Source organism: Lissotriton vulgaris, chromosome 9 (genome assembly GCF_964263255.1).
Source record: "Lissotriton vulgaris chromosome 9, aLisVul1.2, whole genome shotgun sequence".
Lineage (NCBI taxonomy): Eukaryota > Metazoa > Chordata > Amphibia > Caudata > Salamandridae > Lissotriton > Lissotriton vulgaris.
In genome coordinates, this window is record NC_141697.1 from 652,132,111 (window position 1) to 652,204,199 (window position 72,089).

General features: G+C 44.5%; 1 protein-coding gene across 3 annotated transcripts; it reads left to right on the forward strand.

Annotated features, from left to right (window-relative positions):
- Nucleotides 1–13,383: 13,383 nt before the first annotated feature.
- On the forward strand, nt 13,384–50,229 carry FKBP2 (FKBP prolyl isomerase 2). Of its 3 annotated transcripts, none has more exons than XM_086938351.1 (6): nt 13,384–13,502; nt 18,404–18,581; nt 19,213–19,325; nt 43,622–43,668; nt 44,643–44,678; nt 50,042–50,229. In XM_086938351.1, exons 2-6 carry the CDS (start codon nt 18,414–18,416, stop codon nt 50,101–50,103), a joined length of 426 nt encoding a protein of 141 aa, XP_086794477.1. In that variant the 5' UTR covers nt 13,384–13,502; nt 18,404–18,413; the 3' UTR covers nt 50,104–50,229. The 3 variants fall into 3 exon arrangements, with proteins under 3 accessions (XP_086794477.1, XP_086794478.1, XP_086794479.1); XM_086938352.1 differs by having other exon boundaries at nt 13,494–13,613; XM_086938353.1 differs by lacking the exon at nt 13,384–13,502 and adding an exon at nt 17,500–18,115.
- The last annotated feature ends 21,860 nt before the right edge of the window (nt 50,230–72,089 follow it).

Below are 72,089 nucleotides of genomic sequence, written 5' to 3' on the forward strand. Positions count from 1 at the left end.
GTCTCGGACTCTTTTTCTGCTTCTTTTTCCAGCAGATCTTCATCATTTTCTGAATCTAGAATCACAATCTCTAGATCTTTTTCATTCAATCTTTCATTCACATTGACATCATCATCCAGATGTCGACCACCTTGTCGTTCTTCAAGATCTGGATTTTCACGTTCTTCTTCTGAGTTTGAATCAGTTGTAGTGTCGTCACTATCTTCATCAGCGTTATCAGGTGCAGGTACACAAAGGATATGACTTGCATGCACCCACCTTTTCAGAACCCTGCACTTTACAGCATTTGTTGTGACTGAAATCACTTGCCTTGCCTTCTGCCACCTGGGTACCAAACAGTTCTTCCTCCGATGAACCTTTGTCCTGACCCAGTCTCCTGGCAATAGATCATGAGCCTGCTCCTTTTCTTTTGAAATCACAACTGTTCCCACAGTAATTGTGTCATTTTTTCTTGTTGGAAAAGCTTCTACCCATTTTGAAAATAAACAAATTATGACTAGGACATATCTCAGTTTGTTATGTTGGGGCATTTCAAAGAAATCTATTTGAATACTTCTAAATGAACCACCCTCCCGGCCTATGGTTCCCAAACTCTCAATTGTCTTTCGACTTTGATTATACCATGTTTCTCTAAACAGTTGAATCATTGTGTCTCTTTCTAAATGACCTGAATCATGGTACATCCGTGCCATATCAGCAATCATGCAATCAGGCATAACAGGTCTGCCATCTTTGTAAACCCAAATTTCATTTTCTTCTCGCTGTCTGCAACCTTCTTTGAGCCATGTGTTTTTTTCCTCATCATTTGCCTCATCTTGTAATTGTTTTAATTTTTGCCATGTCTGAATTACAAAGATTAGTATGAGAAAACTTGAAACATGTTCATCAAATGTTTCCAGATTGAATGCAACCCTCTCCTGAGCACAGAACTTAGCAATGGCACCTGCGTACTCATTGCCTTTTGAAACATGATCATTTTTCTCTCCATTTGCAGCATATTTTATCACTGCTATTTGGTCAAGAAGCTTAATTTCTTTGTTAAAGTACAGCATGCCCAAAACAGGAGCTTCACACAAACTCTTTTTAAATTGCTCAAAGGCTTCAAGTTTAATTTCTGTCAGGACAATTGGGTCTTTTCCATCTGCTTTTGTCAGTCTCTGCAATGGTTTTGCAATTACTGAGAAAGCACTAATCCATTGACGGCAGGATCCAACCATGCCTAGGAGCATTCTTACCTGTTTTTGTGTCTTTGGGTGTTCCATTGCCTGAATCATTTTTATTCTCACAATAGTTACCTGTCTGTTTCCTTTACAAAGATTATTCTCAATCTCTTTTAGGACACCCTGCTTAACAAATTTTTCAATAACTGGAATGACTCCTTCAATTGTTTCTGGCTTCACCTTGTACTGTGGAACATTAGGAAATGAGTTTCCCTGCTTGTTTGTAATTTTAACTGGATCTGGTCTGTTTTCCTGGTCTCCACTGAATCCTGTATCTGTATTATATTTCTGCTCATTAACATAATTTGGAAATGGCGGCGGAGGTATCTCATTCTGCTGAATCACCACCTGTCGCTGTATTTGTAGCTGTTCATTCAGTAGCGGTTGCTGCTGATTTATCTCATTCTGCATCTGTGGATTTTTACACTCTCTTATAAAAACTAAATATGCTTTTTTCTTCTCCTTTTTCTTCGTCCATTTTTTTCCATTTATTCTGATTACCCCATTTTCTCAAAGTCCAAATTAAATCTTTTATATGGGCAATGTTACCTGCATTGTTCAAGCTTTCAATGTTCTCATCATCCTGATATGTTTTTAATCTGTCTGTACTGAATGTATCATTTATTAATTCTTCTAAAACAACCTTTAATTTTGGGACATCCAGTAATTTGTACTCATCGGGCTGTGTCAGGTCAATCAGGTCAACATCAGAGTCCTCACTAGCTGAAGCTAGAGTCATAACTCTCTCTTGCTGAGTTTGAATTATTACTAACTCATTTTCAAATACATTAGAATAAAGTTTTTCAGCAAACTTTTGAATTGGGACCGTTAAAGCTGTGGAACTAGTTTCATCTTTTCTAAGCACTGGGACTGACACTGCATCCATGTCTGAGGTTAACTGCCCAATTATATCATTTGTAGAATTTACATGATCATCAATATTAATTCCAGAAGTACTAGGTATCTCATCATACCTTTCTGTTGTGACTCCTTGAGAAGGGGTCTGGGCTGGGACTCTATTAATCTGAACTGGGACTCTTGGCGTTATTTTAATCTGTTCTAGGGGTCTGCTTGAATTTCTGTCCTGATCTGTATTTACAACATCATTTCTACACTGATCAATAAATTCTACTCTCTCATGTTTATAATTTTCATTTATAAATTTGCAAACCGAATTTTCATTAAAATGTATTTCCTTTGGGAGAGGTGGTGTATTCATTAATTAGCTCTCACATGTAACAACAACCTTTTTCATTTTCTGATACCAGGAAAACATTTTCTCTTTCTTTAGAAAATAATTATCCATGTTTTATAAAATATTTACCTTTATTAAAAATTAATCACAATAAAAATATGTTCACTTTATTTGTCTTATATCATCTGCTAATCAATACATATTATTAATTATTCAACATAGTCATGTAATATTATACTTTGCACTATTAACAGAACTTCCTACTTAAATTAATATTTCTTTTAATTTACCTATATTCACAATTTCATTTAGGCGAAAAGCAGCGATGAAAATAATTAGACTGGCAAGAGTATAGACATCTACAATTGATTGGGTGTTAAAATTGCTTATTTTGCAATATACTCAAAATATCAGTTGTGGGGAAGACTTACAGGATTCTCTGTTTTCCCCCTTTATCAATTAACTTTGAATTAGCCTTCAATTCAATTAGCTTTTAATTTATTATTGATGTGATTGTTGAATGACATTAGCTTCCCCAGAAATAATAAAGATGTTATACGATTGTAGTAATTTTTATTCTATTTTTACAGAAAGAGTACTCTAGATCACAATAACGTGATTCCTATACAGTTATTAACCTAAATATAGTGTGCAACCACTTCAAACGCAGCGCAATCTTCCTAATGCACCTCGTCCATGAAATGCTGTTGTTAATAAGTTACACACAGCCCTGTGTGATACCACAATCAGTGACCAACAATTCACTTTCTTCTATGAACCTATGCTTGTCAGCCGTTAAAACACTTATTAGCTATGACGTACAAGATGTGGCTATAGTAAAAGGAAAATCAAAACTTAGACACTCGTAAAAATTAAACAACTATTCAGCAATGGCAACGCGCTTCAGCCGAACGCAGCGCAACCATTCAATATATTTCAGCCAATTACAGCGCTGTTTATGACATTCCAACCATTCACAGCATGTTTGCAGTGACGTTTACTGTTACTGTCGTCTTTTTCTCCCTTTGCGTTCCATAATTGTTCTGCTCGCCAACTGTTATCATATATCAGTTGTAACACACGCAACTGTAAAGAGGAGGAAAACTAAAGCGGTGACTTTTCTTATTATAAATAATTCGGCAAACAGTGGCAACGTGCCTCAGCCAATAACAGCACCACCACAACGATATTAGCCAATCACAACGCTGTTGGCAATGCTCCAGCCATTCACAGCGCGGCGACTATGACGTACATAGCCGCTGCAGCTACCAGCTCTCTCTTAGTGCTTCCCCTCCTCAAACAGCCCCTCCCTTGCAAAATGAGTTAAGCTCGCAATTCAGTGTACAATATTCGCCGGCCGTTATCACACTTTAGTTGTGACCCGCGCGACTGTAGCAAAGAAAGAAACTGAATCGGGACACTTTTTAAAATATAATTTAATCAGTAGACAGTGGTAATGCGCATCAACCAATTACTGCGCGACCACTCTTAATATCTCGGTCAATCACAGAGCGTTTACTGTGACGTTTCAGCCAATTACAGCGCAGTTTCCAGGTCTCCGCGCTCAGCCCCTCCTTTACAAAATGAGCTAAGCTCACAAGTACACATCATGTGAAAGAACAACGTTCAGCCGTCACTATTATACACCATTTGTGATACACGTTATTTATCAATTGTGCCGCTATAATAAGAAAGAAAATTAAAGCGGAGACACTTTATATTTGTAATTAACTTGGTAGACCGTGGTAACGCACATTAGCCAATCATTACGCGACCACTCTAAACCAATGGAATGTTTTCAGCGAATCACAGCCCTGCTTTACTGTGACACTTCAGGCACCTTAGCCAATCAGAGCGCGACGGATCTGACGTATACAGCCGCTGCGGCTTCAAGCTCTCCCCACACGCTCTGGCTCGCAAAACAGCCCCTCCCTTACAATTTTCGATCGGGACACTTTTGAATGGTTTTAAATAGCGCGCAATACTTTTAAATGTATTCAAATAGCGCAAAACACTTTACAATGCTTTAAATAGCACGGACTTTACCCTGAAGGCTCCAAAACGCTTTACAATCACTTTTTTTAACACAATTAGTGACTACACAAAAAAACCATTTGCCTGCTTCTCTAATAAAGGACAGTAGTTTTTCAGACACACAGATTTTCCCTCATTCTCTTGAAATAGACAACGCTACTTCACTAGAATATTTTTCTACCACATTTACACATACATTCATACAAAGGAAATCCCTATTCATGCATACTTGTTTCTTCTTCAGGACTTTAACCTTAGAAGTAAACCTCTTTCGCCAGTAAGAAAACAACGCTTATCTCTTCCTTAGGACTCTAACCTTAGAAAAGAAACAATGCTTGCCCTTCACACAAGCTCAGATATGCCTTTTACTCTTTTCACAGAGAGTTTTAAAACAGGCGCCTAGTCCCTATGCTCAAAGTTCAAATTTCTTAGACAATCCTCACTATCATACATACAGTTTATTCAACACACCTAGAACCCTAAACTTGTGTTGTACGTCCACAACACAGTGTATGCGACAATATCACCTTTTGAAGCAGAACAAATGAACTGTATAACCTGAAACCAGCGTCCTGATAACAGCGTCACACTACTCTTGCCATGGCAAACCAGGAATTTTTCACACTGCTGAAAAAAACCTTACAACTACATATAACAGTATGACAAAATCAAAAACTCAACATATGTTAAACATTAATCCTATGACTCATACTGACATGTATGTAACATGTATGTAGCATGTATGTCAAAAACAACATACAACCGTACGAATGCTACCAAAAATTGATCCAGCGCTCCTACCAAAATTCTGCATAAATGATGTCATCATCTACCACCATACTTACCAATCAATACCAGGCCCATAAAAATAACAGAGCAGCTGAATCATGAGGCGAATGAATCTAATATGTTGTTTAAACTATCTACAATAAATAAGACCAGCTTGTCATTTTAAAAGTTTATTCAAACATATTCAAGAAAACTTAAGTTTTGGAACTTTATTAAGCAAGTATTAGGAAAAGTCAGAAAGAGAAGTTTATTCAGCATTTATAAGGAGAGCTTGTTTCAAGAAATATTAATCATTAACAGGAATAAGTGAAAAAGAGCATTTCCAAACCCAGACTATTTCTCTGTCTCTACCCTCATCGCCTGAAAACAAAGTCTTTTAAAAATCTCCTTTCCTTAAGTGAATTCATCGGACAGCAGAACACGACCCTCTGGAATAAAAAAGCGTAGGCAAAAGTCTGCTCCTTGAGCCAATTCTTATACCCTAAAACTAAGGCTAAACTAACTAACTTCACATTCCAACAGCTGAATCCTGGCTCCCCATTGGCTGAATCACCTCACGCCACAGTAAATTGTGACATCTTCCACCTCGAGTCCGGGCTTTTACACAAAGCCATTGTTCATGCACAGAGTCCTGGTGGCACTTCCTTAGGCTGATACATTTTGTAGCAAAGATGTTCATGTAGTGCACAAAAATGCCGCGACTCACATCCTGGCCTTGAGCCTGTCTGTTCTGAGCTTCTCGTGGGCACAATAGCCAACCTCTCCACAGAGTCGCCTTTTGCAGTTCTTTTCAAAAACTTTTCACAATAAATGTTTATAGGCTTCTCATCTTTTTCAAAATAAGTTTTCTCTTGTGGCTTTACATCAGTAGACCTCTTTCAGAAAGCGTCAATTTTCTGCGCCACTTTAGCTTGCGTCACTGCGCCACTTTTAGCTTGCGTCACTTTTTCAGAATGCATTATTTTTCTGCAGCCAACTTTATGCTTCTTTCAGTAAACTATTATTTAAACAAACACAAAACAGCAATTAATTAAAGAATTGACATTTGTTCTGTTACCCACCCCCTTTGCTAAATGTTAAACCATTAATTATGTTACCTAGCAAAAGCACATTTAAGCAGCATATATTACCTTTGATGTACCAATCCGATCTGGAACTGCATTTATCACAGAAAAGACAAGACGGAAGCACATTTAAAAAGCACATGCTATTATTTTTAACAGCAGCAGTTAGTATATGACAAAGACAATAGACAACAATTATTGTATTATTTCTTTTGCATTTTGCACAAATAAGCATAATATTAATCCCATATGTTCATGTTGCACAGTTTATTCTAGGTTGATTCAATAACATGCATCAAATATATTAGTTTTATTAAAACATTATGGAAGTCTGACTTTACAAGCCTAAACAAAATATTGTTCATTAACCCGCTCCACCATGTGCCTCGCCAAATAAATTCCTGTCCGGCTAGACAAAGGACATAAATACTATTCCAGTTTGTTTCTATTCTTACCCTGATCCATAGGCGCAACTAGAGCCAAATTTCGGGGGGGGGGGGGTGGGGGGGGGTAGCTAAGAAAAAATTTCGGGGGGGGGGCTGAACCTTTAATCAGTAGACAGAGTGAGGCTGCAGGGGCTCTTAGAAGGGGTGAAACAACTGCAAGGCCTAATTAACATCCAAATGGTCTTTTAAAGACCTGTTAAACGTTCGGTGCAACTCTGTGTGTGCCTGGGATCTGTCTCATCCCGGGCTGCCAGACACGACGGGGAGGGAGGGGGGGGTTGGGGGTTGGGGAGATGAAGCCCGGTGAGTGCAATAGGTGTTGCGTGCCTGCCATGATCCCCCAAACTACTAGGGTCCTCTGTTTTTTGTAATAAGTACTTCGTATCAATGTCCTAAATCCTCACTAGGATAATGTTGCTGCTGTTGAATCATATCCTCTGCTACAGGAAAATCCTGCCACTAATTGGTGGATGAACGCCTCTTCAGCTCCGGACATCACCATAGCCATCCCGGAAGGCTACAAGATCATCCGAAAGGACCGCACTAACCAAACAGGAGGAGGCATCGCCATCGTCCATAGGAACTCCATCCGCATCTCAACCAGCTCTGACGACAACCTCGCTAGCGCCGAACACCTTCACTTCCAGATCCACACCGACCCCAAGACCACACTCAGAGGCACACTCCTCTACAGGCCACCAGGACCCCGTGCACAATTCAGTGAAGACATCACTGACTTCATCACCCCTCACCCCACACGCCCTCCCCTCCGAGGACTACATTCTACTGGGAGACCTCAATTTTCACCTGGAAAAGAGCAGCGACAGCAACACCATCGCCCTTCTGGACAATCTCACCAACCTCGGACTCAAACAACTAGTTAACACCCCCACCCACATCGCAGGTCACACACTCGACCCTATCTTCACCTCCAGCAAACACATCTCCTTCAGTCACACTTCAATTCTCCATTGGACGGACCACAGCTGCGTTCACTTTGTCTACAAAAAGACCACAACCCACAACCATCCTCAACCTACTCTGCAAAGAAACTGGAACAAAATCACCATCGACCAGATCTCCTCATCGCTTCTTCAAAACCCCCCTGCCCACTCATCGAACGCCAACCAAGCAGCCATTAACCTCACTCAATGGCTAACCAACAGCGCCGACAACCTAGCACCTTTGAAAAAACGTCAAATCAAACTAGGCAGCAAAAACGCCCCCTGGTTCAACGATGATCTTAAGAAATCCAAGAAACTCTGTCGCTCCCTTGAGAAGGCCTGGAAAAAAGACCCAAACACCAGCACCAGGGACGCCTTCAAAAACGCCACCCGCATACACCATCAACTGATCCGAACTGCCAAGAAAGCTGCATTCAAAGACCGACTAGACAACAACGCCCACAACAGCAAGGAACTATTCAACATCGTCAAAGAGTTTACCAACCCCACTGCCAACTCCAACGGCATCACTCCCTCTCAAACCCTTTGCGACTCCCTAGCTTCGTTCTTCCACGACAAAATCGCAGACATCCACAACAGCTTCGACAACCAACCCGGAGACCAACCCACCCAACCTTCTACCGTACCTTCACCCCCCTTGAACATCCTTAATGACTGGAACCCAATCTCCACTGAGGACACCATCCGCCTGATGAACTCCATCCACTCAGGATCCCCCACAGACCCATGTCCTCACCACATCTTCAACAAAGCAGACTCCATCATAGCACCCAAGACGTCATCAATTGCTCCTTCAAATCCGCCACCTTCCCGGAAAGCTGGAAACACGCCGAACTCAGCGCCCTCCTGAAAAAACCCACAGCTGATCCCACCGAACTCAAAAACTACCGCCCCATTTCGCTCCTACCATTCCCGGCCAAAGTCATTGAGAAAGCAGTCAACAACCAGCTCGCCGCCTTCCTCGAAGTCAACAAATCCCTCGACTCATCACAGTCCGGCTTCCGAGCCAAAAACAGCACTGAGACCGCCCTCATCGCAGCAACAGATGACATTCGAACACTACTGGACAATGGAGACACAGGCGCCCTCATCCTCCTTGACCTCTCCGCAGCCTTCGACACAGTCTGCCACAGCACCCTTTTACAACGCCTCAACAACATCGGAATCCAAGGAAAAGCACTGGACTGGATCACCTCGTTCCTCGCCGGAAGAACTCAGAGAGTCCGCCTCCCACCGTTCAAGTCGGAGGCCACCGAAGTCATCTGCGGCGTGCCACAAGGCTCTTCACTCAGCCCCACCCTCTTCAACGTATACATGAGCCCCCTCGCGGCCATCGCACGCCAACACAACCTCAACATCATCTCCTACGCTGATGACACTCAGCTGATCCTCTCCCTCTCCAAAGACCCAAACACCGCTAAAACCAACCTACATGAAGGAATGAAAGAAGTAGCCAAGTGGATGAAGCACAGCCGTCTTAAACTGAACTCAGACAAAACAGAAGTCCTCATCTTAGGTACTTCCCCTTCCGCCTGGGACGATTCTTGGTGGCCAGCTGCCCTAGGAAAAGCACCCATTCCAACGGACCATGCACGGAACCTGGGCGTCATCCTGGACTCCTCTCTCTCGATGACCAGACAAGTCAACGCAGTTTCATCATCTTGCTTCAACATCCTCCGCATGCTCAAAAAAAACATTTTGCTGGATCCCCACCGAAACTAGAAAAAGGGTCACCCACGCACTAGTTACAAGCCGCCTGGACTACGGAAACACGCCGGTACCACCGCTAAACTTCAGAGAAAACTCCAACGCATCCAAAACGCATCAGCCAGACTCATACTAGACATCCCGCGTAAAGACCACATTTCCGGTTGTAGGAGAGTAGGGTCTGCAATCCTATGATCACCCAGATTTTTTGCTTTTGTTTCACTGGTTTACGACTTTCTCTGGCTGTGGGCCTGCCAATCAGACCCACAGCCTGGCTGTTCTCTTTCTAAATTACCTCATGTACCCTAGGTGCATCTACCAATTGGTACTGGGCCACCTTATCAGACCCTGTAACTCAGGGCATAGGTGTACCCAGGGCTGCCAGGGGCTGCAGCATGTATTATGCCACCCCTGGCTGGCCTCCTAAATTTGACACAACTGGCTGCATGACAGCTGGGGCAAAGTCGTGTAATCACCCTTTGCTGTAGGTGTAGTATACCTATACCTAACCCTAAAATGGACACACAGATTCCTATCAGTCACTCCTATGGCAGGCCTTGACAATCCTGAAGGCAGAGTGCTTGGAATCGTGTGAGATGGTGCTCTGGCATGAGCTGAGCCTGTCTGCAGCTTGCGGAATCAAGTCCTAATAGCTGTTCCATGATATCGCATACCATATACTCTTAAGTGCATTATAATCGTCGCGGTTAAATGCTATCTTTGGTATTGCTTTATCAAAACATGTCGAGTAAGGTGTCATACGAGTTGGAATACTAACCCCTCGCCAATTCTGGCGACGGGGTTAGCATTCCACCCTTCTAGAGGGACACGACATGTATGTAACTGTGAACCCCGGTTAAAGTTAACTGAAGCCTCAGCTCCACAAAATGGATGCTGCCACCACAGACACGAGTCTGACCTCCTGCTGCTGGGAGTCCTTCCAGCGAGGGAGGCCTGGACAAAGGGTTTCCTGTCCGGGGCGGTGCTAGCACCGTCCCAGACATGGTTTTGTGTATCCTGGGTAGGCAGGGCTTTTCAGGAAGGTGACTGCTGAGTGGCACCCCGGTGCTCACTACGCATAGGCCAGTCAGAACCAGTTCCAGGGGCACACCAGCCCCTGGCCTGGGGAAGTCCGGCAGGGGAGAGGGGTGTAACCACCCCCCTCCTGGTCCCACCCATAAGCAGGACCTAGTCACCGGGTCAGCCCCCTTTTTTAGTATAAAGATAGGAGCGGGCCCCCTGTTCAAATTAGATCATCTTTGGAATCAAGATACCACTTTCTTCGAAAGGACTTCACGATTTCTTCTTCAAGATTCTCCCTTGTGGCTAAGGAGTAGTCACCCTGCATCAAGCGGGCACCATCCTAAAGAACACTGCGGTCTGCTGCAAGTCCTTCATCACGAATCCGACGACCCAGCTCGACGAGACCCGGCTTCCCTGGCACCTCTGACCTCTACTCACCTCTACAGCCAAGCTGAGAACCGTGAGTGCGACGAGACCTCGAGGGACCGACGATCGCCAAGACTGCACGACATCTTTACTGCAAGCCCACCGTGTCCTCCACTGGTGAGTGCTTTGGGGTCCGAGAAGCCCCGACCCTGCGCAGCTCCAGCACCCAAGGTCAGCCTCCCTGCATCTCCACGATCTGCGTGGGGCCCTTCTGCTGTTTGCTGTGCACCGCGTTGTTTGGCTACTAGCCGGCTGGCTTGTGGCCTTCTGAACGACGCCCAACTACTTCACAACTGCCGGTCTGGTTGCTCCAGACTGGCCCTTGCTTCCTTCTTGAAGAGAGGCACCCCGGACCCTCCTGGTCCACTCCAGACGCCATTTTAAGTCCACCGCGTGGGCTTGAATTTGCCAAGGCTTTGTTGCCCAATCCTGGGTCCAGCGACGCCGACAGCTTCTATCTTCGTGGGACAGCTCGATCCTCCATCCTGGTCGCCGACAACGCCTCCTGGTCCGTGAGATCTTCGAGCTCAAGCGTCACCCACTCACCTTGTCGAGGTGGCTACCAACCGGTGCCCTCCTGGTGCCCACTGACTACTGGCTAGTAGTCTCGAACTTGGTCCCCTCTGCTTTCAGGTGTCATCTATCTTCGAGATCCAGGCTTGGATCCAACTGAACTTTCTCCACTGGTCACCGGCCAGCATCTTTTCTTCCGGCTCCTGGTCCGTCTACGAGGATTCCCGACGTCTTTTCAGACCTATGCAGCTGCAGCCCCTGGGCTAGGTAACTTCGGCATTTCGGTGCCCCAGCATAGCCTCACTATCCAAGGGTCAGAATCTACTTTCGTTTTCTCCCTACCAGGTCGGGTTCGCCCGAGAACACTAACTTTCTACTTCCTAGCTACCATAGACTTTTGTCCGCATCTCGCGTGAGAGTGCACACACTGCACCCGAGTCCCCTAGGCCTCCTAGAAGTAATCTAACGATTCCCTAGTCAAGTCCTAGCGATTCCAAAAGCTATTAGTACTGTACTTACCTGCTAGGAATTTCACATTCCACTTTCAGAGTATATGGTTTTCCGTGCCCCTCGGGCATTTGTATATACTGTGCTAACTTAAGTATTTTTGTAAGAGTTTTGGTTTGTGCTTAGTACCCTGTCCTCATAAAGAGTACAGGGCTGTTGTGATCTTTAATAAATAACTGTTTATTTTCATAACACTTGTGTGGTGTCCTTTCACTTGGTGTTCAAGGGGTATATGTGTGGTAAACAGCTAGCTTAACACGCCCTCTCGAGTCTTTAGCCTTAGACTGCTCGTATCCATGCTACTAGGATAGCTGGTCTATAAGGTTGACTTACAACCAATCATCAATAAGGGTTGCTGGACTGATACATAGTGTTCACTAGAATAGTGAGCACTGCATATCAGGCCACCTTCTCACACCGGTCACCTAAAAGACCTCCACTGGCTCCCTGTCAATAAGAGGATAACGTTCCGCCTCCTCACTCATGCACACAAAGCACTCTACGAACTTGGACCAGAATGCCTCAACACGCGCTTATCCTTCTACTCCCCCTCCTGCCAGCTACGTTCCTCCAACCAAGCCCTCGCTGAGGTTCCACGCATCAACAAATCCACCATGGGGGGAAGATCCTTCTCCTACCTAGCGGCTAAAACATGGAACTTCCTTCCCATTCACCTCTGCCTCACTCAAAACACCCAGCCTTCAGAAAGCAGCTTAAAACCTGGATTTTCGACAAATAATTCCCCACCCTTCCTCAAGCGCCTTGAGACCCTATGGGTATGTAGTGCGCTATAAAAATTATTTGACTTGACTTGACTTGGAATGCCACTGCGTGAGTCCTTTACTACGTTTGTAATACAGTGTCTTTTAAATTGAAACCGCTGAGACTGGAAAATGTCACATATTAGCAAATAACAAACAAACTGTTTTATTTCGACTAAAACCAGCCACTGTGTAAACACAGTATACAATGTTTTAATGGGCTTTTGTTTCTTTTTATGCCCAAAAGAAATATGGCTGCTACCTCTTTTGCTCTTCAGACTGTTCCGGGCTAGACGGCTACTACCACTGTTATAAAGGGGGGATGTCGCTTCTCGTCCGAATGATTTACATGCCTTCAAGCTCATGTGTGATTGTGTAGTTAATTTTGTATATTTAGGCAGAACGCTTTATGTTCCCAAAATAATAGGAAAACTAATCCCTGGCTGTTTTCCACCTTCACCTTGGAACTCCCCCGCCCTGACCCCCCATTTCTATGCGACGCCGATGGACGTCCCCATCGAGGGCTTCAGCAGCCAATAGTGAATGTGCCAGCCTCAATTTACGCGAGTGTGCCGAGCCGCGCGCCGGGACTAGACGTCACGTGACGTGTCTATGTCCTGAGCTGGCCTTCAGCTTGGTGAATCACGTGACTAACCCCACGCCGTTTGTCTTTGGCGGAGCTATCTTTCATCAAATGAGAGTGCACCATGTCAGAAAAAAGGCGTGCCCTAGTCCTCATGGCTGCAATGATTGGCTGAATTTCGTTGCTCTGCAAGTGACGTAGGCGGAAGCGAAAGGCGGGGCCTATCGTAGGGACGGTGTGTACTGTAGCCGGCGTGCGGTAAGACTGAGGTGAGAAGAAGAGAGCGGAGGCAGTGGCAGGAGATGGAGGAGCGCCCAGGGGGCAAGGGGAAATTCGGGTTACCCGGAAGGAGGCATAAAGAGGGGCCCCGCAGGGGCAGGGTATGTGGGAGTTGGGATGAGAAAGAAGTATCGCAGGTGGAGAAGGGTAGTAGAAGGGGAACTCAAATAGAGGAGTCCAGAGGGGCGAGGATACCCGGAAGTGAAGATGAAAGACTTGGGCCACAGGGGCAGATAGGACTCGGCGGTGTGGGCAATGGCGAGGGTGTATTTGGAGAGCAGAGACACGAGTGCACGAAAGATGGGGAGATGTCTACGAGGGGAGGTGAAGATGGAGAAGGGGGGCATCGGAAGATCCCTACTAGTGATCATGATGGAGGACTCATGGAACCGAGTGATAGAGGAAGTTACCACGTCGAGGGTATCTTAGACCAGAGGGACGCAGTAAGGGAGCGTGGCGAGGAAGGTTGCGGTCCCGTACAACACGATATTGGGCAAACTTTGTGTCACTTGGGAGAGAGGACTACTGAAAAACAATATATAGAGAATTTAACGGGTCCCAGGAGTTCACAGATGAAACAAGAACCCCACCCTGAATCAGAGTATCCTCAGGACCCCAGTTTAGATTGCTGTCATCCTGAATATTTGGGGTATAACACTCAGATGGCTTCCGAGGCTCACGCTCCTGTGCGGTTTCACTTCCGTGGCTCCAAAGGCAAAAAGACCAGGAGCCACAAAGCGAAGCAAACCAGGTGCAGTGTAGAGAAAGATTTGAATAACCCTATAGAGAGACGCCCCCGAGGTCACAAGAAGGGGAAGATAAGACCTCAGCGAGAGATGTTATCTTGTGGCCCTATAGTGGACACATCTGGAGGTCACATGGGAGAGGCAACAAGGTGTCCCCGGGAGGTGCAATGTGAGGAGGGCTCCACTGAAGGATGCCCAGGTAGGGACGTCGAAGCAGACTGTCAACTGGTATTTCCTGGTGATTCCCTGGATTTTTCTTCAAGAAGATGTCTTAGAGCAGAGGCAAATGGGGAACAGTCATCGACTAACAAAGGTGACTGTACTTTGTTGGCCTCTCAGTTAGGAGGGAGGTTGGGCGCAGCAGACTGTGGGGTCCAAACCACGCTGTGCAAGAATCCAGTGTATAAGTATTGCCAAATGCATGTTGGGGGCACTGGATTTGACTTTAAAGATGGTATGGCCAAGGATCCTGTGTGTTCTTGTGAGCGTGGAGATGTGAATGTTATGGGCTGCCACAGTGACACTGGACTTGTTTTCGAGTTTAAAGATGGGCACGATGTTGGAAGTTGGGCTGTTAGGTATTCTGGGTGCGAGTTAGAAGATGTGGATGTCGGGGTTCTCGGGTGTAAGTTTGGACCTCACGTTAAAGATGCATTTCTTAAAGACTTCGGTTTTGACTCGAGAGCTGTCAGTTTCGATCCTCGATTTGACTGTGAAGATTTAGCCGTCAGTTACACGGGATGTGATAATAGAGCTGCAGATGTTGCTACATCTGAGCATCAGTGTCGAGAAAATGCTTGCTGGGGATCAGGCTGTGATACTGAAAGAGTTGGCGGTCCGGGTTTTGATGATGGCGACGGGAATGTTAGAAGACTTGAATGTGATGTGGGCGTCCAGTGCCCTGGGTCTAATTACAGGAATGCACTTGAGCTCAGTGCTGAGTGCGACGGAGTTGACGTTTGTGTTTGGTGTCATTCTGGAGATATGTCCGACTGCAGTCCAGTTAAAGAGCTTACAGGTTTGGGGGGTATAGGGTGTCATCACAAAAAGGCGACTCTGAAAGACCAAGAATGCCATCCGGAATCTGTTTTAGGCACGTTTCTGAGGCACGAGTGTCGGGGTGCTTGTGGCGAGAGGTTTGACGGTGTTAGCGAGAGGAACCCAGGCATTGAGCACAGGGATGCTTGTGGCAGTAATTTGGAGAATCAACGCGAAGGTTTTTGCAGCCTGGCTCTAGGGGATGAATATGTTTCTTTAAGCTGCCCAGGGAGTGCATACAAAGATTCTTTTGATGAAAGCAAAAGGGATAAATACAGAGTGAATCATGGGATGAGCCCTGGGAGTGAGACCCTAACCACGAGTGATTGTGTCTCTGTAAGTCGGTATACAGTTAGGGAGGGTGATCAAGGCCCTTGCAGAAGGAGCTCAGTGGTTGGGTTCTCAGATGCTTCTCGTGGTAGACCAGTGGGCGAGTACCATGTTGCATGTACTAAGAACGTATTGGGTGAGTATCAAAATTCTACTGTGAAAACGCCAGGGGATGTTTATGGAGAGGTGGCTGCCAAGGTTTCTGAATGCGAGTCACCACAGTCAGACCTTCGAGGCCCACAATGTGAGGCTTGCACTGTGATCTACCAGTACTCCACATTTGAATATGTTGAAAATGTGATTGTGTATCCAGAACATGAGCATGACTCTGTCCCTAGATTTGCCTTTGGAGAGGCATGTGACAAGAGTTTGGGCTGCATGGAGACTGGCTGCCCCGGTGTACCATTCAGTGGGATGAAGAGCAATTCTGGAGCCCCAGAATGTCCATACAGGGAAGATGCCCGGTGCATATGTTCGACAGAAGAATGCAGGAATGCAGAATTCACAGTTCCTAGCTGCATGTACAGGGACGCAGAATATTTGGATACAAGCTGGGATTATGAAGACATGGGAGACAAGAGTGGAGATGCTTGGTGGTTGTGCCAGAGTAGCGGTTATGATAACTCGTGGTGGACTTGTCCAAAGGGGCTCTATATAGACCCTGGCTGCTGGTGCCTCAGAAATGATTATGAGAGCAGTGAATGTTGGTGTCCAAGTGATGCAGAGGGGATGAGTCCTGGAGAAGTAGGTTGCTGGCTTTCAGCAGAGGAGTACCGTTGCACAGGGGGCGGCGGTGACTCCTGTGACTTAGTGTCCAGGGGACTTCAAAATGACTTGCAAGGTTGTAAGGTTGCAGGAGTGACTGAGGAGACAGATATTGGGTTACTGAAGGTAGCTACCTCTGAGAAGATCTTGACCTTGGACTATACAGTATCAGGAGAATGCAAGACCAGCTGTTGGGAAGAAGGCCTGGGAGACTCGCCTTTTGAGGCACACTGGGACAATGGTGATTTCAGCTCAGAGAATGAAGAGAAAAGTAGCTGCACTGGAGGCTTGTGCCGTGAATTGACAGATCTAGAGGTGGTGACGACTTCGGGGGTTTGTCCAGAGATTACTCCTGTGACGCTTGAGATAGAGTCCCAGCTTAGTCCACCTTCGGGGTCAGCTGGTGAGGGGGCCTTGCAAGAGCTGGGGATAGTCACTTCTGTTGAGAACCTGGAGCCTCTGGTTGGTTGTGGAAGGCTCCTCGCTACAGAAGTTGTGTGGTTGGAAAGAGAAGGGGAGCAGGGTCAAATCAGGCTCCTAAGGGATCCATCTGTTGACCCTCCAAACACCGAGGATATCTGGGTGCGACGTAAGTGGCCAAAAGCTGTGTTAGGATGTAGCCAGACCAGGGCCAATCCCAAAGGGAAGCAGCAGTCCAAACAGGTGGCTGATGTCTGGGTACCCAGAGAAAAGAACTCTAGGAAAGTTTGGCATGATTGGGATTTGAGCAAGAAGGGAGATGAGCTGCCGGCGTCTGTTATTTCAGACAAAAGCCTCACTGGTGCCAGAGAAATCCACTTACAGAAGGAAAAAGATGCTGTACATACCTGGGACATGTGGATGCGCAGAGGTAGGGCGAGGAAGTGTGCTCTGGCTGTTGGCTTTGAGAGGGACGGGGGTGTGGACTCTCTAGGGGGGCTGGCCCCCCTGAAGGATAGGCGCAGGGGACATGATTCTCTGGGCTTGAAGGGAGGTTCTTGACTTTTTTTTTTTCTCAGGGGACATGGTAGAGAATGTATTTTAGGCCTGCAGGGAGAAGGTGCAGCTGAGCAGAGCGCTTGTCTATATGAAATCAGGCTTGCTTCTCGAAAGATGGGTTGCAGTTTACCCTGCAGGAAGCACATTCACTTGAGGGTGCTGGGGTGGGTGGGGGAAACCAGATAAACTGGGCACGATTTCTAAACGTAATGTGTGTGTGTGTGTGTTTTTTTTATTTTTTAAACCACATTGCAAACCACCGGCAGGCCCTGTGCACTAGTAGCCAAAATACTTCATCAATTCATTTGGGCGTTCACGACTGTTACAACCTCACAATGTAGAGTATAGGTGCTAGGAAGATCAGTGTCCTTGTTGGAGGCTGGTTAAATAACTCTGGAATCACCCAGCAGCCTGACTACTTGCACATGCAACTGCACTGAAACATCCCAGATGGTGCTTGTTTTTCAAAACATGTTTTGGGGTGGGTGTGAGGCTATGGCCGCTGAGGCAGGGACCTTTGTATTGGGGTGGGGGGAGTCCTGTAGGTGGGTATTTTTTTAAAAAGAAACGGTTAGTAGAGCGAGAACATTGCTGTGAATCCTGGTGTGGTGCTAGACACGCTGTGTGAAAGCGCCAAGTGGCGTGGACTGCGCAAGTAAGGGCTACTTCTCCTGTCTTCTGTCGTCGCACTACAACAGCCACTGTTTGCATCACACAAGGTCAACTCAGTCTTTCTTCATCTCAAGGTATCTATGAGGAAATGGACCTCTGGTTTAGCTCATACACAGAGGGGAGGGGATCCATATATTGATGCTGGCTTTAGATTTACCCATGGCCTTTGGGGAGACCGTTGTTTAACTGTAAATGTAAGTGTATATAAAGACATGTTAAAGTTAACAATGACGTTTCCATTTCTGCGGGGGAGGGGGTGATTGAAACTTTGGGAGGAGAAGGGAAGAGGCAATTATGTGGTCCAGAGTTGGAGACTGTCGTTATTGGACACCAATGTATGCCGTCTTTGTCTTTTCCTCAAGACCGTCCATCATGAAACTGAGCTCCTCTGTGGCCGTTGTATCCCTGGTCTTCTGGGCTGCCCTCGCCGTGGGCACCAGCTCACAGGAGAAGAAGAAGATGCAAATCGGGGTGAAGAAGAGGGTAGATAACTGTCTCATCAAGTCCCGTAAAGGGGACGTGCTTCACATGCACTACACTGTAAGTATGTGCTCTCTGTTTCTTGCAGAAAATTGTTTTGCCTAAGCTTATTCTAAGCAAGAGGTCTTCAAACTGGGGGTGGGGGGTTCAAGTGATCCCAGGGGGGCACTAGGCTCTGGCCAAACAAAACATTATGCTGGTAATAGTGCTTTGTTTTCAGCAGAAAAAATTAATGGCAGTAATCTGCTGTGTACTAGGCCCGCCCTAACGTCTTTTGTCATTTATATCCTGGTTGGGCGAAGGTGTCAAAAGGTAAGGGACTGGGAGAAGCTGTCAAAAGGAAAGGGACTCCAAATATTCTTCAACTTAACTGCAATGTTTAAATAAGTCTAGACATATTTAAACATTGGCAGTTTAATAGAATAATTTTGAACATTTTTGATGGGGGTCTGGATATTTTCGTTTCCCACTGGGGGGCAGCAGCATTAAAAGGTTTGAAGATCACTGTTCTATGCTCAACTTTTCCCATCCTATCTGCCCTAGTGTTTTCTGCACTGTGCAGAAATTCTTGGTCAAACAGCATATTAACCTTTTTTCTCTCTCTAAAATCTCACAGACTCTTAGGTCCGACAGTCTTTCGCAGTTTATGATTAGACTGCTTTGTCTCATACTTACATTTATCTCTCCACAGGGAACTCTTGAGGATGGTACCGAGTTTGACAGCAGTATTCCACGGAACCAGCCATTCACCTTCACTCTGGGGACTGGTCAAGTCATCAAAGGCTGGGACCAGGGCCTTCTTGGGTAAGGGTGATGCTGTCTGGCATATTATTTTCTGGTTAGTGTATTTCTGGGCTAATGCATGTCCCTGTGTGGCATCGGCCAATTTTTCTACGTTTTAGAAATGGTTTCCGCATCTCTCGATACTGCGCTTCCCTGACCCTCCTCTCGTGCCTCTGGGCGTCTTCTGAGGCTTTTGCAATTAAGCCGCCTCCGACACCTTCTATCTACACTGCCCCTGCCATCACTTGGCTTTTCTTCACTCTGTCCCATGGCCCACTCTTTTTAAAGGACCTGTTCTACTATAGATTTATTGTATAGATTTTAAAGCAAATATATCACTGTGCAGTTTTTGTCCCAAGCCCTACAAAAACTTATACAAGGCCTGTTTATATCTGTCGCCTGTCAGTCACTGTCCACTGCACCCTTAATTGTAAACTTCTTCCATCACTTTCCACTTTTCCAATCAATCAGCAGCTCCTTTCCTGTGTCTACAGTGCTGGGAAAGGGTCTGCCTAACATATGACCATGTTTTGCAATAAATCTTGATCCTTATAGTAAAATGGGCGGGGTGAGGGTGGAGCAGGAGTCATAAACATCAAACATAGTAGACCTCAAACAAGCAAAATTGTTATGGGCCAGGCAGGCCACGTGTTAGCACTTTGTTCTTTTTCTGATATCTAGGGTTGAATTCTGGGTTCTTTTCACACAGATTTTCTAGATACTATGGGCACTGCAGATTATTGACTTGTGTATTTAGGACACCAGTTGCAAATCTCTCCACTGCTGCCTCATTTACAGTAATGTATGTGTGACCTTTCAATATTATCGACCAATAAACATGCAGGCTATGCATAGTTCTCTCTTCATTAAATGGGGTGACAGTCATTTGTTCTCCAGAAAGACCGCTGTGTGGTCATAGCTGGTAAACTTAAGCCTCACAGTAACGATCTGCATTTTATAAACCCCCCTCAACCCCCCCCCCCCCCCCCCCACCACATCTCCCAGGAGCAACCACATGCTATAAAATGTGGATACTAGTATAAGGAAAAATAATACGCTTAAAATCACAGAGGTGGGGGTTGAAGGGCGGAAGTTGAAATCAGCTATTTAAAAATACCAGGATGATGCAGAAGTATGAGTAATATTAATGATTTAATTCTCCTTCTTAGTCACGTTATCCTGGAATAAAGCCATAATGCTCTGAGAGATACAAACATCAAACTCGCCAAAATGAGGGTTCCAAACATTTTCCTCTGTATCTAAATGCTTCAGCTATAATAATACTTCATCCCTAATTATTTTCTACATTTTTTACTTTTAATGGAGTTGTCCATTCTCACCCTCTCCACACGGCCATTGCAAGTCCATTTCTTTGATTCAATAGAAAAGAACATATTTTTAGAGTTTATAGCTACTGTTTATATTAGATTAAGCACTTCCTGTTTAGATGCAGGGTGCCTGCTTGGAGGAGACAGGAGGTGGCTTTGCAGAATGAACTGCCCCTCACATATCATGTACATCACATCTGGTTTTAAGAAATGATCTCGTTCTAGGGAATCATGCATCACCCAGTTATGTCCCCTAAAATATTTACTGACCATAAGTAAGCTACAGTACACCAGTAACACAAGGCACTGTAGTACAGAGAGGATGCCTGACTAATGGGAGACAATATGAAATGGGAAATAACGTGTAAAGAATCCACAAACTGGAGTACTATGTGCACTTTGAAACCGATTCCTTAAACTGGAAACATGCTTCTAAAGTCACTCTAAATGTAGTGCTAACTGAAGCTGTTGACCTGAAATTAAAATATTTTTATGAACTGACTGCCTTATGGATCATCCAACTATATTTTTTATAAAAGGAGCTGGGTGGATAGTCTCTCCTAAATAAGGCTTGAAAAGCTAAGCATCAAGTGCAGCTGGATAGTGTAACCAAGGTTTCTGCAAGGGAATGAGGCAAGGAAGGGATGATAGGGAATTAAATCTGGTAAAATGGTCGAAAAACGCGAAATCAGAAAATGGCTCATAGTAGTTGAAATCTGGCTTCATATTATTTAATAAACCATACCCAGACCTGTTGACACGCTTGGACGATATCTCCCTACAGCTACACAATCTCTACCTTGAACTCCACTGGTTGAAAACTCTTTCACTTGAATATCTCCCCTTGTTAAGACCCCTCCTTGCTAGTCCGAGCAGGCCCAAAGCCCCCACCAAGGCTACGGGCACACCTCCCTGCGACCATCCCCTGCCGCCTACCACCTCCAAATCTGCTCCTCTACCTATCACAGCCTATCGTCTAAGAAGCTCGTCCGATCTCGCACCCAACAAAATCGACAATCTGGCAAATCTTACTTGTCCAATGAGGTCCTTAACACTAACACTAACCCTAATGGTTTAATCCATACCATTTATTCTAACCCTAACGGAGAATCCTACCTTAACTCCTTAACTGCAGATTCATAAATAAGGATAACCTTAAGCAAGTCAATATCTCACAGACCCCCCCCCCCATAATGCGCCTCCACTCAAATGCATACTACTTAATTGTAGGTCTGCTAGCAAGCACGCCTCCGAGATCTTCGACCTCATTGAACAGAATGAGATAGACATCATTATCCTCACAGAAACTTGGCTCAAATCTTCGTCCACTCCAATTCTCGACCTCTTGGTACCCCCTACCCATGACATAATTCGTCTTGAAAGAGACAAGAAGCTGGGTGGCAGCCTAGCCTGTATGCACCAGAGTACGCTTGGGGTCTCCCTTTCAGAGTCATCTTCGCCGGTAACATGTGAATATCTTTGCCTTAGTATCTCCTCTCACAATCATCTGGTCTGCAAACTACACTCATTCTACCATCCCCAGGGGACAACCTTCCCTTCATTGAACAATTATTGGAGATCATCTCGGGCAATGTAGACTCAGCCCAGTCTCACATCTACTTGGGAGATTTCAACCTTCACTGGTCTAACATGAATGATCTTGCAGTCTCATGTCTAAAATCCTTCTTACTCTACCACGATCTGATTCAACATTGTGACGAGCCTACTCACAATAAAGGGGAAACCTTAGATCTCATCATCTCCAAAGGTCAATCCATCTCATTGGATTCTATCATACCATGTGATTGGTCAGACCATCACATCGTTTCCCTCCATATCAACTCAGGTTCACCGGAGTTAGACAGAAAAAAAAAACTAAAGATCTGGAAGAGGGATCTCAGAGATTTCAATTCAGCTGAACTAGCAACCCGCTGTAATAAGGCCCGCTCTCCACATTCGGACTTATCTGAAGTCCATGCTCTCACCGATTTCTACAACTCTTCCATTTCCAATATCATGGATCTTAGGGTCCCACTCCAGCAAAAATTTCCAAACCATGGTTCAATGGCAACCTAAACTCTGAACGGCATAACCTAAGGCCCATTGAATGGTCCTGGAGAACCACCCCATCCGCTGACAATTTAAAAAACCTTAGAGCAGCAAGAAGTGCAAATAACAAACAAATCAAGACAGCCAAGGCGGAGTACTTCAGAACCCAACTTAACCAAGTGGCGAATCGACCCAAGAAACTGTTCGAACTGGTTAAACAGCAATCGGTAGCAGCCCCTAACCACTCAGCTTCAGACATCATACCTCCCTCTTGTGTTGATTTGGCTGCCTTTTTTACGGAGAAAACTAGGCTTATCAACACTGATCTGGAAGCCAGGAAGGCTCTATTGCCACCCAATTAACCCACACTCCTACTGGCTGCTCCTGACAAGACAACACCAATTAGCCGGGGTATCAAGAACAACGCTTCCTAGGGCACCTTTACCCCCCTTAACGAAAATGATATCACAAAGGTACTGCAGATTATCAACCCGTCTAATCACTTCAATGACCCGTTACCACATAACACCGAATAGTCCCTCACTTGCGTGATTGATGATATATTAATAATGCTTGATCGAAATGAATCCTGCCTCCTTATCCTACTTGACCTCTCCTCCGTATTTGACATTGTTAATCATGACAACCTCCTATTCATTGTGGAGCATAGGATAGGCCTCTCAGGTCAGGTGCTGCATTGGTTTGGGTCCTTCCTGCAACACAGAACCCAAAGAGTTAAAGTGAACCACTCACTCTCCCAGCCATCCCCTGTCAGCATGGGGGTTCCCCAAGGATCCTCTATATCTCCCATTCTCTTCAATCTGTTCCTGGAACCATTAGCTAACGTTCTAAATTCCTTGGACATTATGTTCCACATGTATGCAGACAATACCCAACTCTATCTGAAAATCTCCTCTCTGGAGGACATCACTTCACTCAATTCTACCCAAAACTGGTTGACTAAGAACCACCTCCTGCTAAACACCTCCAAAACATAATTACTCCTCATTTTTCCTCCGAAATATACTCCTAATATCGACCTATGGGTGAACCAACTAACCGCCTTCAACTGCTCCCCATGCATCATCGATTCAGCTAAATCCCTAGGAATTACTCTGGACAAGCATCTGAATATGAAGTCACACATGAGCAACGTGTGCAAGGGAACTAACCACCTTCTAAGAACACTCAGGAATCTGAAACCTTTTCTACTGCAAGCAGATTTCAAGCAAGTGGTCCAAGCGCTTGTCCTACAGAGACTTGACTACGGAAGTGCCACACTATGTGGACTCCTTAAATACTCTTAGGCCCCCCTAAAGGCCTCTATGAACGCAGGGGCCAGACTGATCATGGGCACCAAGCGGAATACACACATCTCTCCGGTTCTAAAATCACTAAATTGGCTACCCTATGAAGCTAGAATTCATCTGAAGATTGCCTGCCTTTCACACAAAGCCCTCCACTTCAAAACCCCTACCTACCTCGCAAAAAACTAGAACTATCTGGAGCAGGTAGATCGTCAAGGAGTGCTAATTCCCGCTTCCTGAAACCACGGACCTTCCCCAAAAAAATAACTTGCCACCGAGCTTTTTCGCAATCTGCTCCTAAAATCTAGAATTCTCTTTCACCCGAATTTCGGAGGATCTCTTCCAATGCCGCTTTGAAATTGGAAACAAAAAAATTCCTCATGAAGAAGCTCTTACCTTAATAGGAGGGACACTATATATACCTTTCTTGTACTTTATTTTCCGCCCGAAAGGCTTCGGACATTGTATAGTATGATTCATCCCTGTATATGATTACTTTGTAGTGTTTATTTTCCTGTACATGATTTTGTGTTTTGCTCCCCTCAAACCATTGTTACATTTGCTTCCCCAGCGCGCTCACCCAGGATTGTAAATGTTCTATTAGTTGCTTACCACTTGATTCAATGCTTAGTAGAAGACCCATATAATTCATGTTTAGATTTTACTTTAGTATTGACTATTATTCATCTTTATGATTATTCACTTACTACCCTTATATCACCACGCTACATCATATAGCCCCCTCCTTGCCCTCTCTGGACTTATAATTGAATTGTTATGCGTGAACTAATTGATCTTATGATTTTTTTTACTACCCATGTTTGACTCATGATCTGATTGTTACCTTTCCCTATAACTGTAAAGCGCTCTGATATCCTTCGGGATCTAGTCCGCGCTATAAAAAACGTTATAAATTAATAAAATAAATATACTTTTGCTTTTCTTTGTTCTGAGCTTTCATTATCACCTACACAGGTCTAGTATGAGCACAGGAAGTTAGTTGGGATGTAGGGATTTATAAGAAGATCTGGTTACCGGAACGGGCTCACTTTTTGATATTTCAGCTGCATCCAGTGACAAGAAGGCTTGCCCTTCGGTGTCAAAAGGTGTAAGGCAGTTCCACTGTACAACTTGATTATTCAACGGTGTCTTTTGCAGTCTATCACGACAAAGGAACATTTTAGGTTGAGTCTGTGACAGCACATGCACTGCTTGCACTCTTGCTTGTGAGAAGTATGGTTTACAATAAGGGGCTTAAAGCATGTGTTGGCTTCATGGTCATTCTTCTCTGTTGACTCCTATTTAGCACTTCCTTACCTTTCTCTGAAGTATGGACCAAGCATCGACTGATGCAACTTAACTAGTGCCCGTTCGCTGTTCAAACTGGGATTGGGGTACTATTTCTTCTCCACCCCTCCAACCTTACCTTGTGAGTGGTGCTTCTTTCTCCTTCCTCCCACCCCTTCTTTGTTTTGCTATTCCCCATCGGGTGCACCCTTCCTTCCCTCTTTTTGCTTTCCCCATACCCCTGTTCTCTGTTATGTCTGCTCCTTCCCTGCACCTCCTTTGTGTTGCTTCACCCCTCCTTTTGGTGATCCCACTATCCTAGTGAGCGCCTCCCTTGTATTTCTCCCCACCTCCAACAGACTGTTGCTCCTACTCCCCCGCACCTCTCTCGTGTGACTTAACCCCCATGCTTTTTTAACATATTGTAGCCTAGGTTGCTGTGCACCATGGTTTTAAAACACAAGCATTTACAGTGCAATAGGTCTCGCAATTTTGAGTTTTTGAGCTATTGGCATTGTAAATGTCAATGGTTTTTATAATAAAAGGCATTGTCATTTATAATATCAATAGTTCAATGTTTTGCAAAAGCAATACCATACTATTGTAGTGCAGAGCGCGGTGTCCGTGAAGCGGGTGCTGCGCTCAGCATGCAAGATAGAGCGACATAGCAGTCTATAGGAAAAGCAGTCGCCACTGTTCTCATCAGTGTCAATAAATAAAATCGTGCTCACCCACTTATAATGCAGACCGTGTAACAAGCCCAGTAAAAGGTCCAGTTGTTATTGGCGGTAACAAATGCAGACAAGGCAATACCAAGGAGGAACTAACAAGCCTATTTATGAATCAGAAGCCAGCCTTTACGAAGGACAATGACAAATATGGGTGGAGAGTGAGCGGTGCATACTCTAATACAGCATACCTAAAAAGGGTCATGATCATAAAGCTTCCCCCCCTGACTTTAAACCATTTTTCACAGCCGCTCATGCTCCCATAGTCTCCAGACCGGGTGCAGAGTTGTGCAGTGCCAACTCAGTCTCCTCTTTAGCTGCTCAAGTGTTCACCAGTTCGAGCCCACATATAGGGTACACATGACTCCCGACTTGCCTCTTCGGTCCCTAATAGCATGGTCAGTCTGTGCTTGGTCCACAGACAGGAAAGGAAGTGACGTGGGAGCAGGAATATTTCTTGGGTCCTGTTTCAATTTTTATTCTTAATAATTATAACATGCATTATTAAAGCATGATGTGGTAGTGTACTGTTATACAGACAGCACATAGCCAAAAACGTTCCCACTAACATGCAGTTTAACTGATAAAAACTATATAGCGTATAAACAAAGTTTGGAAGTTGGGTTTTATCAAATATATTTATCATTTGCATCAACACCAAGGAAAGTGTTTAGAATTTTTTTTATAGGATGAAAAAAAATCATAACACAAATACAAACATGTGTCTTCATAACTTAAATATATTTCGAAATGTTTGTACAGTTCAATTATCAGCTGTTTCAATGTTGTTAGAAGAAAAGTCTAACATCTTGCAGCCTTTCATTTTACACGCTTTGCCTAGCATGATGGTCACACAGTTCACTTAACAGAATACTCTAACTGCACATTCAGAGAAAAAAAAGCAAATGTATGCAGTCAAACAGACTTTTGACCTGTCTCTGCATGCAGAGCAAACGTGAAAAGTTAAAGAAAGATTTAAAGGTATCTTTAGAGCTCATTCATCGTGTTGGAACGGAACCGCTGTTATTTGTCAGCTTGCCAGAACAGGTGAGTAGGCCCTAAAAATAGCTGGCCCTGGGAGTTGCGGCTCCTCTGCAGTCTCTGCAATCCCAGAAGCAGAGAGAGACCAGTGCATTACCAAGTCTGGGGTGAGACAGGCGTGTCCCCCGGGATCCCCTCTCCACCTACTGGCTCAGCAGGCCTATATGGGCGCATCGGACATCTGCAACATCTTTGACGGGCGTGGGGGAGACCTGAAACAGCGAGGGACCTGCTCCTTGGTGAACTGACTGGCAGCCGAAAGCGGATAAAACCTCTGCGCAGCGAAGGGATCCATCTAAAGGCCCAACTGTAATGAGTGGCCACGGATCTGGCTTGGGCTTGGAAGCCACACCTGGGGTGGGATAGGTGCGTCTCTGGAGATCCCCTCTTTTAACACACTAGCTCCGCTGGCCTATTTGGCTGTATCAGACACCCATGGCATCCATGGTGGGGGAGACCCGGAACCACAGTGAAGGGGTCTCCCCCACTTCTTGGTAAATTGATAGGTGACCGAAGCGGAGGACAAATTGGCGCCCAAGGGCTACATTCTGCGGCCCAGGTTTATGAACTTGTACTGCGCGCGGTTGCTGGGGCCTTCCTGGCTTTCAACTCGGTAACCAAGCTGGCAAACTGGCTCTCTTTCAAGAAAAGTAAGCTCGGGTGTAACCAGCCCGCGAAAGCCACAGCTGGTGACTTTGCATCATAGGAAAACTGATACCAGGCAGGCCCGGCTCTCCTTTAAAAGCCCCCAAAAACGACTGCCCACTACAACATACAACCTGTCAAGCTGCCCCCCAGACGAAGATGCTCAGGATGTAGACATTAGAAAGATCTTGGTGGAAGTCAAGTCCAGTTTCTGTAACACTGACAGCAAACTAGATCTCACGGCCAGTTGCTTAGACAAAATGAAGGAGAGGGTGGAAAAGCATGATGATGCTGGACCAACTTGAGACTAGAGTATCTGATGTTGAAGATGACCAGAGAAAAGGAAGCCAGCCGCTCCTTAAGACGGAGAAAGTACTCTAATAAGAGCTAAAAATGAGGATTTGAAAGGGCTCTCTAGGCGCAATAACTTAGGAATTATCGTGGCCCTGGAGTCCGCAGCCATAGACAAAATGAAAAACGATGTAATGAACATGATCCAAGACTTATTTGGAGAGGCCTTGTCCCCCTGTACTCCTAATTGAACGCCCCAGATCTAGGCACTAGGCACACCATCCTGCCCTATCATAGCGTGAGTCCTAAATTTCAAAGATTGGGATACAGTGCTGTGACTCTGTAGACCACGCGAAATCTGCAATATCAAGGGAATTAGATCTTTTTATCTGGACTTTACCACCATAGTCCAGACTGCCCACAGGGAATTCCTGCCAACCCAGAGACTTCTCCAAAAAGCTGAGATAAAATATGCGCTCCCATGTCATGCCACATTGAGTCATGCATGATAGCAGGGTCCACCATTTCACTAACGCTAAAGCAGCACTTAAATTCGCCAAAGGACTGCCTGTAAACTCACCTAGACACTCCCTGCAGAATCGGGAGCAGGGGAACCTGGATGAAAATGACTTAGTTTAACATCAAAAGCCTGCGGAACAGCAAACGACAACCCATGCACAAAGCAGGGCTACAGTTAACGGGGACCTCTAGAGGGGGACTTCACTGCAGTGTCTATTGCCCCCCACATACTTGCCCTGCCGCCGATCGAGCCACCTGCGGCACATAGCCTACCGTTTCAGCCGCCCAGCTGAGAAGAGGCTGGGGTGTTTGTGAGGGTCGTCTTCGCCCTCCGGAATGAGTCCCACACTTGATAACTCAAACTGGGGGAATTGTGGGAGGAGAGAGGGGATCAAATACTCAAGCAAGTGGTGCCTTCACCCAGGATTAATGATTAATATAGACAACAAAACCCTGGCTAAATTTATCTCCAACCGAATTCGACCTGGACTAATTTTGTTCCAGACCGATCCGCGCATGATCTCAGGACACTGTTCGCGATTATGCAGACTGTGGAACCTACATTGGTGGCGGGCGCTGTCCTCTTGGACGCCACCAAAGTGTTTGTTTCGCTGGAGTGTTCCTTTCTCTTCGGTCTCTTTCGGTGGTTCGGTTTCAGTCCCCACTTTATTCGTCTGTTATATCCAGCCAGACCGCCCAGCTACATCTCAACAAACCGACATCAGCCCAGTATTCAATCACACGGGACACCCGGCAGGTATGTCCTCTATACCCTGTCTTGTTTGCCATGGCGATGGAACCACTGGCGCCCGGCTAAAACAGCACCATGCACACAGAGGGCTTAATTTTTTATCCCACATAGTACTGGTCTCGATTTATGCAGATAACGTAGCACTTTGTCCGAGAACCCCATAGTAACCTAGACACAGTTAGACGGGAGGTCCTACACTTTACAGAGTGGAATCAAGATTAATTGGACTAAATCCATTATTTTACCCCTCACTTACTACACCCCACAGTTCGAATCGGAGTACTCACTAACATGGGTGACGGAACCAGTTAAATAACTAGGAATATGGCTCAGCCGTCACAAAAGGGAATTAAGGACGGCAGAGCAATTGCCTGGCTGGAATACAGACTTCCAGTATGGAACCGCCTACCTCTCCCTTTCGGGATGGTTAGCAATAGCCACAATGGAGGTTCTGCCCAAAGTCCTATATCCATTTGTTAATTTGCCACTGCCTATACCCTCCCAATTCTTACGATGACTAAGATCATTACTAATAACCCCTACATGGGCCGAAAGCAGCCCCGGATAGTGTGGGAAATTCTCACCCTACCTCTGCCAGGGAAGACTAAACCCTCCAGACATGACATTATATGCGCAGGCTGTATTTTTCCATTTCTGGATATACCCTATTAATTTGAAACGCATGTGGCTGTGGAGGCAGAACTGACACACCCCACCACGCTGTCAACTGCACTATATTATCCATATCGACACAAGGACGACAGACCACGGCTGACTGTGAGATGGGCGTGGGCTGCCTGAGATGATGATCTCGATTCCCACACCTATATGCCTCTCCATCCAGATAACTAACAACCCACTGATACCGGCCCTGCTAGACTCCAATATAAAAGCCAAGGCACATCAGAGGAACCTGTGTACATTTGCAGACTTATACCCAGAGGGACACTTCCCCCCCCCCCCCCCCCCCCCCCCTTCCTAGATACTGGATGCTACCCAGCAGTCAGTCAGGGATGTCCTCCTATATCAACTGCTAAGAGCCACCTGCAAAGACCTACACAATACATTCCCGGAACCCCTGTCCACTGTAGACGCCTTGGACCACATACTGACTAACGCTTCACATCATAAATTAATTACACAGCTGTATACCTCCAGTGGAAGGTGGACACTACCCCCTCCATAACGGTGGAACGATGGGCACACTGCTTTGGGCAAACTGAGGCCCGCTCTTCCAACTATAGGTTGCGTCTTTTACATTTTAAGTTCCTTCGACTTGTCTCCTCGGGAACCATGGCAGTTAGGGGGAGGCTTCATTCACTCTAGCCTTCAAACACCCGTCTAGCAGCTTGTGCTGTCTCTGCCCTTGGTGACCCTAACTGCCATGGTTCCTGAGGAGACAAGTCTTACATAATGTAGAGGTACAATGTGACCTACTACCACAAAACGAATCGGGTTATAAATTTACCTTTTCCCCTTTTTTTCACTTAATGACTTTATTGTCCTGAGGAAAGCCGACTGACCAATAGGCAGATAAGGCTAAAACATGTCGACCACTTTTAACCTCACAAGATTAGTACGCTAGAATTCCTAAATAATTCCATAGCGACATGCCTTAACCTTTTACCCGAATCCAGAAATATTAAAGTTGAACCTCTGGCTGTCCGGGTATTTTAGAACCCCTTTATAGCACTATTTCACTTATTCACCATCACTACTGTTTTAACCAATGGTACAACCTCCTGGCGGAGGGTGCAAACAAAAACTGACCCAAGGATTACGCACGGACACGTGTTACAAGAAGCGGGGACACATCATATACCGCTACACGACTCTGAAAAAACACGTGTATGAGGGTCTTTTATTTGGGAGACACCTACCGATCCACCTGCAGACCTTGGTTATGCAGGACCAGTGATCCTTACCACATTGATTTATAATTATTGAAAGGAGATTGAAAGGATCTCTACTCTCTCTCCCTCCACCAATTGATGATACGGTCTTTTAAAAACTGCAATCTGACCTGTCAAACTCTTTTGACAGGTCGTATTTCAGTTTTTAAAATGCTCCCGTCAGGCTACAATGGTAGGTATGGAGCCATATTATACATCACTAGGTGACTGGCGTTTTGCCTTCAACTTAACCAGGGCTAAAGGCAAACGGAACACAACTAATTGTGAGCTATCTCATTAAACCCAATAACTACATTTTCCAAAATATTAGTGATAAGTTACCAAATTCCTCATATATGGCAGTTTACATAAGTCATAATTCGTGAAAAAATTATCTTAATAAAATACATCAGCTTAATATATCAAAACAATTGAGTATTAATTAAGTAACCACAAAATACATAAACAGTTTCATTAATACACCATTTACGTCCCATTGCAAATTGCCTCTCCATCACCATTTAAAAATATACAAGAAAAACGGACAGGTCAAGCAAAATGAAACTACTGTGTCTAGCTAAACATGCCTCATGAAATAAACCTTTACTTATTAGTCATCAGTAGACCTCTCCTGTCAATCTAACATGTAGACTTTTACTTGAGGAGAAGAGGTGCATGCTAAAGATCACCCATTATTTGAGATATTCTGTTTGAATAAAAAGCATCCTCTATTAATCTATTAACATCAAAAACAATACAAATGAAACAAGACATGTAACCCCTCTGTGAGAAGTTGGCCTGATATTCAGTGTTCACTATTCTAGTGATCACTATGTATCAGTCCAAACGGCCCTTATGGTGATTGGTTGTAAGTCAACCGATAGACCAGCTATCCTAGTAGCATGGACAAGAGCAGTCTTCGGGCTAAACTCTAGAGGGCGTGTTAAGCCAGCTGTTATACCATCACATATACCCCTTGAACACCAAGTGAAAGGACACCACACAAGTGTTATGAAAATAAACAGTGTATTTATTTAGATCACAACAGCTCTGTACTCTTTATGAGGACAGGGTACTAAGCACACAACAAAACTCTTACGAAAATACTTTAAGTTGCACAATTTACACAAATGCCCGAGGGGCACGAAAAACCATATACTATGAAAGTGGAATGCAAAATTACTAGCAGGTAAGTACTGGACTAATAGGCTTTGGAATCGCTAGGACTACGTTACTGAACCTTCAGATTACTAGTAGGAGGCCTAGGGGACTCGGGTGCAGAGTGTGCACTCTCACGCGGAATGCGGGACAAAGTCTATGGGAGCTAGTAAAAGCAAAGTTAGTGTTCTCGGGCGAACCCGATAAGGTAGGTTGAAAACGACAGTGGATCTGGACCCTTGGATAGTGAGGCTATGCTGGGGCACCGAAATGCCGAAGTTACCTAGCCCAGGGGCTGCGGCTGCATAGGTCTGAAAAGACGTTGGGGATCCTCGCCGACAAACCAGGAGCCTGAAGAAAGGGTTGTTGGCAGGCGACCAGTGAAGATTGTTCTAAGTGATCCGAGCCTGGATCGAAGATGGATGACACCTGAAAGCAGAGGGGACCAAGTTCTTAACCACTAGCCAGTGATCGGATGGCACCAGATGGTAGTCACCTCGACCAGGTGAGTGGGCGACGCTGGGCTCTGCAGTCTCACGGACCAGAAGGCGTTGTCGGCGACCAGGATGGAGGTGCGAGCTGTCCCACGATGGTTGATGCTGTCGACGTCGCTGGACCCAGGATTGGGCACCAAGTCTTGGCAAATTCAAGCCCACGCGGTGGACCTAAAATGGCGTCTGGAGTGGACCAGGAGGGTCCGGGGTGCTCCTCTTTTGGAAGGGAGCAAGGGCCAGTCTGGAGCAACCAGACCAGCAGTGGTGATGTCGTCGGTCGTCGTCGGAAAGGCCACAAGCCAGCGGGCTAGTAGCCAGACAACGCGGTGAGCAGCCAAACAAAGCAGAAGGGCCCCACGCAGATCTCGTGGATGCTGGGGGGCTGGACTTCGGTGCCGGAGCTGCTCAGGGTCGGGGCTTCTCGGACCCCAAAGCACTCACCAGAGGATCCCTCGGCGGTCGTGCTGGATAGAAGTCGTGCAGTTCTGATGATGGCCGGTCCCTCGAGGTCTCGTCGCACCTACGGTTCTCAGCTTAGCTGTAGAGTTAGGTAGAGGTCAGAGGTGCCAGGGAAGCCGGGTTTCGTCGTGCTGGTCGGTCGGATTCCGGAGGAAGGACGTGCAGCAAACCGCAGAGTTCTTAGATGGTGCCTGCGGATGCAGGGTGACTACTCCTTAGTCACAAGGGAGAAATCTTGAGAAGAGTCTAGAGTTCCTTTCTTGGAAAGTAGTTTCTTGATTCAAAGATTATCTAATTTGGAAGGGTCCCCGCTCCTGCCTTTATCCTAAAGAAAGGGGTGGGTACGCGACTAGGTCCTGCCCTAGGGGTGGGACCAGGAAGGGGGGTGGTTACACCCCTCTCCCATGCCGGACTTTCCCCAGGCCAGGGGCTGGTGTGGGTGGTAAACAAAGAATATTGTACAGAGTTCCCCAGTGGGAGCCAATGGTTTAGCTCAGTTTGTCTTCTCTCTCACTAGTTATAAAGGGATAAGTGCATGGTGTAGACCCTTTTCAGAATATAAGGATACCTCACACAGGTTACCGGCAGGACAACAACTGTTGTCCCAGCCGATGGCCGTCCAGCGTCATCATCGGTATCCTGCTCCTACGGCAGGCTGGCGGTGCAATGCCCGTCGGGCAGCAGGGGGAGCTGCACTTTTGGCGGAGATCTTTTATTCCGAGCCAACGGGTGTGTGTGTGTGAGGGGCCTAAAAAGGTGCAATAGTGAGCGTGGGGGTGTGTGTGTCTAAAAAAAGTCAGTCGAGTCCAATGGGGATTATTTTAATAGTCAGGCTCGCTGCTTTATTAAAAATAAAGGGGTATTAAGGAGTGATGGGCAATGGGACCAATCCTTATTCAACCCTTGATGTGAATGCGGTCGACATGTTTCTTGCCATAAGGGCAATTCGTCAGGACCTTAGTGCTCATATGATTACTGGAATCCTCTCAACTGAGAGAACTCCGGTATACGACCTGTATAGTATCGTACAGAAATGGTTCCTTGCGGGGGACCTCCTGGGAACCGTAGTGATTCCTCCTGAAGGCCTCACGAGCTGTCCTAGTGGGGCCAGCAGCGAGTGAGGAGATCCTCAAAGGTCGCTGATGGCAGGCATCTCAGCACCTACCCCTCCCACGGTACACCGAAGTCAGGACAGCCAGTACGCGACTAGGTCCTGCCCTAGGGGTGGGACCAGGAAGGGGGGTGGTTACACCCCTCTCCCATGCCGGACTTTCCCCAGGCCAGGGGCTGGTGTGCCCCTGGAACTGGTTCTAGCCGGCAGATGCGTAGTGAGCACCGGTGTGCCACTTGCAGTCACCTTCCTGTAAAGCCCTGCCTACCCAGGATACACAAAACCCTGTCTGGGATGGTGCTAGCACCGCCCCTGACAGGAAACCCTTTGTCCAAGCTCCCCTCGCTGGAAGGACTCCCAGCTGCAGGGGGTCAGACTCGTGTCTGTGGTGGCAGCATCCATTTTGTGATGCTGAGGCTTGAGTTAACTTTAACCGGGGTTCACAGTTACATACATGTCGTGTCCCTCTAGAAGGGTGGAATGCTAACCCCGTCGCCAGAATTGGCGAGGGGTTAGTATTCCAATTCGTATGACACCTTACTCGACATGTTTTGATAAAGCGATACCAGAGATAGCATTTAACCGCGAGGATTATAATGCACTTAAGAGTATATGGTACGCGTTATCATGGAACAGCTATTAGGACTTGGTTCCGCAAGCTGCAAACGGGCTCAGCTCATGCCAGAGCACCATCTCACACGATTCCAAGCACTCTGCCTTCAGGATTGTCAAGGCCTGCCATAGGGGTGACTGATAGGAATCTGTGTGTCCATTTTAGGGTTAGATATAGGTATACTATATCTAAAGCAAAGGGTGATTACACCACCTTGCCCCAGCTGTCGTGCAGCCAGTTGTGTCAGATTTAGATGGCCATCCAGGGGTGGCATAATACATGCTTCAGCCCCTGGTAGGCCCTGGGTACACCTATGCCCTGAGTTACAGGGTCTGATAAGGTGGCCCAGTACCAATTGGATATGTACCTAGGGTACATGGAATCCATTTTTAGAGAGAGCAGTAGGCCTGGGGTCCTGATTGGCAGGGTCCCAGGCCAACTAAGTCGGAAAACCAGCAAAACACCAGGGAAAAAGTTGGGGGCAACCATAGTCGGGTATCCACCTTCCTACACCCTCAAACAAAAAACTTCAGGTATATTACTTTAAAACATATCTCTACTATCTGCATATTAGTGGTCATCTAAAACTAGACACTTTTTTTTAGTTTGAAACCTCCTTATAGCAAGACTGTATATAAAATGATGACGTCCTAAATGGGCGCTATATTATTGCTCACAAAACAGTCAGGCCAAGCATAATACAACTACAGCGACCACCTTGACATACCTCATTAAATCATCTTTACTTATGAGTCACCTATAGATCATTCATGTTGTTCTAAAAATGTGTACTTTTACTTGAGGCGAAAAGACGAGGGGCATATTACGTACCACCTGTTCAATTAGATATCCTGTACATGTCAAAGTGCCCTATATTAATCCACGAACATAAAAAAAATGTACAGGGAAAAGGAGAACTGTAACCCATCCTAAAATTCCAGGTATATTACCTTTACACTTTTGTCTGCATATTAGTAGGTGCCTAAAGCTACATTCTACTTTTATGGTTACTCACAAACCTCCTTATACCAAATCAAGATCACTACTATCAACTCTTAAGTACGCCATTTAGTATCCTGAATTAGGCGTTATATTGTCATCATTATCTGTCTTACACCCGAATTAAAGACCATAAGGTTTGTGGCCCGATCTGTCAAAAAAAGTTTTTAATAATGATCCCAATCAAAATTTCTTGTTTTGTTATAACCAGAATAGTAAATAAGTAATTATGTAATCTACCCAATCCCATAATAAAGTCTCAGTCCCCTAAGAAAAATAGTATTTTATGGTCTATATTTAACCCTGTGTCTACCCCACCCGTTTTTCATTACATGATCTGCACTGTGAAACAAGAAGCTAAGATGTTGGTCTTGAGCGTTACACTCCATCACATGTACAGCCAAAGGATATCTGGCATCAACTTGTTACAAAGCCCGGAAATGTTAATCATTTCTTTCCTATAGTGGTCTAGAGGTGTTCCCTACGTAGATCTTCTCATACTTACACACAAGTACATACACCACAAATCTTGTACCACAAGGTATATTCATATGGATCAAACATTTCCGACCACCTCCATAGCTGAAGCCTTACTTTCGATCTTCTATCCATGTCCCATTTATACATACTACATTGGCCACATTTATAAAATCCTTTGGAGCAAGAAGTCAGTAATGAGCTTTTTCCAATAGGTCTGGGATAACTGGGACTTAGAATACTTTTAAGTGTTTCCCTTTTCTAGAAGTAAAACTAGGTTGTGTAGGGACAAAATCTTTCAACCGTACGCAAATGCCAATGCTTTTGTAAGATTTTCCAAAAGTTTCCTACCATTTGCATTATAATTGGTGATCAATCTTACTTTATTAGAATGGTATTTTTTTTGTTTCTTATTGGTACCCAAAGTTGAAATGCGATGCAACCTCTTAGCTTCATTAGTTTAAAAATTAGTTGCCTAGTTGACATACCCGTTCTGTTCCATATCCTGAATGGTTTTCAAAAACTTGCATTCCTCACCGAAGTTGTGCCTTGCTCTGACCATCTCACCATGTGGTATTGCATTTGTTTGACATTGTGTGTGTGAACTAGTAGCATGTGATAAAGCAGTACATGTTATTTTGCAAAATATTCTACTTTGAATTTTGTTGTCCTAGATATATTATTTCTGTATGTGGAACTATGTGTTAACAACTATTTTGAAATGTAATGGCCATATTGTACTCGTTTTTGTTAAAATATTTAAAAAAATGTACAGATTCATTACCTGGCCAAATCCTAAGGCAATCAATGAATCTTCCACATTAGTGAATATGTTCAATCCAGTTGGAACTGCCCGGGCCCCAGATCTGCCTCACCTTAAACGAACCACTAAATAGGTTGGCATAGGAAGGGGCAAATCTGGAACCCATTGCATGACCACATATTTGTTGATACCAATCCTCATCAAATAATAAAAATGTTCTCATGTATCTTTTTTGTCAAAGAAATCAACATGTTAGTATGATCTAACAAGTCTTTCGGTATTGTCCACAAAAGATGGCTAAGAGCCTGAATTAGATTGCCAGGTGAAATATTCTTATACAAAGATACAACATCCAAAGTTACCGTTATTATGTTTGAATGCCATATAACATCACTCATTCAGATTCAGAACATGTTTAGTAACCCAAATGTAAAATGATAAGTTACCCACATATGGTCATAAAATGAAATACACAAATTCTGAGGTGCTTTCAGCTGGTCCTCCGATAAATGAAATAGGTCAACCTGGTGGAAAAGGGATATCTTTGTGTGTTCCTGAAGTGTATAAAAACATGTGTTGATCAACAAATAAATAGTAATATTTGTCATCATTAAGTAATCCATTATTATGCCATTGTTTTAGGCTAGCATTAATACGTTTAATCCCATATTTGGACTATAATCCAGGTTCGGATAGCAGAAGTGGTCACTTAATTTTCCATTAATGTAATGTCCTAATCCACTTGGTTAATAGCCACGAAATTCCCACCTTTTTCTGCCTCTTATTATCAGATTCTTATCCTCTTTAATTGTCTTAAGGCAGGCATTTTATTGCCATACATTTTTCACAAGTCTGTTTATGGGGTTTCATCCCAGGATGATTATGTAAATTGGCACGTGAGAAATTTGATAAAGGTTATCATCACAAATATTTTGGAGAATGTAATTATTGGGATTAACAATATAACTCGTAATAAGGTGTGTTTGGTTTACCTTTAGCCCTGATGAAGCCGAAGGCATAACTCCAGCACGACAAAACATGTGTTGGATAGAGGCTTGAAGAATATAAAAAGAGACTAGATTGGAAAATGTTGTGGACTGTTAATTGCAGTGTGCTAAAAGTGCTTTCTTAATAATAGGTCTTAAGCCATGTATACACTGCCTCTGTAGGAAATGGCGCAATAGGTGTTCGCCCTATTATTGCTCCTCTGTCCAGATAACATTCGTAGGCTGCTTTTGGGTATCTTCTTCCCAGCCAAGGAGCAACAGTGGTTTTTTACCTCTTCACAAATATCCTTTAATAAACAGTAAGGCACAGAAATGCTCTCATTGGGCCTGTTTCTGTCAGGAAGGCTCCCAGGCCAAGATAGTTTGAATATTGGATTGGAGAGACTGTGCATGTTCTCTGCAAGCTTCTTAGCCTAAGTGTTCTACAGCACCCTGCCATATCTATAATGTATTAGTCTTTATAGCTGGGCCTGCCTGCTAAAGGGATTAAAACACTTCCTTCAGGTGAGCCTCTTGGTCTTCCCAGGTGGAGCTTGCGGACTTCCATGTTGTCTAAGTAGGGGGCACTGAATTCTGCCAAACCAGCCTGGACCCATTTGACTAGTCATGGAAGGTGACAGTGGTATTCTTTAACCTATATGGCATTGCATGCAATTGTAAATGACTTTTGTGTGGTGAATGCTGATCTCCCCTTTGCACCCTCCGAGCAATATGCCAATACCCTGACCTGCCGTCAAGTCAAAGGTGCTGAGCAACTCGGTAGCCCCTAATCTGTCAATGAGCTCATCAGTTCTGGGTATTGGATGTGCATCATTCTTGCGGACTAATTAAGTCCTCCTGTATTCCACACTGAACCGCTGTTCTGGATTGCTACACAGGGGAGCAACCTTTGTTACCAATTACACAGGGCTACACCAGTGACTACAGGAGGGCTCAATCAGCCCAGCCTAAAATTGTGGGACACTTCATCCTTGATATTGACTCTTAATTTGTCAGTCTGTAAAAGTTGTTACCTAGGTCCCCTATATCAATATCATGGGCACACCAATTGGTAAGCCATGGGGTTAGTGAGAAATTAGAGGATGACTGCCCAGGCAACTGGCAATATTCTTGCTGTTGTCCTCCTTTCAAAGTGGGGTAGAGGGATACAACTCCCACACCCTGACCCTTCTTGCTCATTGTATGGCAAGAGGTGTGGGAGAAGTTCATTCTCCTTTTCGCCACCATCTGTCTCTGTGAGCATGGTGATTTCGGACATCTCCTAGTATGGCTAGTGTCAGTTTACATGCAGGATCCATAAGGGGTTCCTGGCTGTTTAGAGATCCTTAAGTTTGGTAACCTCGTGTTTCTTCTCTTTGACATCATAGGGCCGTTTCACGTGTCCTGGGGGTTCTGGCTTCCATGGGCTGAATCACCCATACTTTCTGGCCAAGTTGGTATTTCACCCGAGTGAACTTCTGGTTGTATCACTGTTGTATCACCTTCTGGCTAGTGTCTAAATTCTCATTGACCTCTTTCATGTTGCCTCCCATCTTGGCCCTGAGGGTTAACGTAGTCAGCATCTTTTGGAAGTTTCCTGGGCACTTTCTCCACCCCCTTTTTCCGAAAACTGAAAAGTCTTCTTCTGGGATGTGGAATTCCTATAGCCCGACGCCCAGGACATATTGTTTGGGGTCAAGGGCAACAAGTTTTAATGTGCATTTTGTCCTTGGGACAAGCAGGCCCAACCCCCTGAAGCACAGACCCTTTGGCTGCCAGTTTGCAGTACCTCATTAAGGATCAAGGAAGGGCACTGCCTGCAGTTAAGTTAATATTTGTGTGCATATGTTAATGCTGTTCAACCTTGTATTTATGGTTCAATAATTGAGAGCCTTTATTATTAGGCTGAGCGCTCTCAGTAAATGTAAGTTCTGACTGCACTACTGACAGTGGTTCCAGTATAAAAATGTGGACACATGGTTTCAAAGTTCAGCAATATGAGGCTATGCATAATGCTCCCAGAATGCTCTCTGATTAGATGCAAATATTTGCAGAAGCTTGGAAGCAAGATTAATGGTTCTTTGCTTTCAATATAAAATGTCCCTAAAAAATGAAAGTAGGAAAACATTGTTTTTGCTAATCTACTGTAAAATTTCAGGTACCATTTCTTTGCAGCATCCTTTAGTAAAATGTTTCGATGCATGCTAGTATTTCCCCAAAATATTCATATTAGAAAATCAGTGTAACCTGTTTCAATAAGATGTTGGGAGCATAATAATAAACAAGCATTGGCAAAGCCAGTAGGTCTGAAATGGTGGTCAGCTTTTTAGCTTTGGCAATGCGTGACTTGTTGTGGCAAGGTTTTTGTAAAACCTTATTGATGTGAGAACTGCCGGACCCTCACCATTATAACAAACATTGGCAAAAGCAAAAATTGCTTTTGGTCTAAAAAAAGCACACACTTCGACGTTAGTTACTGGCACTGAACAAAACTACTTTGTGCGCCGATATGCTCCTTATGAAAGAGCAGAATGCTGTCACTCACGTGAAGCCAGCCGATACAGAGAGAATTTTAATAAACACTAAAGGTCATGGTTAACACCAGACCAAATTAGGTCCCCAATAATTAAAGAAAGTCTCAAAAGTGCACCCTTGGTTTATGTCCTTACATTAAGGGCAGCTATATGGCTTTCGTGAATTCACAAGAGTTTACAGCAGTAGGGCAAGAAATAGTACTCCTCGAAAATATTTGTGAACTGCATTTTAGCTTGAATAAATATGCATGTGCTCATGCGAAAACCTGAGTGTTTGCCAGTTTATTTTCCCTCCAACCACTTTTTTTCCCAACTCTGAAAGAAGGTTTACGTCTGCCATTGTCAGGAGTAAATTTCCAACATTTCTCAGTATTGGAAAAAATTAGAGAAGAGCTGTTGAAAACCCTTAAAACATGCAAGTTAGTAGGTTTGCACAGACTCAAAAGGACATTCCACCCCTGGAACTATTGTTTACCACTACCTTCAGTCCCAGTATGAAGATCTGCGGAAACGTAGCAACATAAAGGGATTACTAGTATTCAAACACTACTATGGTATGAGCCCTGGCATAATCAGAGAGGCTATATAAGAGCTCTTTTATAATGAAATTGCTGCCATAATTTGTCGCTGCACAACATGGCACCAAAGGGACAAGTGGATTTTTTTACAGGACAAGTAGATTTATGAAGCAACCTGCCCCATGGACAAGTAGATATTTTAATAAATTCCACACCCCTGCTTCTTGCATGATGCTCAAACAGTAGCTCAAAAGAATTGAGAAGCACTACTTTTTAGGGTATTTCCATATAAGCCAACAGACATGGTAACAAGATGTCCCACTTGCGTCTCGGGCGCTCAGACAGGCCCACAATCATGCCATTCAGGGTCTTGCAGAATCTCTTTACAAGTCCATTTGTCTGGGTATGGTGTGGTGTGGAGAACGTATAGATTACCTCGTTATAGCTAAGCCCACAGCCATCCCACATGTCCTTCATGTATGTTGGTATGAAGTTGGTCCTGATGTTAGTCATCCCCCTCCTTGAGAAACCCCATGCAGGTAAATGTTCCCATCAATGCCCTGGGCACTGTGGACATATTTACTGTTCTCAGGGACATGGCCCGGGTACTGGGTGGCATGGTCATCCAACAGTGGTATAAACCTATTCCCTACAGCTGTTTTTGGGGTCTAAAGGTTAACCCTTTGTTCCCTGCCACCCTCTCAAAGGGTGTTGCCACAACAGGGATGTTCTGGAGGGGAGTCTTGTGCTTCTCACCTGACTTGCCACTGGCCTGATAAATAGTTCAAGACCTGCAGAAAGCACCTAACTTGATGCTCATCGGGGGACAGTATAAGTGGGTGACTAGGTGGTCAAATTTGTTGGTTTGCCCTAAGAGTCCTGCCAGCAGAATAATGTCATTGGCCAGCTCGAGTAGGGCAATCACCAAAATTAGGGTTGACCCAGGCTCGGGGATCAATTCTCACCATGCAGGAGACCATTCTCCCAATAAATGAGATCACCACAGTGGTCCCCAGTTTTCTGGTCCCCGGCCTGTTACAAAAGGCCCCCTCTGAGCCTTACATAATTCTGCCTGGAATTTCATTCTGCAGCTTTCCACCCGGGCAGTTGAGGGAGGTCTCCCGGGGCAGATGCATCTTCCAGGTTGTGGGTACACTTTGTACCATATACTAGGGACTTGTAGCCAAGTTAAAAATGCCAATCACTAGTTTGCCAACTCAACCATGCTAAAGTGGGTCACAGGCACTTTACAACTTGTTAGCTAGGACAATGTGCACAGAGTTTCACATCCAGCAAAAACAGGGCAACAGAATGTTGCCCTGTTTTTTTGGTTATCTTCCTTAGTGCACTTTTTTTGTAGTAATTAACAATGGCAGACATGAAACGGGGAGTGATCACTGTTTGGTAGGCATGTAGTGTGAGAAAGATGTTGGAAAGAGTGCTCATAGTGCAGCTGATTGAAATAGTAGCCTGTTGGTGTGTCTTTGATTGGAGTCAAGTGGACTACAGGATATAGTCCCCATCCTTCGAAGAAGGTACTATGGAGAGAGGGGTACCACCACCCTGAGTCTGAATGGGGGAGTGACTGATGTCCTTCTGTGAAAAGGCACACATGCCTGAGGAATTTCTTTCTTTACAAGAAGTCAACAACTCCTACTTTTTTGGTTGGTTGAGTGTATGAAGTTGGTGCAATACGTTTTGATAGCAGATTGGCAATGTATTTTTCTCAGATGAAGATTGTGGCAATTCTTGCAATAGGAATTACTGTTGCAAAGTGCATGGGGAAAGGCAAAGCAGTCAGTGATGGAGATAGTTTGTTCCTTCTTGATCAGAAGTTCCAAATGGCGCAAGAGCTAATGTGTGTGTGTGTGTGTGTGTGTGTGGGGGGGAGGGTTGCTTTTTGTGGTTAAAATGATCTGTTGGCTAGTGGAACTAGAAATGTGTGGTTGGAGGGTTTGTAAAGAGTCCTTTGAAGTGTGCTTCTGGTAGTGCAAGTGGTAGTTAACGGTTTGCCTGTGGCCCAGAGGTGAATAAAAACTACATAAGTTACCAGAATCCAGAGTGAAAGTCCATTTCCATCCTTATAAATTCTTTTCCCCTTGAGATGTTTGACAAAAGCTATTAATCGGCATTTCTCCCAAGATGTTTTGTTTTCAAATTTGATTTGGGAGTGTAATTACCTATTACAGTAGTTTAATATTTCATTGTCTGAGGATTTAGACAGGTGGCCATTTATTAAGTGATCATTTACATGATTTATACATGTTCAGCTGTGAGCAAGGACCACTACAGCTCTAGGAATGAAGGAGAGTAAAGTGTCTGCTCTCGGGCTGCTACTGATGACACGTTTTTCTTCCAATTTTACAGGATGTGTGAGGGCGAGAAGAGGAAGTTGGTAATCCCTTCTGAACTAGGTATGTGGTCCTCATTTTGAGCGGATTGTAAATCTCTCACAGGAAATCCTTCAAGAGAATAAAGTCATGGTATCTGAACAAATCGCTCTGAATTATGAAGATTATATGCGGGGTGAATGGTCACTGGGCACACACTCAGTCGGTATGTTCAGTCCTTTGAATAGAAGATGCTGCACCCCAAGTGTTGGGGTGTAGTAGATCAGAACCCTTGTAAAGTAGCGTTGTCTGCTTGCTTTACTTATATTGTGGTTTATCTTAAATTCCTCAAAACCTAGCATATCTAATCTTGGATAAATCTAGGCATGGGAAGAATACAAACAATGTAGGTATGTACTGTAGCGTGCGTGTTTTTGGTTTTTTTTTTGTATGCCACAATGTTCACCAGTTCTTTGGCCTCTGCCTCCAATGTAGTCCATACTGTCTTGGATGAGTTTTGAGCTTTCCTTGAGGAGAGGTTTCAGTGTGTTTCTCTTTATTGGTGTTAAATAAAAGTTTGAGAGGATGGGTAGATCTTGCATATTAGCACCTAATCATGGGTTTGGTCACTCGCCCATACACTATCCCCACCCAACCAGTAGTTGGACTATTCATTACTTTCTTGAAACAAGAGCAAAGTCTGTTTAGTGTAACATCCCTTTCTAAACACCCCCCTCCCCTCCACCAAATTGTGAAGGGCTCCGGTTACGTTTTTTGTTACTTTACAGAGGGCAGAAAAATGTGATCCCAATATCCCATGCTGCATAAGTGTTAATTTACTTCTGATTCTGAAGTACCACCTTTAAGTGCTGGACTTACTGGAATGTGCTTGATACTACTAAAGTTCTGTGCTTTCTGGTAGGGTGTTATGGCATGATGCAGCAGATTAGTAAGTGAATTCGGAAAGGGGTGTTAATCACCCGAGCTGTTCTGGCTCTGCAATGAGACTATGATCTAAAAAAGAATGCTCTAAACATATCTTTCCTTTTTTCTTGCAGGGTATGGTGATCGGGGAGCTCCGCCAAAAATCCCAGGTAATTGTGTGTTTTCTCTGGTGGTGTTTCGCTTTAGTGCTGGGCTTGGCCGTACCCTCAATATGAGCTTCATTAGTTGCATTCATTTCATGGGCCTTTGTTTGGGGGGGGGGGGGGGGGGGGGGGGGGGGAGTCGTGCAGGGGTGGGTGTCATGGGGGTCAACAAAAGTGTTGGTCATTAGGACTCTTAAGACGCAGAGAATGTTACATAGATTTATCTGCAAAAACAAAAATAAAGAAATGCTAAATGCATTTTCCCACCCTCCCCAGCATAGTTATTTGTTCCCACACATTCAGGAAAGCTTGATGGATAGATTAATCATTGCAAATACTTTCCCTCTCATACACTTTAAAGGGTACATCAAGCACCCATGACTATGAACTAGTTCTCCTATGAGCTTTTAGCCATGATTCTCGTCCCTGTTGCCAATGCATTCTTCAGCAAGTTAGCATATCTGGCCGATCTGCTAAGAAAACAATAGGAATGATGTGTACATCCAAGTCCTCGCTCTGTCTTTGAAGCACAAGAAATCCTAAGATTTGGTTGTTACCAACTTTGAGTGTGTGTCCATCCTTACAGAAGCTAAATGACCAACTGCTAGAGCATTTTTCTCTGAAATAATTTGCTCCAACCCATATGACTGCAGTATTCCAAGATGTCATCTTACTTAGAAGAATTTAGTGCACCTAGAAGTGTAGATTTGCCAGTGATTGCTACTTTCTTAAAAAACAGACATTGATCAATTTTTAAAATACCATTCATAAATGTGTGAAGTGTCAATTGGGATAATCCTATTTGAAGTGCATCTTTCAAGATTCAATTGTGCTGCTTTTGAACCATTTATTCATATACCCTGCAAATGCTGGCATGAAATGTAATTTCATTATGTTGCCCCAGTCCATTACAAGACTTGTTCTTAGAGCAGCCATGTTTGTGTGATTTGTATAGCGCATAGCTGCCCAAAGGCTTGCCAGCGCTACAGAGAGGGTGGAGAGTCAATCATGGAAAGAGCCAGGAAGCGAGGGTTTGTAACAGGCCTGGATTCCTGTTGTACATAGCTTTGTGGGCTAGGCAGAGCTCCTTGAACTTTATTCTGGATTGGATAGGAAGCCAGTGGAGTTTGCTCAGTGAAGCTTTCACTGACTCCTGCTTGGGTATCTTCAGTAGCATCCTGGCCGCCACATTTTGAACCACCTGAAGCCTGTTAAATACATATTTGGGGGCCCCTAGGTACAGTGAGTTATCGTAGTCCAATATTGAGACCACTAGTGCCTGAATCACCGTTCTCTCAACTGGTTGGGGAGAAGGTCTATGATCTTATGGATCAGGTGTAGAATACCGAAGCAGGTAGCTGAGAGTTTGTTTTGCTTGGGTATCCATAGAAAGATTCTGGTCAAGCCACATCCCCAAGTTCCTGACGGCGGGCATAGGGCAGGGGCGCACTCCAGTTATCTCGCCAGATGATCCTGTTGCAAGGGTCTGTGTAGTTACCCGGGAACATATCCTCAGTTTTCTCACTGGTGAGCTTTTAGACTGAAGTTGGACATCCAGTTAGCCTTTTTTTCCATGCATGGGACTAGCTGTAGGTGATTGAAGTTAATAGCATCAGACACCGAGACTGCCAATTGTGTGCCATCAGCTTAAAACACAATTGACAGTCCAAACTCCTCTAAAATTTTTGCCAGTGGACTCATGTAAACATTAAACAGGGTAGGCCTGAGTGAGAAGAGTCCGGATTCCATGCATTGCAAAGATCTTTCACTTTGGAAGGAGGACAAACATAGGATGGCCTTATCCCGAATCCCAATCTCCCCATGTCTACTGTGCTTAACTGTATCAAATGCCACACTGAAATCAAGAAGAAGAATGGCTGCAGTTTCCCCCTAGTTCAATATAATATTAAGTTTCTCAGTAACTAGGAGGAGAGTGGGTTCCATGCTGTGTTCAAGACGGAACCCCGTCTGGGATTGGTGCAGAATACTATTCGCTTCCAGGAATTGTGAGATTGTGCTATTTACGCGTTTCTCAATGACTTTGCCTAGAATGGAGAGCAAAGAGATGGAGCAGTAATTCCCCAATAATGTGGGATCAAGATGGGGTTTCTTGAGGCAGGACTTTACAATGGCGTGCTTCCATTTTTTTGGGCACTATGCTGGTGCTCGGGGATAACGAAATAAGATCTGCCATTGTGGAGAAAACTGGCTCCCTGCCATGGATAAGAATGTGGAGGGGGTACAAGGGCGAGAGGTGAACCCGATTTGATGTTCTTTAGGATGTGGCTCAAGTGTTCTATGCTTGGGGCCGGAAAGGGGTCGAGAGCGGGAGCAGTTGAAAGGAGGGAAGGGTCTGGACTGTGATGCTGACCTGAGTTATCTAAAGATTTTCTGTGTGACTTCAGTCTCACCTAAGGGGTTCAGGTGCAGTGAGTTATGGATAAATTACACTTTATTTTTAAAAAAGGTGGCAAGCTCATTGCATCTTTCCTTGGAGGATTGGGGGATGGGGTACTCTGTTCAATGGGGGTAAGGGACTTTACAATTTTAAAAAGCTCTTTGCAGGAGTTGGCGGCCATACTGATCCATTCTTCATAGTATTTTGTCTGCTCTTCCTTTATATCCTCGTGATATTGCCAGATCGTGTTTTTGTACAGCGTCTTAAGATCAGGTACAAAAGTCTTCCTTCAGTTATTTCTAGTCTCTTACATTTCTTCTTTTGGAAGGCTCTGTGGCTACTAACCAGCTGCTCTTCTGGGATTACATTGTGTTTTCATTGTAGGTTTCTGAAAGCATTTTTCCACTGAATCAGTGATCCAGTCCGACCAGTGTGAGTGGGCCTTGTTGGGATTATCTCTTAGGAACTTAGTTAGACTTTAGGAGATTAATCCATTTTTCTGGGGCGACCCTAGGCCACTTCCTGCCTGACTTCAAGTGACCCACCGGCCGAGTCTTACTGGGTGTTTGTGTAAAGGAAGGGATATAATTCTGGTCAGACCATGGGACAGGGACCGGGCTTAGTCATTAGAAAAGATTGGGTCTAGGATATGCCCCTTTTCATGGGTAGCGGCGTTCACTAACTGAAAGAGTTCCAGGGCTTCGAGATCTGACCAAAGTGTGTTGGAAGCTGCATTATCAGGGTCATCGCAGTGAATATTAAAATCACCAAGTGCTGTAAGAGTTCCTTTTCCTATGATAAAACTGGCAAGGAGCTCAGGAAGGGCGTCTAAAACAAGTTGTATATGGACCAGGGGGTCTGTAAATGAGGGTTCCAGAAAAAGAGGAAGTGGGGCGAGTGTAATTCTAAACTGCATGGCACTGCCGTTGGTTAAGGTCAGAGGCATAATAGAGCAAGTGACCTGAGCTTTGTGAATGATGGTCACTCCACCCGATTTTCCCACCCTGTCCTGCCTGCTATTGGTATAGCCCGGGGGAAGGGCCATCATATCGGGAGCAGAGCTCTTATTCAATCAGGTTTCTGCAATAAACAGTATGTTGAGTGTTTATTCTTCCAGAAGCACCCAATCTCTGTTTTATGCCCTGGGAGAGACTTGCACTTTGAGCGCCATTTTCCAATGTGCTTTCTTTCCCTGCTTGTCATCGGTGTGGAGTAGGTTTCTCCCGAGCATAAAAGCACAGTACTGACAGCACAATATACTTCTATAGAGACTGTTCTGCTCAATGATTGGGTAATGTGGGCCTGAGCTGGCATAGTTTGTCAGAGTTGCACCTTAACTGATTGAGGTGCTGTGGAGAAATTTGACCATGGTTACTGGCCCCTGTTCCCGACGGGCGCAGACGATCTTGCCTTTGGCGTCAGTGGCGTGCCAATGTAGCCAACATAAATAGGTGAGCTCATGCAGCTAGACCTGTAATCTGTCCACTCTATGACCGAGAGAAGGAGCGATCCTCTCTATGGTCAAGGTGTTATAGGTCCAAAAAACGTGCTATGTTTAAGATCGTATAAATGCTCAGGTAAGCGCTTCTAAAACCAGTTAACTCTGTTTAAAATGGATTGCAATTAAAACAGGCAATTTTGAGCTAAATATAAAATAGTCTGACTCGAGTGAAAATCAAATTGAGGCAGATTCAAGGCAGTTTAAAACAATTTGTGCTAAAATGTGTCTGTTTACGAACTTTAAAATGACAAAAACCTCCAGATCCTCTACAAGTGGTAACACCGAAGGGCCCCCTCTCAGCCATATATACAGTACGAGAAGACCACAGTCCTACAGCCTCATTCAGGCTTATTGCCAAAATGGCCTTATTTGTTTTTATTCATCAATCCATATTGCCAACTTCTTTTTTTTATTAATCCACGAAGTGAGGTGGAAAAAACACTTGAACCTAGAATGGTCCTTATATTTTTCATTGATTGCACTAAAAGACAAAACAGTTTTTGCTTTGATTGCAGAGCTATTTCTAACGCTGGCATTACTCAATAAGCTATTTTAAGCTTTGTTATGTAAACGCTAAAAGCTTCTGGAGATACCTTAAGCATATCCTATTTGTAAGAACGGAGCCAATAACATTACTTTCCTGGGGACAATCCTTGAGCTTGCTCGTAGAACGGCTACATAGGCTTATTTTTTATTATCGGCAAGATGTGTCAAGTGTACAGGCCACGAATTAGGCACGTTTATCAGACTGCTTTGAAAACTTAAATTAATTGTCCTATCTAATTTGATCTATAACGCAATCTGCCAACTGAAAGCATTACTTACTTTTAGCAAACGGATGCCCCTTGTGATGTTGCAGGTTTACAAGCTACTCTCTCATTCTCATTTCCTTGAACCGTGAAAGTAGTACAGACAATTAGAATGGATTCATGTTTGCAGTTGCCAAACGTACTCAGGATTCATGTTCTGATGGGCAAAATACACAGTCAAAGGTGGAGTTTGCATGCTGGTGCATTGTGGGATTAAAGGGACTTGATTGTGAGTCATTTTATGTATGCCTGAAACTGGAATGACTTTGAAAGTCAACAAATTGGAGTCTGTAGAGCTGAGCACTAGACTGCATGAGAGTTCACAATATGTAAATCTACAATGCTTCAGGTACATACCATTTGTCACATGTTAATAACATGTTTGTTTTCTTTATGGCAAGAGTGGTACTGGGACAACAATGGACTGTGCCTGACTGGGTCTGTGCTTTTTCTGTAGAGCAAGGCAGGCTGCAAAAGCGGTCCTCGTGCATTATTCTGCATGCACTTGACTGCCTCATCTTGACTGCCTGCTTTCTTCATCCTGTTCGTCTGCCTAACCTGATTTTTTTTTTTTATATATCTGCTTAGTCATTATGTGGGTGAGATGTGCAATGGTCTGCGATATCCGAAGGTCACTGACTCAGGTTTCTCATTTCTCTAGGCGGCGCCACATTGATTTTCGAGGTGGAGCTGTTGAAGATTGACCGTCGGTCCGATTTGTAGATCTGCCAAGGATTTTTGTCTTTTGTGGGAATGTGTTTTTTTTAAATTACGATCTCTGGTGATATTCAAGAAATGTCCTTGTTTTGTTGCAATGAAGATTCCAACGCAAATAAAAATTGGCACAAATGTTTGTCATTTCTTGAAGCAAAGAATTGATAGTGGAATGTACATCAAATTAAATGAGTAGGTTATAATGTGAAATGTTATTTGCCAAGACATGTGGAGTAGAAATGACTGGAATAGGATCTGCTGTTAGAAGGTCAATTTGATCTCCAAACTTCATCTTGCGAACTGGACGCAGCCCTCGGCATACCTCTTGGGGTAGCAATCCTATATTGGTGCAGTGTGAACATTAACATGAATCTTGGTTGAAAGTTTGAAACTTGAAGGTTGAAATACATTTAGTTTGAATCAAATATTCAGAAACATTTTAGTTTTAAACTCTACATCAACTATGGAAAAATCACTTAGTTTGAAAATAACTTATCAAAACGTTAGCCATTTTGTTCCAAAATGCTTTTTAAAGAGAACATTTTACTTTATGGATACATTTTTTATATGCCCTGGCCATCAATTTTGACTTCAGATATAACTTCAACAGGACAGATTTACTACTTCGGTGATAACCTATTAAGGCACTGTTGCAAAGGTGTTGCATTTGCATGTTGTGGTAAGGATTAGAGCTTTCATTTCAAGCTTTTGCTTTTTCACCTTTTTTAACAATGGGTTTCTAACTTAATTTCTATAAAAGTAAATAATTTGAATTGTATGCTCAAACTAATCTACCAACCATGGGATGTGCAGTAACCTCATTTTCATGTTTGCTGTACACAATAGAACAATTCATGGCTTTATTTCCCACTTGCTTTTTCCCCAAAATAAACCAACCAGGTGTTTTTCTCGTTTGCACCTTTTTTGTATTTAAATAAACCTCCCACACCTCCGCAAATCTCTGTTGGAATTTATTTGATTTATCTGGTCCGTTTACCCTGCAGTACTTTCTTGTAATCTTAAAACCAACGATTGAGGAAATTCCATTTAGTGTAGCTGGTGACTGTGATACATTTCTATCAGTGCATTCTTTCATCACAATTTTTGTTTTTTCCGGAGTACGGTTTCCGTGGTTGCAGCAGGGTGTTGGGGTGATTACTATGTATTCACTTAGGGAGTATAGGTTGAATATAGCTTAATCGCTCATTTATGTCCATGTGGTATGCTTGTTTATGGGTATTGATGGGCCTTTTTTTGATTTACATTACAGAACCTTGACCAAGGGCTTTAGAGCCTGAAATTCATTGGGTGAATATTGGGATGGATACCCGGAATATAATGTGAATTTTTACTTGCTGCAGAAAAAAACCTGGATGGGCATTTCTTCAGCATTTAAAGTTTGGAATCAGTAGCCTCTCTGTGAACTTAAGATCTACTGAAGAATATTGGAATAAATATCGATTACAATGGATTACATTGAAAAAACTTGGATTCTTGGTGTTTGATTTTTGCATTTAATGCTGGCATGGCTGTCGTGGCTCGAGTTTGGAGGGTGACGACCCACCAGCCAGTTATGGCTTATACATCGCAATATTTGGTATCATGCTCACTCTAACACTATAGACCACCTTGTTGCCACACTGTTTTGGGGGAGAAAAAAGTTTGACTAAGTTCTGTGTTCTTGAAAACAACAAGCATCTGATAATCTGTGTAGGTAAATGTCAATTTTAATATGGCTGGCTGTTTGTTTTTCCTGTTTGTATCATGTAGATTGATTGCTTTTCTCCTTTTTTAACCTTCAGCAGCTGTTCTTTGCATATGACGAGCTCCAGCAGCTGTACTTGCCATATATTTCTTTCTTTCTTATGATGGTAAGCAAGTTTAGAATGTTCATGTGAAAAGATTATGGAACAACAGTCAGTCATTCATACAATAAGTTATAGAAATAGAGAAGCAATGTAATTTTCTTACTAAGGGTAAGTAGTTTATTTAGAAGTCTATTTTGGAAATTATGTGCTTTAAAAAAAAAATGTTTTCGTAAGCCTCCCATTTATAAAAAAAAATTTGCTCTTCCAACTTCACAGATTTTACCCACCAGCAGTTACCTTGTTAAGTTGCCTGATTCTAGTTTTGCATGTATTTGTTCCACACTGTGAGACTTAGTGGCTGCCAACAGAAGATTTCGTTGAACACTCTTCAGTTTATTTATTTCTTCTGAATGGTGTTATATTCAGAGTAATAGTAGTGTTTCTTGCAACCGTGAGTCAGTTTTGCCTAACTATGTATTCATATGTCAGAGGGCAAGGAAAACATCAGATGCTCCCCTTGCCTGGGGCCTCTCTCCAGAATACAAAAATCATTCTTGCTTTAATGAAATGTGGTTGTGACGAACAAAAAATTACTGAGCCATAGTTTTTTTATGACATGCCCGGTCATGTCTCTTACTGTGAGTGTCTGAAGACCCAGTTGGGCCTGTTTTTAATATTAAGGTTTCAGAAGCTCAGAATTTGTATGACTGCTTGAGTGCGCAGTCTAGTCTACCTATTGTATGATTGTTGGTGTAGCCACTCACATGAAGTTTGTTCACGGCTTGCACTTTTTACAAACCAAAGCAGAACATGTAATATCTCTAGGTGCTTTGTATACTTAATTGTCCTAATAATAATAATAATCCCAATTTGTAAAGCGGAACAATCACCCGTAAGGGTCTCTAGGTGCTGGGGGCCGTCAGGACGATTAAGCAAGCTATTGCCCAGAGTCACATGGTGCTGGGCTAATCTGCCGCGGGTGCCGGGGATCGAACCGTGATCCCCAGATTCCAGCGTCAGTCGCCCTGGCCGTGGCGCCACACCTCTCCCAGTCCTGTTCGAGCTCCTAGTTTATTTTGGGTCATTAACGGTTTATGTGACCTATGTATACATTTATCTAATGTATTTATATCCCTTTGCCTGACCACTGGCGCGGCATACCTTTTTTTTTTTCTTTTAGTAAACGACTATCTATTCTGGATAAATTGGAGTAGTCCAGAGGTACAACAGACAAAAGGACTCTTTAAGGTGGATTTCTGAATAGCTTTCATAATTGAGATGCGATTAGCAGTTATATCTTGTTGGCACATGATTCCAAAGTCTTAAGGCTTGGCAGGACAATACCTCTTTTATAGTTATAATTTTTCTGGTTCGGGGGATTCTATGATGATTCTGTATTTGTGTCCCTTATATCTTTTATATTTGTCTTTGCCTGGTAAATGCAGAAAGTAGCCGGAGATGTAGCCTTTAACTGTCTGGCACACACACACACTGGCTCTCAGACTATTCACACACTTTTACTTCCTGTGTGTCTTCTGACTGAACTCAAGGCCTTTGTGGAAGTCCAATGCATAGATCCTGTCCTTTCTTTCCTAATCTTCAGACGGTTTCCATGCTCGACGAGAGCCCCAGCTTCTGTCATACCTTTTAGTGCTCCCTTGTGATTGGATGTAAGCTTGTAATGCCTAATGGAAATAGTGCTCTAACATATATGTGATCTTTTGAAATACCGTTTTTTCAAACAAACTTGTTCACAGGCTGTTGTAAATGTTTGTTTTCTGGAATGATCGGTAAATCGCTTGTTCTATTGTAATTCAGATAATGCATATCAACGGATTTGTGGTGTTACACAAGAAGGGATAAGCACTCTATTATGCCTAAAAGACCACAAAAAACATACAATTTTTAAATCTCTCACCACACAGTTGGAAATGCCAATATTTAGCTTTAGAAGTGGCCTATTTATTCTCTGCTCTGTATTTTTTTCTTTATGAACAGCTGCTGCAGCCGTAGAGTTGTAGTGATACGAGCGGTCCATTGCTTCTTGTGAAAAAGGCAAGTACTTTAATGCACTCCAAAACACATTACTGCACACTGAAATAACAAAGACCTATGATTCTGCTCGGAATTTGATCAGGTTTAATCTAAGCACAGGTACATGCACACTATTGAATCCATGAGCCGCTTTCCTGGTCCTGTACGTCTGTCCGTACAAATGCCCCAGCACTGAGTATTTGAAGTCCCAACCCACTTTAATTGAATGCATGAGGCGCTTGTGAGAGTTCAAAAGTTTCCAGCTTTACAACCTGCCTTCTTTGTATTCTCTTAGCATATCGATGCGCTGGTCTGTAGCTGATGCAGCTTCCTTCAGGATCCACAGGCACTCTGATGTGCGAGTGAGTTGAGATCAGACCATAACGGTCAACAGAGTCTGCACCAGTCATTCATAACTTGGCAGTGATGCCCTTTAGGGTGAGTGGGTGCGATTGAAGGTCTCACTTGTACCTTTTGGGGTTTCCAGTTACAGTTGCTCGTAAGCAGCTATTTCAGGTCATGGGTGCTCGTGGTTGTAAGCATTTCAGATTGCAGTCAATCGCAGATGCAGAAGCCTCAAGGGATTGTTACAGCATTTATAGGTGACATGAAGCTAAGTTGAGAAGGCTGGGAGACACACTCCAGACTCTGGTCAGTACTGGTTTCCACTCCTCACTGTAATCTCTGATTTCTCAGGCTCTCACAACACTCCTGGATACAGCTTCTGGACAGCTTCTTTTTGGTATTTGTCTCCCTGCAGGGGCCAGATGCTCCTTTCACACTCAGCAGAAAATCAGCTCCATAGTCACCTGCAGACTCGCAGCTCCTCTCAGCAATGTTTGGTAGGCTTCAATTGGTGCTTTATCACCTCTGGAAGTCTGGGTATGCAAGACATCAAACCTGGATCTCAGGATGTCTTAGATTGTTTTTTCAGAGTACTCCTTCCCTTGATCAATGAGGAAACTAGGACCATGTTGTAAACTTAGGTCCTGGTTTAATTGTAATTTTCCAGAGCAGGGATTTAACATTTAGTAGTGAAAAGCCTGAAACTAGTTTGTAAGATTTCCTCTTATTTGTGTATTGCAAATCTGTGGAGGAAACAGTTTTCGTCTCCTATTAAACTCTTCATGGTAGTGGTGATGAATAGTGTTGCCCCCTGGAGTAGCCACAACAGCAGCACAATCCAGTGTGAAGCTTATTACCTGGCTTTCAATAGCCGTTAGCGGAATAGCACTTGGGAGGAGAAAACAATCACAGACCCTGCCTGAAGAATTCCCTTCACATCTGAAAGAATCTGGTGCTCATCTCCCCATGTCCACTCTCAGTCTTGGTGGTAGTGCTCTGAGAGATGATGTGCAGACTCTCTACCGTCTCAAACTTTAGTGTTTAGGTCCGGTTCCCCCCAACCCAGGAATGTCAGAAATACTCTGTCTTGGAAGCCTAAGCTACAACTTCCAGCTTGTGATCTGTTCAATCAGGGTCCATTCAGAATAGATCCCACTTGTCTGGTCAGACGTACACTTACAACATGTAGCATTAGTAACCGCACCACATACAATACTCCTGCATAGTCCTCTAGATGTCAATGCTTGGTCTGGACACTACATTCAAGCAAACGATTACACTAGTGGAGCCGGTATGCACCACGCTCTTTCAAAACTGGAAAAAGCATTTTCAATATTAATTTGAAAAATGCGGTGCGCTGCTACCACTGATTGATATTTTCTAGGGCACATATTTTAGTCTCATGTCTGCTCTAGGGTACTATTGGTGCAACCTTCTCTCCCCCCCCCCCCCCCCCCCCCCCCTCCCCCCCCTCCAGACCACAGAGCAAGGCCCTGGGTCTTTCACCGTATGTGGTTACCTAGGCTACGAAATGCATGCGTTATTGTTGTGCACATTAGACCGAAAGAAAAAATTCATAATACGAGAACATGCAGCGGGGTTACTTTGACCAGCGAGTGGAGAGGAGAGGACTGCGACTCAGGAAGGGATTGGGGAGGGTGCTACAAGCACTGTACTTCCCTATATTGCAATAAGCCCAGCTCACCTGCAGCGCCACCAAGGAGAAAGGTTGTCTTACTTTCCTGCTGCATGGAATATTGTTTTGCCTGGAGAGACAGGCAGGTTGGTTGGAACTTCAAACACAGTCTCCCATTTTGCAATAGGCTCCTCCCAACCTAAACACCGGTGAGGATAAAAGCACTTTATGCCTATTGGAGACCAGAAGAGGCTAATCTGGGCAACATTTCTCAGGCTTGTGTTTCGAGAATCACCATGTGGAAGTGAAAACAGACCTTCACTCTAAAGTTGGTCCAGGTATATGTTCCAAATTGAATCCATTTTGCATCTCCATTTGCAGATGACTCTATATGTGGCAATTTTATTTGATATTCCACAGTTGACAAAGTTTGAGTAAGGATGTGTTAGTTGGACTTGTGGCCCTATGTGTGTGTGCTCGGCACACTGCTGCCATTTTGTCTTGGGTGCAGTCTTTTACAGGTTGTTTTTGTTGAAAAAACTTGTGGTCATGTGATGTCCGGTGGCCCACTTCAGATTACTTTTTACTTCCTTCTAATTTGTAGGTTCAGCTCGAAACCCTGGTCTGTTATGCTACATTGTATTTAAGTATTAATATAGCGTTTACTACCCCAATGCGGGCTGCTGAAGCTCTTGCTTACATGGGTAGCATGCTACATAATGTAGGTTGTGTGGCTGAACGGTTGTTGACAAATTCCAGTTGCATTAGTTTCAGGATATTTGTGGAGGAAGCATCCACGTTCAACCATTGACTGGTGTTTTTAGTTCCGTTCCAGAAACCTGTACGTATTTATGGAGAAATCGCCTTTTGTCCAAGGTGTAACGCAAATTATCCCTGCTCAGATCATCAGGGCTTGTGTTACTTCTGCCAATCTCCTGAATACAAGGAGTCTTCCTGCACCATTTGCCAATCATGTAAAAATAAGAAAACTCTCTGATACTGACGCTTTCCCCATTAGGCCTATTACAGTTTCTACATCAGCACCAGGACCTGCAGATGTGCCGGACTCCTTTGATGCCTAGAGTAAAGCAGGACCCAGCAGGCCCAGGTGGAGATCTTAGGTTTCTAGCTCAGACTATCCTAGAGCACCTATCCCTCAACCCCCCCCCCCCCCCCCCCCCCCAAAACCTACTTCTCCTTTTATCTGGAGGACAGACCCATGTGGGATCTCAACAGGAGGCAGAGCAGTGCGCCGGAAGAAATGTGCCATCTTGACCTGAGATAGTCAAAAAGAGGTTCTGACCTTCGGGTTCGGCTCCAAGACCAGAAAGGAGTACTCTGTTCCAGGAAAGCCTTCAGCGAAAAGGAGCGAGCCCCTAGCTGATACCCACTCTGCCTTGAACTGCTGCCCAACCACTCTTGGAGTCTGCTCCAAACTATACTTCAAAATAAGATCTGAAAAAGGCCTTGATGTTGAGCTTGGAGACAATAGAGCTGCTCAGTGCCACAGAGCTCCGAGATACCAGATGAAAGGCTGGAAAAAACATATACACCCCAGCACAATACAAAGTCAAACTGCATATTATGAAAGCAGAGGATTTTTATGGCTGGATCCGTTATCCAAATTTGGGTGGTGCGTTTCATGGTGAAATGAAACATGGTCAACTAAAGATCCTGTAAAGGCACACTTTATTGCACTAAGAGTGTAAAACATGCAAGGCCTAGAAGATCCTATTTTCAAAGCATGTGGACTGTAGATACACATGCTTTGCATACTCCTGCCATCGAGTGTTGGGTCAAGATGCTTGCAAGTTGTTTTTCTTCAAAGAAGTCTTTCCAGTCATGAGGTAAGGTGACTCCTCCTTTTGGTGACAGTGCGCATGGGCCTCAACTCCATTGTTAGATTGTTTTTTTCTGCCATCGGGCTCAGAGGTGTATTGCTGTCTTCGGTTCGTAACCGTTCTTCGTGTTCCCCTCGGGTGAGCAATTCACTGTACCTTCGACAGTATTCTTATATTCGATCGAAAACCTCGTGGGCAGCCGTCGGGCCAGCCTTATGCCCATGGGACGGACTCCATTCCAATTCTGTCTTGGGTGCCACGTCGGGTACCCTTGCACCTACCTACATCAGGTTTGTAAGTTGTGCCTCTCTCCGGAGCACAAGGACAATGACTGAGACACTTGTTAATCATTTCAGCCCAAGAAAACAGTACGCGATCGTCTGGCTTGACGACGAGAAATGCAACATCAAAATATTTTACACAATCCTGATATCTAAGGGGAAGAATCTGAGCAAGAGGAGATCGAAGCGTCCACCACAGTAGAAGAGGCCTTCTCCGTTGCAGTCTGATCCTGAGCTCGAGATCAACCTAGAGTCTGAAGATGTGCCTCCGGGACTAGGTGGCGTGAGTACCGAAGACCCCTTGCCCCTTACAACCTCATCCAGGACGCATAAGGCTTCAGCATCACCTTTGCCTTCCGGCCAAGGTCGGCACCAAGGCAATGTTTCCGACGCCCCTCCTACCGGTTCGACACCGAAACACATTGTCAAGCCTTTCGGCTCCGGACAGAGTCGGGCAAAATCATCTTCGGTACCAAAGGTGCTGCTCCTCGGAAGGAATACCAGCTTCTGGAATGAGCACTGGTGGCCCTCGTCGTTAGGCACCATCCCACCACCTAAATCCCTGGTCAAAAACCTAGGCGTCTGGATGGACTCCTCGCTTAGTTTCCAGACCCACACAAAAAAATGGTAGCTACCTGTGTGGGCCTGTTGAGGAGCCTCAACCCAATACTCTGCTTTTTCGACTCCAAGGTTCGTCAACTAATTGTCCAAGCCACAATTCTCTCCCGCTTGGACTACGCCAATGTTTTGCTCCTGTGCGCCAACAAAGCGGAGATAGCGCGACTGCAACGCGTACAGAACACTGCAGCAAGAGCCTTGGTCGGTCTCCCCAGCAGATGTTTCGGTCAGAGCTACTATCTGAAAATTGCATTGGCTACCCATCGAATCTCGAATCCAGTTTAAAACCCTCATCATGACATATAAAATCCTTAAAACTAGATGCCAAGAACTTCTACGCCCACTCCTAACTCCGTATGTGCCACAGCACAACCTGCTCTCACTAGACCAGCACCTACTGATTGTACCCCGTATAAAGCTTTGCCGTACTGGCGGTCGCTCCTTTAGGGTTTTGGGAGCAAAACTCTGGAACGCCTTGCCACTGCACATTCGCTCCTTGGACAATCTGTCTCCCTTCCGGAAAGCCATCAAAACCCACCTGTTCCCCCTCTTTAGGTCTCCTGTCTGTCTTCTTCTTCCTCTGTAGAGCTCCTTGTGGTTCCTTAGCGCCGGGACGCCTCTTTGCTGGGGCAGCTGTTGCGCTTTAACAAAATGTTAACATAACATAACCATCGGGCTCGAAGGACAAATCTAGTTTTGAGCTGAAACCCTTCACTCCGAAACAATAACATGCTTTGGAACCGAAACCCTGCGCTCTGAAACTAAAACACGATTCGGAGCCGAAACCTTCCTCTCCCAAGGACAAATCGTTTTCACACCGAAATCTAAGGACAACCTCCTTGAGCCTCCAGAACCAATTAAAGATGTTCTTCAGGCTAAATTGGATCCTAAACAGAAAAGAATGTATATTAATCCTTATACAGGACATATTTCTGCCTAAACACTAGCAAAACGCAAACTTCCTTCAGAGTACCCTGTCTATAAGATTCTTCTGAAAAGGGATGACAAGACTACCAGCCCTGCTTATCGTGTCCCACATCCCTCTCCACATCCACCATGTTCGCCACAGTGAATAATTGGGGATCCCTTACACATACCACAGAGATCTCCACATGCAGACCCAGATAGGGATCATATTGATGAGAACACTAATTTGCCTATAGACCCATGGAATGGCTACACCATTTACCCTCTATTAGATAATGACCCAGACCTTTACCCTGCACAGCCATCACCACCAGATGATAATATAGCTTATCAACAACTCATTGCTAGAGCAGCAGAGTATCATGAAGTGGCCTTCCATAAAGGTAATTTAGAAGAAGACTTTTTATTTGACACACTTGAGTCCACAAACAGGTCAAGTCAAACACTCCCCATGATCAAATGCATGATGAGGCATGCAGAGGATATCTTCAAAGACCCTGTACAAGCACATGTTTTAACTCCAAGAGTAGATAAAAATATAAACCCTCACCATCAGATCCTGTGTTTATCAAAGATCCATTACCTCTCAACTTCCTAGTAGTGTCCAATGCTTGCAAAATAGCAAATTTACAAACCTATGGTGATGCACCTCCCCCAGACAATGAGTCTAAGCTAATAGATGCCTCAGGAAAACAAGTGGCTGTTCATGCCGCTAACCACTGGCGCATCACAAGCACACAGGGTCTACTGCTCCTATACCTTCCAGAAAAACACAAAGCCAAGCAGTCGAAGAGGGAAAACTCTGCTATAACTCCTCAATCAGATGTGCTTTAGATGCAGCTGTCACTACAGCTAGGGAGATTAATACCAGCATTCTCCTTAGAAGGCATGCATGGCTCAGGATTTCGGAGTTTAAGTCTCAAGTTCAGCAGTACATTTTAAACACTCCCTTTGACAAAGAACACCTGTTTGGTCCTGTCGCCGACCAGTTCTTAGAGAAAATGTAAAAAGATTCCGAAGTGGCAAAGTCCATGGGAGCGCTCCAGTCCATATCAAATAGGGGCTCCCTTTGCCGCTTCTTTTACAGAGCTGGGTCTAAAACAGCATCCTCCGACCCAAATGCTTCCTCTATTAAAAACCACAATCAATCCTTTAACTCTAGATTTTTTTATGGAGGAGGATATAAAGGAAACCATTCCAAAGGTAGGGGTAAAGGCGCCACACTGCGTAACACTCCTTCCCCTAACAAATAGTAACTTGTCCACACTTCCCCGATCACTTAACACCTGTCGGGGAAAGACTTCAACAATTTCTCCCCATTTGGCAATCCATAACAACTGACAAATGGGTAATCAACATTATCCGACATTGTTATTGCCTGGAACTTACCACCAATCCTCCAGACATTCCACCTGGCATTCACAAACTCATCACACCATTTACAGTTTCTCAAACAAGAGGTGCAATCTCTCTTAGAGAAAGGAGCCATAGAACCAGTTCCATTACAGTGCCACGATCCAGGGGGTTACTCTCTCTATGACTGCTCTTTAAGCCCAATTTTGGATCTCCGTGTTAAACCACTACATACTGATGGAACACTTCCATATGGTAACGCTTCAAGAGCGCCTTCTTCAACAGCAAGGCGATTTTATGTCTACCCTGGACTTAAAAGATGCATATTTTCACATCCCTGTTCATCCAGCTCATCGCAAATTTCTCAGATTTGTGATAGCAGGCAAACACTACCAGTTCAAAGTACTCCCATTCGGAGTAACTCCAGCACCCAGAGTGTTTACCAAATGTCTAGCAGTCATGGCAGCTCATCTCAGAAGACAAAAAATTCACGTCTTCCCAGACATAAAACGACGGGCTCATCAAAGCCAGGACCCACTGAGTTGCCTAGGACACGCTTGGATTGCGCTACACCTACTCCACCAATTGGGTTTCACGGTCAACATGCAAAATTCTCCCCTATAGTCTTCACAGAAACAATTTTATCTAGGAGCCACTCTCAACACTCGCACTGCTTTCGCCTCTCCTAATACAGCCAGAATTTGCAATATCCAGACTCCATTGTTGCAGTTCCAAACCAACCAACCAACCAATCAAACCTTGCCAGCCAGGACTTTCATGCGGCTACTAGGAATGATGGCTTCATGCATCGCAATAGTACCTCAATCAAGACTACACATACATCCACTACAAGAATGCTTAGTACGTCAGTGGAATCAGTCACAGCGTTAGTGAACAGATCTAGTGTTGGTAGACAGCAGCGCCCATTGCTCTCTGCAGTGATGGAACCCACAAAATGTATTAAGAGGGTGGCCTTTCATCAACCCTGTTCTGCAGATCGTGCTAACAGACGCATCTCTAACAGGTGGGGGTGCACATCTCCATCATTACACAATTCAGGGTCTCTGAAACGACAAACACAAACGTCTCTACATCAACTATCTAGAGCTTCTAGCAGTATTTCTAGCGCTGAAAGCTTTTCAGTCTCATCTCACAGGTAAAATGTCCTTGTCTGCACAGACAACATGACAGCGCTATACTATGTACAAAAGCAGGGAGGGACACCCTCTCCCCAACTGTCATGCCTGTCTCAGACAATTTGGAAATGGGAAATCCATCACAAAATTCACCTTTTGGCAGAGCACCTTCCAGGAGTGAACAATGATATTGCCAACCTCCTCAGCAGACTGAGGCAGCAAATTCACGTTTGGGAACTTCATCCCAAAGTTCTTCTTCCATACTTTCAACAATGGGGATATCCGTAAATAGATCTGTTCGCTACAGTAGACAACGCACAATGCCAAAACTTTGCCCCAGGTTCCCACACCCTCTCTCCAATGCCCTATGGATGAAGTGGTCTGGGATGTTTGCCTATGCTTTTCCGCCTCTCCCACTCTTTCAGTTGCTGGTTCGTAAACTCAGGCAAACATCACTCCCACTGATTTTGGTAGCTCCCACATGGGCCCGTCATCCATGGTACACCACACTGTTGTAGCTTTTGATGTGGATCAACTGACAGCTCTATCTCACCTCCAGTCTTCTCACTCAGAACATGGAGATTTTAAGCATCCAAATCCCAAGGAACTCAACTTAGTGATATGGCTTCTGAGGTCATAGAGTTTGGATATTTAAATTTGCCACCAGACTGTATGACTATTCTGAGAGAAGCAAGAAAACCTACGACCAGAGCTTGCTATGCAGCAAAGTGTAAACAATTGTTTTGAAGGAAGTGACCCGTAAGGCTGTGGTCACTCTGGTCACTGCGGACTACCTCTATGCCTTCTGTACCTAGAAAGAGTCAGGAATCTGTGGAGAATATACCAAACATATATTTATTATATACGCGGCCCCATCTGCGCAGTCACAAAGGAATGCTACAGAGGGAACTGCCAAACACAAGAAAACTGTGTTACTAGAAGAAGACTTGGGTCTTTGCGCAAACTAGATTAGACCAATTCTATTGTGTATACCAACAAAATATCTAGTTGCCTTATTTCTCAATTTCTTAAAAAATGAAAGAGCCGATGCCCATAATTCATTAGCCCTTGTGATTTATTTCACTTTTCTTATCTTTTTTTCAGAAAAATGTTTGTTGCATTTAAAGCATGTCTACATGAAGGACAAACTTGGTGAAGTATTGAAGGCTTTTGAGGAATTGAAATTGAGAAATAAGGCAACTAGATATTTTGTTAGTAAAACACAAGAAAACAGCAGGTTATATACACCACGAACAGGTAGGCACCAGACGGGCGTAGGTGGAAGCAAGTATGACAAATTACCAATCGTCTTAAGATGATTAATGATCGCTGAACAATAACCGGTACCGATTAGAATCTGTTCCTTTGGAAATATGAATACTTGTCGTGCAGAACACAAATTTAAAGGTTAGTCACTAAATCCCATCAGTATTTTTGTGGTCAGTACAAATAAAGCAGAACTGTTCATAACTCGTGCCAGAAATACAAACACACCTGTGATTACAGAATCAGGCGTTTACTAATATCTCATTTAGATGGGGAACAAAGGCTCATACATTTGGTACAAAAATTAATGTGAACATTAGTGGACTTTTGTTAGCTGCATCATATTTGCTATTAATAACAGGAAAGTCAAACAAATGAGCCATCGACCTTAGTCAATGCACCCGGGCCTATTTGCACACTAGCAACGAGGAACAAAACATATGCTTTTAGTTTTGGAAATGTGTCAACAGGTTTTTTTGTAGATGGAACATTCATGTTTGCCAACAACAAATATGCCCTGAATGGGTCTGCTGAGAAGTATGTTTGCACTGATAACGTAAAACTTCAAAGGGTTAAAACAAAATAGTAACCAAAGGATACAAAACGGAGGCACTTAAGTCCATTACTAAATACTGCATTTCCACAATCGCAAGTCTAATCGTTTTGTTCCTTTCAACGGACGTGTTCATATATTGGCTGAGTGTTACTCAAATGAGCCCCATTCAGCTCATGAACCTAATCAACTATATTTTTATTTGGGGTGATATTATCAGAAATATCTATTTCCATCAATTGCTGTGCTACTACGTCCTGCATTATAAGGGTGTTAGTGTTACAGGGGGCATTGGGGGTGGTTTCAATATTCTTCCCAGGAACTGGCAGTACATTGGCAGACAATGAAGATAAAACACCCTACCATGGTAAGGAGTATAGTAATTTAGAAAAATCCCTATTGTCCATCTCTAAGCGGTCAAGATGTTCCAAAAGGAACCTGCGGGTTTCAAGATCCAATATTGCTGTAGGCCTGGGCACCAATATCATACAGCCTCTTGATAGCTTCCCTAACTGATGTGAAGCAGTCGGGTAGGTACGTGCAACAGGAAGTCCCTATCACCTTACAAACTCCACCCCTCTCAGCCAACATCCTGTCTAAAATCATCCGATTCTGAAGAGAAACTAATTTAACAGCTTAAAGTTCCACTATGATATTCTCACTTACCCCTCCTGTTTCATCGACAGTGGCTTCTAATAGTCGAGCCAGCCTACATATGCTTTGGGAATTAATAGCAGGACCATACCACGGCAGGAAGGCTTTCAGCACATCACCAGCGATATCGGACACAGTGTCAGCCTGAACAGCACTTCTTCTGCTCCTATCAGCGCCTAGTGCTTTGTTTTTTCCTTTGTAGTTTTGACAGACATCGCAGGTGTTCTAAGCCCTAAATGACTGCAACCTCCTCAGTTTACTGTTAGCCAAGTATAGGCCCTTTTACCACAAACAAAATACACTGAGTCACCGATATAGAGTGGCACAGTTATTTCCCGTGAGGCCACCTCAAAAGTCGTATTGCAGTTGGTACTATTCCCCATACTAATGGTACCATTACTTCTAATACAGATACTCTACGTCACCTTACACTGTCTCATTTTCAGAAAAGGTGTTTGTACGTTCTCGTTGCCAATCAAATCAAGATAAGGACGTTTGTTTTTCCCTGAAAATATTGGGGTAAATACTTCAGAAAAGGGGAATGTTCCATTAGGCATAATAACTTCAATGCAATTTCCTGTATTAGAATGTCAGCCTTATAACCTGTATATAATGAAGCAGTAGATGTTCTAGATGTGATAGAGCAGGACATAACCAATCCTTTAAAAACCCCTATGAATTCTACTTTTAATATTGTAACATGCAAGGCATAGCCGGATGCTTCGAAGGGCAGGGGTACTTGAAAAAAGGGGTATTCCCCTCATCTACAAAGGCTGGACATTTCAAACATATCCAGCAATCATTTTTATTTACTATTTGATGGGTCTGATGTAGTGGGTAAGAAAAGAATTATGACGCATCTTCTCCCTGTGATCCATATCTGCAGGTGCTACCGTAGATGAAGGGATAACGTCTGAGGGAGGCGGGGCTGTTTTTGGTATAGAATAGTTCAGCTCCAGAAGGTACATTAGGCCTATTACCAAAGACATTACACAGAATAACACACGTAATATTCACAGTTTGGGGTGCCAACGCCCCTTTTTGTTCAAGTTATGTATCAATTTAGATCCTAACAATCCAGTCCAATATTGAGTATGCAAAACCGCTCACTTAGGACAGTTCAACAGTGTTCGGCAGGAGCCTCACTGCTATAGACTTCTATTGTCCATCAGTTGGTGCTCTTGAGCACTGGCTTGGAGCTTGCTCTGTCCTAAGCTTTTTCCTAGTTTATCCCTTGTTGATAAAGGTTGCAAAAACAACAAGTGATGGACTGAATGTGGATCAATGTCACACACTCCCCCAGTCAAAAGATCTGGGCCCAAATCCATCGGTTTTTTTGCACTCCACACCACCCTGGGTTAGACAATGGCGATATGCAAATCAGCTCTGACCCTTTTGCCCCATGGGAACAGTCCAGTCCGAACTACAAAAGCCATGTCCTTCCCAGAACGGAATCAAGCATCCGAGGACCGGACCGGTTTCGAGGTAACACCTCTCATCAGTGCAAAAAAACGATGGATTTGGGCCCAGATCTTTGGACTGGGTTGAGTGTGTGACATTGATCCACATTCGGTCCATCACCTGTTGTTTTTGCATATTCCGCCCTAAGTGCGCTGGGGATGCCCAGACGTGGGTCCCAGGCACTCCACACCACTGGAATCAAGCTAGCCGGGCTCATGAGAGGTGTTACCTCGAAACCGGTCCGGTCCTCGGATGCTTGATTCCGTTCTGGGAAGGACATGGCTTTTGTAGTTCGGACTGGACTGTTCCCATGGGGCACAGGGTCAGAGCTGATTTGCATATCGCCATTGTCTAACCCAGGGTGGTGTGGAGTGCAAAAAAAACGATGGATTTGGGCCCAGATCTTTGGACTGGGTTGAGTGTGTGACATTGATCCACATTCGGTCCATCACCTGTTGTTTTTGCTTGTTGATAAAGGTGGCATACTCAGAAGTATACTTTCCTAACTACTGTTAATGACATCATGAAATAGAGGGTAAAAGCGAGGCCAAACAATATTCGTTCCACTCCTGTTGGTACTACTGGTCAGTACTTTCCTACATTATGCTGTCAATCCCTAGTCTCTTTTCTCCTTCACTTCGTTGGCCCTCAGCCAATGGTGTAAGTTGTACCTTGCTGCTCCAGGCACAGTATGATCAGTAAACAGAGGGCCCTCAATAGCTCTTATCTCTGGCGGGACAGCCTCGTTCAAAACATTGTCACTCTCTTGGTCTGTCTCTGTCCAAACCTATCTAGCGCCGCTGAAAGGCACAAATCTGGGCACCTGCTCACATTCTTCGTCTCCTATTCACTCTGTAACCCATTGGTCATAAGGCATTGGCAATTGTATTCTTTAGCAGTGGGTAGCATGGATCCAGTTCTTTCTGCCTGCGACCTTTACCGCTGTTTGTGTGGACAAGAGGACTTGCTCTGGACCCTTCTAACCGGGCTCCAAGTTCTTCCGCTGAAAATTGCGGATCAGAATCCAGCCACCAGTCTGGATGCTATGGCCTGGTCCCTCTGGTTTAGGAGGTAAAGAGTCTTGGACCTGTTGGTGGATACAACGCAGATTTTTTGTTTACTGTTCAAGGTAATCGAGCAATACTTGATATTCTATTACAGAGAATTTTTTTGCCCAGGTACTCCCCACAGATTGGCTGGTCGCCCAAACACTATCTCATAGGGGGATAGGCATGTGGGAGAATAGGAAGTTGTTCTGACAGATAATACTAGTGGGAGAGCATCTGACCATTTTAACCCTGTTGTTTCTTGTATTTTTTCAAATTTTAATTTTAATGTGCTGTTGTATTTTTCCACTAACCCTACTGACTGTGGGTGGTGGGCTGCATGAGATTTTAGTTTGATGTATAAACCTTCACAAATTAGCCTAATCACTTTCCCATTAAAATGAAAGCCGTGACTCCAAATAACTCTAGGCATTCCAAAACACGGAAAGAACTCCTTTAGGAGTAGTTTTGCTGTTGTGGTCGCCGTATTGTCTTTGATGGGATAAGCCTCAACCCATTTACTGAATGTGCAAACCGCCACCAAAACATATTTCAGATTGTACATCGTTCCAATTCTATAAAATCCATCTGAAGGACATCAAAGGAAATGCTGTGGGCGCAAAGTTTCCAGATGGGGTTGGTGTGCCTTTTCCTGGGTTTTGTATCAAACAGATCATACAATTCTTAAATAAATGTTTTGCTGTTTTGCAAATGTTGCTATTGTACCAAACCGGAGCTAGCAATTTGCAAATGCCTTTTGCGCTAATATGGGCTGGGCCATGGGCCATTGTAACAACTGGAAGAACATATGCATTCGGCAACATCCAGCTCTGCTTTCCTGGCCAATCAATCCAACGTTCTTCCTCATCCAAACGTGCAATGTGTTCTTGCTACACTGTCAATTCTGCTATTGTGGGTATCTCTTTGACACTTTCAACTGTATTCTCAAACATAGCATTTTCAGAGACCCATCTAGCTGGACCTGCTACAAACATTCTCTTCATCTTTTTCTGAGCTGTCTGATCTGCAAATGCATCATCTCTACCACCATCATCTGTCACAACCTTGTGGGCGCTACATGTTACTATGGCCATTCGTTTGAGAAGTGATAGTGCTGTCAACAATCATGAGATCAACTGTCCATGTTGTATCTTGGTGCCATGTGATGTAAGGAACCCTCTCTCTGACCAGAGGCGACCAAAATTGTGTGCAACCCCAAAAGTGTATTGACTATCAGTGTAGATGTTCATAGTCAATCCCTCACTAAGTTCACAGGCAGGTATCAGAGCAACTAATTCGGCTGCCTGGGCCGATTGGTAGGGCACAAGTGATGTCTTTACTACAGTATGGAGTGTTGTTATTGCATATGCTGCAGTAGTGGTGTCATCTGGTAATTTAAAGCAGGAGCCATTGACATATAGTTCTCCTTTGGGGTTCAGATAAGGGAACATCAATCAAGTCTACCTGTCCTTTTGACAGATATAATCATGTTTGTCAATTTGGTCACTCTCCGAAGGGAGGGATAGTAATGTTACTGGGTTCAAAGTGGCACATCTTTTTATTGCAATATGTTTTGCAAATAAAGTAAATTCATACCCTGTTAGACGCGCACTGGTAAGGTGCTGTGTTCTTGTTTATTCAAAAGGGTATCTACAGCATGGGGCCCCATTACTGAGATCAGTATCCAGAACCAGACCAGCTGACTGTCTGGTAGATGTGGCCACGAACACACTCCGACAACTCAGGAGAGCTCTGGCAACTGGATCAAGAAGTGCAGAAAAATAAGCGCAAGGCCTCTGTTTAGTACCACATTTTTTAATCAAAACAGAGAGAGCACAGCCAGCCACCTCATGCACATACAATACGAAAGTCTTTTTATAGTCTAGTGTAATTAGAACTGGAGCAGAGCAAAGCGCTTCTTTCAATTCTTCAAAAGAATGTTGGCATTCAGGTCTCCAAGGCAGAGGCTCACAGACATCTTTTGTTGTTAGTGCAAGCAATTCTTTGATTAATAGGGAATAGTTTGGTATCCATTGGCGACAGTAGGACGTACTGCCTATAAAAGAGCGCACTTTTTTGTGATTGTGGGTATGGCATTTTGTTTATAGTGGAAATACGTTCTGGTGTTAACCTGCTACCCTCCGACAGGAGGTGACATAAATAGGTACCCTCCTGTTGACAGTACTGGAACTTTGATAAGGAGACTTTATATCCATGTTTAGCCAAGTGTAATAGTAATGCCAAGTGTAATAGTAATGCCAATGTGCTGTCTTTGCAGCCTTGTTCAGTGGCAGAAGCTATGAGCAAATCATTAACATATTGCAACATTGTGTTTCCTGCAGGAAGTGTTAATGAATCTAACTGGCCCTTTAATGCTTGACTATAAATGCTAGGACTTTCAGTATACCCATGAGGAGCTCTGCAGAACCGACATTTTTTAACAGCTAATGAGTAACAAAAAAAAAGGCGTCCACTGTCTGGGTGTATGGCAATACTGAAAAATGAATTTTTAGAAATCAACGACTTAAAAATACTTAGCAGTAGGTGGAATCCTGGTCAGAAGCATAGTAATATCAGTAACTACTGGAAGTTGTGGAACCACTATTTTGTTCACTTTGCGCAGGTCAATAACAAAGCGATAGACATCTTTAGCATCAATGGGGAAATAGGGAGTTGTACATTTTAAGTACCGGCAGAATAGGACTATTACATACATTACCATTGTCCTCCATGACACCTTTCTTTATCAAGTCCTGAATAATGTGTAGAAGTGACTGTTCCCCAGCTTTGGGTATTTTTTACTGGGGATCGTGAGGTAGGACAGCGTTCTCTTTTGTCCTTATCACGAACGGAGGAATATGTAGCATCCCTACTTCAGTATTGCCTGTTGCTCACAATGTAGGTGGCACTGAGTCAAATTCAGAGGGAAATGGTATTGCAAAGGACAATGACTGTTTTGTTAAACTGTTCGGGCCCATGGTGATATATACTCAGTCAGGTGAGCTGGATGCTGTTGCATGCATCTTTTTTAATAGATCTAATCCCATCAAATGTTCTCCACAATTTGATGTCAAAAGTAATGGGGCCTATACTAAGAGCTACAGGGCGCGAAACATGGCTCCCCACCGGTGCTCCAGAGAATTCCACCGAAATATTATTATGGCCAGACTGGTGCCCTAGGGACCAGATGTTGGGAGGAGACCGAGCTCCTAGTTGCTCTAGTATCTGCCATAAATGCCTCCGTAGACCCATGTATAGCTATGCCAGCATAAGGGCCTTGTTGGTCCACAGGTATTGGCACTGGTCCCGTACCCTGTCCTTGGCTGTCCTAGCTGAAGGACAACCAGGTCATTCATCAAAATCGATATATTCAAAAAAATATTGTCTGTCCTGGGCATTAGCAAAAACATTGTGACTGGTATAGTCTTGTCTGTATTGGATCCTTGGTGCCTATATGTTCCCCAGCCCCTTGTATTTCCCCCTCTTCCTCTCTGAGACTGAGCATTGCGGAAGAAATGGCTCCACGACTGTACACCGGACTGTCACGCAGCCCACAAGAACGCCACCCGCAGACATCACCACCTCATCAGACTAGCCAAGAGATCTTCCTTCAAAACACGCCTAGATAACATCGCACACAACAGCAAAGAGCTCTTCAGCATTTGTGAAGGAACTCTCCAACCCCAGCGACATCCCACCATCACAAGAACTGTGCGCCTCACTGGCCACCTTCTTCCACCGCAAGATCGCCGACAACCATGACCGCTTCAACACCAAGTCTACCCCCACCACGCAAGACTCCACACCCCTTGCAAACACCACCCCCACCAACCACCGGACATCCTGGACCAATGACAACGAGACACGCAAGGTCATGAACTCCATCCACCCAAGTTTACCATCAGACCTCTGCCCACACCACATATTCAACAAAGCAGATGGAGCCATCGCACCCCAACTCCGGAAGGTCATCAACATCTCCTTCGAGACAGCTACATTCCCGGGAAGCTGGAAGCACGCAGACATCCGCGCCCTCCTCAAGAAGCCCAAAGAGGACCCCAAGGATTTCAAGAACTTCCGGCCAATCTCCCTGCTTGAAAGTCATTGAGAAAATCATCAAAACGCAACTGGCAGGCCACCTCGAGGATAAGAACATCTTAGACCCATCCCAGTCCGGATTCAGAGGAAACCACAGCACCGAGACAGCCCTCATCGCCGCCACAGATGACATCAGGCGACAACTAGACCACTGCGAAACATCAGCACTTATCTTCCTGGACCTGTCAGTCGTTTTCGACACGGTCTGCCACCGTGCACTAAAGACTCTCCTCCATGAAGCCGGAATCCAAGAGAAGGCCCTCGACTAGACCACTTCCTTCCCCAGAGCATCCGCCTCCCACCCTTCCGTTCTGAAGCCACCAACATCATCTGCAGAGTACCCCAGGGCTCATCCCTCAGCCTGACACTGTTCCAACATCTACATGGCCCCCCTCGCACAAGTGGCCCGCCAACACAACCTCAACATCATCTCCTACGTTGACGACACCCAGCTCATCCTCTCCCTCACCAAGGACCCACCCACTGCCAAAACCAACCTCCATGAGGGAATGAAGACTGTCTCAGATTGGATGAAGAGCAGCCGCCTAAAGCTGAATTCGGACAAGACTGAGGTCCTCATCCTCGGACCCACTCCCTCTGCCTGGGATGACTCCTGGTGGCCAACCACGCTGGGACCGGCACCGACACCGACACCCACCGACCACGCATGCAACCTAAGATTCATCCTCGACCCCTCCTCCCTCTCCATGTCAAAACAGGTCAACGCCGTCTTCTCCTCCTCCATCTACAACACCCTCTGCATGCTCCGCAGGATCTACAAGTGGATCCCCACCGAAACAAGAATAACTGTGACCCAGGCCCTCGTCAGCAGCAGTCTGGACTACGGCAACGCATTCTATGCCGGAATCCCGGCCAAACAACTGCGACGACTACAATACATCCAAAACACCTCCGCCCGACTAATCCTCAACATCCCC

What these genes read in the sequence shown, in the direction of transcription:
- FKBP2 (XM_086938351.1), top strand. Translation starts at nt 18,414, where the DNA reads ATGAAACTGAGCTCCTCTGTGGCCGTTGTATCCCTGGTCTTCTGGGCT. An exon ending in TGGGACCAGGGCCTTCTTGG is followed by an intron (nt 19,326 to 43,621) that starts GTAAGGGTGATG and finishes CCAATTTTACAG; the next exon opens with GATGTGTGAGGGCGAGAAGA. An exon ending in GGTAATCCCTTCTGAACTAG is followed by an intron (nt 43,669 to 44,642) that starts GTATGTGGTCCT and finishes TTTTTCTTGCAG; the next exon opens with GGTATGGTGATCGGGGAGCT.